Below are 68,072 nucleotides of genomic sequence, written 5' to 3'. Positions count from 1 at the left end.
TCCCTTCCTACAGTAGCCCATCATGCTCTTGAAAAGTTGAAGGTGGTGTGTCTGGAGTGGCGCAAGGAAGTAGTCAGAAGTGAAAACTGGGAAGATGCCCCATCTGTGTGTGGGAGTGCTATAGGGGCACGCATCAAATAATTCTGTGCAGACCTACTGTGAAGCAGTTCCTACTGAACTTGAGACTTCCTTAGGAATGTATAGGCTTAGGCTGCCAATGTTTGACTAGACCAGTGTTTCTCAACCTTTTTGGAGTCAAGGACCGCTAAATTCTTCCTGTGGAGTTTCAAGGACCGCTACATTGCTGATTATTAAAGAAACACTTAATATCAATCAATTAATTAAATCAAAGTGAAATTAATTAAAATGAATTTAATCAAAATTTAACTTTTGAAGTTCTAGCAGGCCAAGATATTAAAATAAAATAAATTGAATTAAAAATTCTAATAAAAAATACAATAAAATCTGTACAAAATACATAACAATAAAATGCATTGTTCTTTAAATAAAATGCTTCCTCTCCCTGCCGCTTCCCACCCCCCCTTCCGCCCCTTTGTGTGGCCTGTAATGCAGTTAAACAGGATTGCTGGAGAAGCACTGTACTGAACTTCTTCAAGGAAAATAGTGGATCTCCAGGACTAGGGGGAATCATGCTGTCAGAGCAGACTGCTCCACACTTTCCTTCCAAGGAGCAATCTGCCCCTAAGGCAGGACTGACTACACTTGTGGACCGCAAATCTCGGGAATCTGAATGACTTCAGTAAACAATTACTGTAGTGGTCCTTTTAAAAAAGATATAGAAATCTAATCTAATAGTTTTGACAGGTTTTTCTAGTAGTGGGGGTTTTTTTAGGGTTGTTTTTTTGTTTTGTTTGTTTTTAGAGGGGAGGTGTTCTGAGACTAAAATTTGCATTGAAGCCAGTTCCTTGGACCTGGAACTGTTATCCGTTTCAGATGTGTGAAGAGCTGTGTTCAGGGAAGAGCACTCTGCACATGGTCAGAGGTGCCCATATTCCAGGATTGCACTCTGGCTCAAATTAAGAACTGAGAGTTCCCCTCCTGCCCAGGTCTTTTTTTGAGCTAGGACTTCACTCCAAAATCTGTTTTTATTGCCAGAGTTAGCTCATGTGAAGTAGTAATACATACGAGACTGCCTCTGAGCATTCAGATATTCCCCTCCCCTCCCTCCCAAATTGTTAACTACCACTTACTCTTCAGGGGTAAGAACTCTTCAGGGTAAAACTTAAGGGGCAGAGCTCCAGGTTAAAGAGTATTGCTTCCAAGCTAGCTTGTGACCTGGTACTTCCTTTCCTCCGTGGCGACTTTTCTGTTGAGGTTTTGTTCCTGAGCATGCAACACCCTAGCAGTCCGTTCCCCACCGCTTTCCCCCCTCCCTTCCGCCCCAGTCCATTCTCTGTTGTTCCGGAGGTCCCTGTCCTCCAGCAGCTTGCCCTCCCCATCCCCCGGCAGCGCTTTCTTTCCCTGCTGGGCTCTCTCCCTCCCCGACATTTTTGCCCACCCACCTCCTCTGCCAGGGCTGCCGTTCAGCTGACTAAATGTCTTTGTGTGGGGGTGGGGGTGGGGTGAGCCTTCTATTCACCCACCCCTGGCGGCGGCGGATACAAGAGTGACGGCGTGGCCTTCTGCCTGGCCCAGCGTCACTTTCCAACGGCGAGGTGCACCTGCGCAGTTAATAGACTTAACGGCGCAGGCATGCCTTGCAGCCATGCCGTCGCTCTTGTATCCGCCGCCGCTGGGGGTAGGTGGGTGGATAGAAGGCTCACACCACCACCACCCCCACACACAGACATTTAGTCAGCTGCACGGCAGCCCTGGCAGAGGAGGCGGGCGGGCAAAAATGGCGCAGAGGGAGGGAGCCCAGCAGGGAAAAAAAGTGCTGCTGGGGGATAGGGAGGGAAAGAAAAGTGCCGCCGGGGGTGGGTAGAAGGCTTGTGCACACACACCCCCCACACAGAGACATCTACTCGGCCACATGGAAGTGGCAGACCCTGGGAGAGGCAGGCGGGTGGGCAAAAATGTCAGGGAGGGAGGGAATCCAGCAGGGAGAGAAAGCGCTGCCGGGGGGCGGGGAGGGAAAGCTGCCAGTGGCAGGAGGAGGCACGGACCGGCACTCAACTCGTCGCGGACCGTCACCGGTCCGCGGACCGGCAGTTGAGAAACACTGGACTAGACAATTAGTGAGGTATGTATTACAATGATAAGTTGTCTCTAGGTTTTGCCTTATTTATTAAAGTGCTTCAGCACTTGTTTATATTGGGTAGATGCTACGGTTACAAAACAGCACATGAGAAATAAAATCCCTCTCTAAGCTTTTCTTTGTTAGTGTAGCAACATTGATTGTCTTTCAGGACTAGAAAGTTCTTTTGAAGCATAGACAACTAATGATGCCTGATCTTAGAGTTGCATCAGACAAGGGGTAAGGTGCTCCTGTCTCTTTCACTGTGACCCCATTTAGGCTTTGGAACTAGCTCTGCAGAGGCAAACAGTTCAATAACCTGTTGTAATATTGATGGTAACCAGTTTTTGTTGCCTGGTGTGGGGGAGGGGTTTTGAGTATGATGAATATTACAACTTCATGGTGGTTTGTCTTGTTGAACTCAGGTAAAAATTAACTCAGAACTCCTCAACTAGGTTATAAGGTAGGATTAAGTAGTTGAACATTATTTCTCAGATCCAATGCACAACAAATTTGTATTGCTTAATAGCATATTTTCAGGTTCTGTCAGTTAAAAATAAAAATTGTTGGAGATGGCCAAGTTAATATCATTAACTCATTGCTGAGGGAGAGTAGAACATAAGAACAGCCCTGCTGGATCAGGCCCAAGGGCAGTAGCAGTGTTCCCTCTAAGGCGTGTGTGTGTGTCTGTATGTGCACTCAGTTATCCTATCAGAGTCTAACGTTTCATTTGTCGTTTTTTCATGTAGGCTTATTTAATTTTAGATCCTGCTCAGGTTTTATCAGGAAGGCCTCATTCTGAATGAATATGTGCACACACTGTCTTGATACTGCTGCTCAGAACAAAACTCATTCCACACACAGATGAAAAAAAATAGAACACTGGAGGGTAGGATGCCTCCTTGTTTTAAGGAGGCAATGATTAGACCACTTCTTAAGAAGCCTTCCCTAGATCCCTCAGTGACGGATAGTTATAGGCCAGTCTACAATCTCTCATGGTTGGGCAAGGTGATTGAGAGAGTGGTAACCAGCTCCAGGTGGTTTTGGAGGAAACTGATTATCTAGACCCCTTTCAAATTGGCTTTAGAGCGGGCTTTGGGGCTGAGTCTGCTTTGGTCAGCCTAATGGATGACCTTTACCAGGGAATCAACAGAGGGAGTGTGACTCTGTTGGTTCTTCTGGATCTCTTGGCAGCGTTTGATACCATTTACCATGGTATCCTTCCAGATCGCCTAGGGGAGTTGTGGACACTGTTCCTTCTCTAAGGCGTGTGCACGGGTGCACTCACAAGTTTTTGGATATCCGCCCAGTTCAATTTAGTAGGGATGTGCACAAACCGGTCCGGAGGCCATTGTAGAGGCCTCCAAACTGGTTCGAATGTGGCACGGTTTGAAGGTTCGGTGCTGGGGGGGTTTCTTTAAGGGCGGGAGCGCACTCCCATCGCTTTCCCCCTGCTGGTGCTCCTTTTAAAAGAAACTTCTTGGGGCAGCAGCGTACCTCCCTGCCGCCCCTGCCCCTGTTTTTGGCCCGAAGTACTATGTGTGCGATCGCCGGCAGGGGAGCAGTTGGCCATTACAGGGGAAGGGAAATCAGTAATTTAGTAACTGTTTCCACTTCCAACTGCTCTATCAACTCTCAGGCCTCGGGGAGCAGCTCCAATGACCCACAGAGTCTGGCCTTGCTCTTCTGCAATGCCAGGTCGGTTCAGAATAAGACCAAAATTGTCCATGATTTGATTGTGGATGAGAGAGCAGACCTGGCATGTATAACTGGCATGCAGACCTGGTTGGGGGAGGCGAGTGGTCCAATGTGGGCTCAGCTTCTCCCACCAGGTTACTCTGTGGTGGAGCAGGCCGGGGGAAATAGACGGGGGGTTGGTGGGTGGAGTGGCTGTGGTCCATAAGAATACCATTGCCCCTGAGTGCATATTGAGTGCATATTTTTGAGGCTGGGAACTAGGGATAGATTGGGGATTCTGTTGGTGTACCGTCCACTCCGCTGCCCAACTGACTCCCTAATTGAGCTGATGGAGCTGGAGTCTCCTAGACTTTTGGTGCTGGGGGACTTCAATATCCACTTTGGGGCTGGCTTGTCTGGTGCGGCTCAGGAGTTCATAGCAGCCATGACAACTATGGGCCTACCCCAGTTAGTTTCTGAACCACCTCATGTTGCCGGCCATGCACTCAATTTCGTCGTTTGTTCAGATCAGGGGGGGTGTTCCGTGGGTGAGTGGATCCAATGGTTTACCCATTGTCATGGAAGGACCACTACCTGGTTAAGGTTGGTTTCACAGCCGCAATCCACCCCTGCAGGGGTGGTGGACCTATTAGGATGGTTTGTCCAAAAATGCTGCTGGACCCAGTAGGATTTCAAAAGGCCTTGGAGAATTTTGATGTTGGTGTGGCTAGTGATTCTATCGATGCCCTGGTGGGAACCTGGAACAGGGGACACATCAGGGCAGTAGACATGATTGCTCCTAAGCGTCCCTTCCGACCTGCTTCAGGAATGGCCCCTTGGTATACTGAGGAGTTGCTGGGGCTGAAGTGGTTGGGTAGGCGACTAGAGCACAAGTGGAGAAGAACTCGGTTCGAATCTGATAGGATGCAGCATGTGACCCATTTGAAGACTTTTGCGGTGGTGGTGCATGCAGCGAAAAAGAGATTTTGGTCTGCGCACATTGCAGCTGCAGGTTCACACTCAGCAGAGCTGTCCTGGGTGGTGAGGAGTTTAGTCTCTGTTCCTTCTACTTCAAATCAGTTCCCTTCTACTTCAAATCAGTTCTGCAAGGTATATGGAGAAGGTGTCCAGCAATCCCTCTTGCAGTATTAGATTGGATCAGTTTCAATCTGTGACTCCTGAGGATGTGGACAAGCTGCTTCGGGCGGTGTGGCCTACCACCTGTTCTCTGGATCCTTGACCAACTTGGCTGCTTCAGTCTAACGAGATTGTTGGAGGTGGCCTAGTTAATATCATAACTGCATCACTGAGGGAGGCAGGATGTCTCCTTGTTTGAAGGAGGCAATGGTTAGACCACTCTTAAAGAAGCCTTCCCTGGACCCCTTAGCAATGGATAGTTACAGGCCAATCTCCCTTGGTTGGGCAAGGTGATTGAGAAGGTGGTGGCCGACCAGCTCCAGGCAGTCTTGGAGAAAACTGATTATCTAGACCCATTTCAAACTGTCTTTACAGCTGGCTATGGGGTTGAGACAGCCTTGGTCAGCCTGATGGATGACCTTTACTGGGGAATCAACAGAGGGAGTGTGACTCTGCTGGTTTTTCTGGATCTCTCGGCGGCGTTCGATACCATCGACCATGGTATCCTTCTGGATCGCCTAGAGGAGTTGGGGATAGGGGGCACTGCTTTGCAGTGACAGTTGCTCCTCAAAATGGGAGCTGTTATATGGAGTCCCACAGGGCTCTATTCTATCACCAATGCTTTTCAATATCTACATGAAACCGCTGGGTGAGGTCATCAGGATTCTGATGACACCCAAATCCAGTTCTCTTTTTCATCTTCAGGAAATGGCACTCATTCTCTCAGTGCCTGCCCACAGGCAGTAATGGGCTGGATGAAAGATAGCAGATTGAAGCTGAATCCAAGCACTATGGAGGCCACTATTGTGGGGGCTCAGGATCTGAGGGGTGAGTTAGATCTTTCTGTGCTGAATGGGGTTACACTCCCCCAGAAGGAGCAGGTACGCAGCTTGGGAGTACTCCTGGACCCAGGCCTCACCCTGGTATCTCAGGTGGAGGCCGTGGCCAGGAGTGCTTTCTATCAGCTCCGGCTGATTCGACAGCTGCGCCCATTCCTTGAAGAGGATGACCTCAAAACAGTGGAGCACCAGCTGGTAACCTCCCGGCTTGACTATTGCAATGCGCTCTACGTGGGGCTGCCTTTGTACGTAGTTCGGAAACTTCAGTTAGTTCAGAATGAGGCAGTCAGATTGGTCTCTGGGGCAACCTGGAGAGACCATATTATGCCTGTTTTGAAACAGTTACACTGGCTGCCAATATGTTTCTGGGCAAAATACAAAGTGCTGGTCATTACCTTTAAAGCCCCGAATGGCTTAGGTCCGAGTTACCTTAGAGAGTGCCTTCTTCTGCATGATCCCCACCGCACATTAAGGTCATCTGAGGAAGTCCATCTCCAGTTACCACCGGTTCGTCTGGTGGCAACTCAGAGGCAGGCCTTCTCTGTAGCTGTTCCTGGGCTGTGGAATGCACTCCCGGCAGAAATCTGCAATTTGAATTCTTTACTGGCCTTCAAGAGAGCCCTTAAAACCTATCTGTTTGGCCTGGCCTTCCAGGGTTTTAAAATAGTTGTAATTGGTTTTAATGTTGTAACCTGTTTTTCAGGGTTTTTTAATTGTTGTGATTAATTACTGTTATGATGTTTGTTAATTGTTTTACACGATTTTATAATTTTTGTTTTAATTGTTAACTGATTTAAATGGTTTTGTTTTAATTGTAAACCAACCTGAGCCATTTTGGAAGGGCAGTATAAAACCGGAATAAATAATAAATAAATAAAGTGAACCTAAATTCAAGCAAGATGGAAGTGCTCACTGTGTGGGATTAGAATTTGAGGTATGAGTTAAATTTTCCTGTGCTGGATGGGGTTACACCGCACCAGAAGGAACAGGTACACAGCTTGGTAGTGCTCTTGGATCCAGACCTCACCCTTACGTATCAGGTGGAAGCTATGGCCAGGAGCGCTTTCTATCAGCTTTGGCTGATTCGACAGCTGTGCCCATTCCTTGAAGAGAATGACCTCAAAACAGTGGTACATCAGCTGGTAACCTCCAAGTTTGACTATTGCAATGCGCTCTACACAGGGCTGCCTTTGTATGTAGTTTGGAAACTTCAGTTTGTTCAGAATGTGGCAGCCAGATTGGTTTCTGGGGTAACACGGAGAAACTATATTATGCCTGTCTTAAAACAGTTGCACTGGCTGCCAGTATGTTTCCAGGCAAAATATAAAGTGCTGGTTATTACCTTTAGAGCCCTGAACGCCTTGGGTCCAGACTATCTTAGAGAGCACCTTCTTCTGTATGATCCCCATCACATGTTGAGGTCATCTGGAGAGCTTTGTCTCCAGTTACCACTGGCACATTTGATGGCGACTTGGAACCAGGCCTTCTCTGTAGCCTATGGAATGCACTCCCGGCAGATATCCACAGTCTCGATGTTGGCTTTTAAGAGAGCCCTAAAAACTTACTTGTTTGGTCTCCCTCCAAGGTTTTTGAATTGATTTAAAGTATTTTAATTGGTTTTAAATGGTTTTGCATTGTTTAAAAACTGTTTTTATATTGTTTTAAGCAGCGTGTCTTAAATGGTGTTTGTTACTTGTGCACCACTCAGATCCTTTGGATGGGGCAGTCTATAAATATAACAAATAATAAATAAATAAATAAATATTATGCACTGCAGTACATCATTTTGTAAACTGCCCAGAGAACTTGCATTTCGGGTGGTATAGAAATGTATTAAATAAATAAATAAATAAATAAATATAGTTTAGCATATCTCCTAAAAGCCATGTAGTACACCTGTTTTTGAGCAGTAGAATTTACCCTATGATTCCCCACTCAATATGACTTTATATGTACACAATTAAATGAGTGTTGCTTCATGTTGTTGCTCTGTTGTTCACACTTGACAAAATGTCTGAGAACAGATGGTGTCACTTAAGGATAAATGGCTTAGCCATAAATGTGAAGAAAAGCTGCCTTAAGGAAGATCTGCTTATATTTGCTTGTGTCTCCTTTCTCAGCTCACTAGTTCCAACAGGAATGGTAGTGCATGTCATCCCCCCCACCCACATGTGTGTCATGGAAAGTGGGATATAGCTTTTTTTAAAAGTATTGAGTAATATTGCCTTTCTATCTAAAAAGTAGATGTCCCCAATAAGATGTAATTAGTTGGGCAGGGTGCAGAGCATCTGTGCCTCTGGCTGGCCCACCCACCCGCCACTGCCCTTTTTTTGCCCCCTGCCTGCCCCCGCCGCTTTCTGATGGGCTGGCCTGCTTCTTCTCCCCTTGCCCCCTGCTTTCTGGCCGGCCAGCACACTTCTCTTCCCCACTTTTGGCCGGCCAGCTTCTTCCCCCCCCCCCCGCTTTCTGGCTGGGCAGCCCACTTCTTCTTCCCCCTGCCGGCCAGCTGCCCCCCACTTTCTGGCTGGTTGGCTTCTCTCCTCCCACCTGCCACTGCTTTCTGGCCGGCCAGCCACTGCCGCAGCCGCCATTTTCTTCCCTCCCACCTGTCATGTGGCTGTCCGGCAGCTCTCCAAACTCTCATGAGAACTGTCACACATGGGATTAGCCACGGGTATGCCCTAGAGAATTAAATATATAGAAGATAATGGTGAGCTCCTTGAAATATCCTGGGACCTTGCTAACATTTCTATTAACTGATCCTTGGTTAGGTAAATTGCTTATATGTCTCAAAGGCTTCAAACAACATTGTGCCATATTCCAGCCATCAAAATTGTTTAACCATTTTGGTTATCATCCATAGAAGTAGAATAGATTAGATTTGTGTTGTACAGTCAAAATAATGATTTTCTAGGGTTTCCCCCCAACTCGTTATTTGCTTCTTTATTCTAACACTTTTCCTTCTCTGATAGGTACCTCACAAACACAATCTTCTTTGATTTCTAAAGCTGCAGTACTTTTTGCACTTATTTGGAAGTAGGCCCCATTGAACACAGTGGTACTTAATTCTATAAATGTGCATAGGATTGGGTTGTAAATTCTCTCATCCTTTATTTGCATGTCACATTAGGCAGTTTGTCACATGCTCTTTCATGTTTCACCATTTTAGAATAAGTTTTCAGTTTGCTTTAATTATTATTATTATTATTACATTTATATCCCGCTCTTCCTCCAAGGAGCCCAAAGCGGTGTACTACATACTTGAGTTTCTTTCACAACAACCCTGTGAAGTAGGTTAGGCTGAGAGAGAAGTGACTGGCCCAGAGTCATGCAGCTAGTTTCATGGCTGAATGGGGATTTGAACTCTGGTCTCCCTGGTCCTAGTCCAGCACTCTAACCACTTCACCACACTGTCTCTCTCTCTTAATGGTGTGACATGGCTGCCATCCCCAATTGGGACACTTTAGGCATACTTCTGGTTCGCAATTTAACCTTGCAGGGTGCGTGTTTGAAGTGCTACCTCTTGTTTCAAGACCGCTGTGTTTATCTGAAGCTATTCCTGAAGACTGGGAGCAATGGACTGTGGCTGTGAGGAATGCTTTCCCCCCTAATTCAGATCAGAGCAATCTGGAAACTGCTGGCGATAACAGTATGCAGCCAACTAGCTCTAATCATAAGGTTGTTTTGCCCCAGATGTGAAAGTGAAGAGCAGAACTGTAGCAAACAAACCCCACTATCTCTTGCGTTTGCTTGCACAGATCAATGGCATCCTTCATAGACAACCTTGCAAGAGAGATAGTTTGGTAAAGATGTTGTGTAAAGAATTAAGCCAGTGCATTTTTCAGTTATGAAATGTGCATCTATATACATTTGGGTGTGTGTGTGTGTGTATATATATATATCTCAATTGGGGTGGTCGTGTGGGGGGAGCCACTGGTCATGAGATACAGTGCAGTCTGCATACACTATCAGATTTTGTTTTTCAGTTAGGAAATACAGACTTAACCACAATCAAAAAGGGTAATGCCTAAAACTGTTATTTTCAGACTCTACAAGAACAAGTAACGTGGGAGCACAGTGTCTTCCCTTATATCACCCCTTATATTATATCTTCCCTTATATTAGCTTGATGTTTTTATTGCTTGATGTTTTTACTGCTTTTATTGTATGTTTTAATTTTTGTAAACCGCCTTGGGGTTTCTTTTAACGAAAGGCGGTATAGAAATGTAAAAATAAATAAAAATAAAAATAAATCACTGCCTTGCTTAAGACAAGAAAGATAGTGCAATACACAGTGATTTAATAAGTGTGGTTGGCTTCTCAGAAGGGATATGTTTTCATCTCTTTTCCATACATGGAATAGAAACAACTCAATCTGGGCTCTCCAAGTACAGTTTTCTGTGGCTGATTGATCATCGGTCTTCAGTTGGTGAGCTGGGTTGTAATTTAATTAAAAGGGGTCACATCAGTGAAACAATCATATGTTATATGCTCAAGCTATGTCAAAAGGAGGAGAGATATGCAGAGATATATAGAAAACAAATGTGAGTCCCATGTTGCAGATTAGAATTAAAACTAGATTGCAGGTTTGAAATGGTTGAAGGCTACCTTCTTTAGGTTTTTAGCAAGGTAATACACTGACTTGCTTTAACAAATGGTTGCTAAGAGTTCTCTGCCTGTTGCTTAAAATCTCATGAGATAAATTGTTTTTGTTGCGATGGCACTTAAAAAAAACAATTTTATGTTCAAATTTGTTTGGTGGGCTGGCATTTTAAAGGTTTTGCCTGGGCATCAAAATATCTTTTGTGAACTAGAAGATAGTTTAGTCACTTTGAGTTTGTCAAATTTGCATAACTAAAAAGCAATGGAGATAAACATGATGTTCAGCAGTTCATTTACAGATGCAGAACCATGAGTGTTACCCTCGTTTGCTCCATGAACAGTGACGGGAACTGAAGAAAACAAGTTTGCTTCTTTCTAGAGCACATAAAAGGTACAGGGTATGGTCTGAGGGCACATTATATCATCTTGCTGGAGAAAAGAAAGGTTAGATTGGGTTAGCACTTAGATGGAGGACCATGAGTTTCATTATTGAAGATGACATGAATTAAATAAAAATACAATCCAGCCTTGGGACACCTCTATATGGGGTGATTGCTGCAGGAAATTCCATGTTTCATGCATATTTTTCTGAAGCACAGCATAAGCTGTGGACATAACACACGTACACTCATTTTCCCCCAGTAGCCTTGTACATATGTTTGGGAACAGACAAGGTCAACATTCACAGATGTATCGATGTGGGTGTTTTGTTTGCATTTTAGGTGTTTCCTGTAACAACGGCAATGTTTACAATTGCCTTCATAGGTACCTTTTCAGAAGAAAACGCACTTTGTTGAGACCTGTGCTCTAAGAACTGAAATGAACACATCAGTTCACCGCATTTAGATCAATGTTATCCACACCTAATGATGTTTGGTCACTGCTGCTGTTGATCAGATGTGGCCAAAAGCCTGTGTATCACAGCAGCTCACAATAGCCCCATTGTGTTGCAAGCAAAGAAACAGGAACTAAGCAACCACACACTTTACAAAATGTGCAGAAACGTAGACTGAAACCTTTCCTACCCTTCTTGGGAAGTGTGGATTCATCACACATTGCCCTTCTTGGGAAGTGTCAAATCAGGAGCTGGGGTGGGGCTTGCAGAATGTTCCAGAAATGGCTTGTGCTGTTGTCTCCAATTTGAGGATACTTGGGAAAGAAACCTTGGTGCAGAAGGAAGTTACCTGTTCCCTACCATCTTGCCTCTTTTTCAGTGCTATGGGGCAATATTCCTGTTCCCTGGCCAGTCTAGTAAGGTTGGGGCAGGAAGGAGGAGGAAGTTAGATAGGTGTGGTATTGTCTTGCTGAAATGCTAGTGCACAGAGCAAGGGGGTCTGTGCAACATCAGTACAGAGACTGGGACTCCAAGTCTATGATATCCACACTCTCACCATTGTCATAGCCATGCATTAACAGTACACAGTGGTGGTTGTGCTCAGACGAGAAAACTCAAATACTGGTGCCACTTAACTTGTATTATATCTGTGTGATTTGAATCCTAACTGTGCAAGTAGAGTTTGGAATTGGTTAACACATACACAGCAGACACTTATCAAGCAAGCCTGAAGATTTTTTTAAAGTAAAATGACACTTGAGTCTTACTGCCCAATCAAATGTCTGTTTGCAAGGAACTAAGCTAGAGACTTTAATTCTTGCTCTCAGTGAAGGTGTTTTGGCTGCAGTCAAAAGTGTGCTTTTGACTGTTCTTGGATAATAAGCAGACTTCTCATCTCTGCCTTTAATCTATCCATTCCACTGCCACTATGAACTGTACCAGAAACCAAACAGCCCAATTTGGTTTGATGCTCGCTTGTGGGAGCAACATTCTCATTAGAACGAATGATTTGCTGACCAGGTAGCTGAAAATGGAAGTTGACATACAGAACAAGAATGCACCAGTGAAGTGAGAGTGTAGCCTAACAGAACTTCCCCAACTGCCTACAGCAAGGAAGTGGCACTCACCTCCCTCCTGCTGCTCCTCATGGAAAGGGTGGTGTTTCTTCCCGTGAAGGAAGTGCTTTCATGCTTGGCACCCTGGAGGGCAGCCTCTCGAATGGAGTTACAAGCTGCCCCACTGCAGTTATACTAGACTGCTTTAATTTGCATGTTCTGTAGCACTGTTGACTGGTGAAACTCCATACCAGATCTGGTCTCTCTCCTTTCTGTAATCTGTAGGTAGTGGTGGTGCTGAAGGTGAAAAATAGTATATCTACCAGAACAAGTTCAATCTATCCACCTTAAAGCCCAGCTGTAATACCTTTCTGTACTAATGGACTGGTCACTTTTTTTCTGATCATATATGAATCCACACTTTTCTTTGAGAAATCACTGGAGTGCATTCCTAGCATTTGTTCCCTTTATCTACAGTAAACACTGAATGTGGTGCTTTGATCTAGGCAGTGCAAAGTGCAGAATTACTTGATTGGGAATAAGTGGAGATACATTACTATATTAAACATCTACATAGAGAAGCTAGTGATTAATGCAGGGCATAGGATTTGACCCCAGGAAATTGGGTTTTTAATGTAATTAGCTTCCAATGCTTATAAAGCATGACATGTCAGAAAGAGTTAGCCCAACTATAATCAGGAATAGAGACCCCAGACAACATGCTTCTGATTTTCCCAATGTTGCTGGTAAGGTCATGTCCCTGCCTACCAAGTGTATAGTACACACCACACTCTTTGTTACTGAGCATGGAGTATTATCCTCTAGCAGCTTTATTCCTTTTTTTAAAAAAGTGTCAGAACTGAGCAAGTGTGAAGGCCCTCAGGGGCACATTTTTTGAAGAGTACATGCCCTAATACAGGCTGTTGGCTCTAAACTAGCCAGACTTGTGCGTTCCATTGAACGTTGTCACATTTTCTCAGTTGTATGACACCATGGACTACAATGGGTTTTTTAAATATGCCTTAAGAATACATTGTAAGGTCTCAAAATGTTTGCTTCAGCTTTACCTTTCTGATGCTTATTGGAAATAAGTGAACTATCTTGCGATTTTTAAATCAGCAGGCCAAAGGACAGACTCAGAAAGATAGCTGTATTCTCAGTTATGTTCCTGCTTTACTCAATTTGTCTTGCAATTTTGCAATGTTGGATAAATGTCATCCCTATCACAGGAGGAAAACCAAACCCAAGCCTTAAATTAAAGGGTATCTGTAAAGGTTGTTCGATTTTTAGGTATCTATATGGGAGTTCTATTTCTTTCATATTTCTCAAAGAAAGCATGGAGCAAGAAAAGTTGTTCAGTGAAAGATCTGTACTCTTGGTGTGACAGGACCATTTCAGTGTTAGTACAAACTAATTTTTTTAAAAAGGAAGCAACTAGGCAGCAAAGGGAGCAGAGGTAGTAGCACAGTGTCCTCTGTTCTTTTTGGCTTTAGCCCTGGAAACAATTGAAGGCCCTCTAGAGGCTGGTGAAATCTGACCCAGGGAAGGAGAGATATTTTGGAAATAAAGGGCAATCATTAGACTTGTTAGTTAAATTACATGATTTTAAATAGTGTCTCTAAAATAGATTGGAACTGCTCCTTCAGGAGTTCAGCTGTGACTGTTAAGTGACAGTGGCTTCCTCCACTTCACCTCAAAACTACTCGATTTCAGTCGGCTTTTACCACCCTCCAGTCTTGTTCCTCATAAGGAGGAGTGGCTACTGAATCCCTTGTAAAGGCCCGAGGCAACAGAAGCAGCACCTGCTGATAGTCTGCCTGAACTTCAGTTGCATGAGCTAGAATATCAATTTCAGTCTCCCAAGTGCTGGGGAAAACTCGGTCTATGAAGTTCCCGCCAGTCATTCAACTATTAAACACAAAGCTTCAGGCATGATGTAAGCAAGTAGGTTCTGACCAAAACAAAAAGTGTCACTTGCAAAAACAATGGTAACAGTCTCTGGGCAGAACAAACACAAGTGCTTAAAGAAAAAATATGTAGGAGTAGTATGTTTACAGTATCTTCAGGTTAATAATTCAGTTACAACAATGAAACAAGCAAAATTTTAAAGAATCTCTTTTACTGGCACAACACATAGGAGGGTGATTGGGGGAGAACTGAGTTATATGAACAGCTGTAATCCTAAGCTTATGGTCTTCACTAGCCGCATCTCCACTCCTACATAATCTTTATTGCCACCACATATGCATGCTATCATTCCTCAATTTCCTTTGACAAATCATTTTCCAGTCATTTTAATGTATTGGTGTAAAATAAGCCAAACATTATTGCAACTCAGTCAATACAACCTTCACACTGTAGGAGAGAACAGTGAACGGTTCAGCAGTACTGATGTCAATCACGTGAACCAATGGGCAAGCACTCTTGCTCTGTTAGGGAAATGAAACTCTTTTAAAAACGTTCTGCTTCACATAGGACCCCCAAAAATCACAACACTAGCTAATGGTGAGCTACTTAATGTTATTCACGGGTTCCCTTCCACAGTGGTGGTGGGGGAAGACAGCAAAGCAGATCTGCAGATGGAGCATTAGGGCAATGGGAATTGGGATATTAGGTTCCCAGATTGCCTAAAATTGGCTGAAAGTCACTGTCCCCCCGCAAAGCCCTACCGTGTTCCATAGTAGTCCATGGTACCAAAAATAGTGGGTTTTACCCCTTTTAAAAAAAGGTGAGCCATAAAATGGCTCCTGAACACAAAATGGCAGCTGGAAATCACAAAATGCCACCCCTGATCCATGGATAACCCTCCCCCCCCCAATTAATTACCCGAACGTGGATACACGAAACCATGGGTGCTGGGCCCGTGATTAATTATATACTCCTGTATTACTAAAAATGCTCTGAAATTTAGGAGAAATCCTCATTCTGCAGGTGCACAGAAGCATGTTTTATTGGATGAAACTCAACTTCTTTTAAAAGTCAATTTCTAACCCTTATAGTTTTAAGATATGCTGCCGAAGGCTCAGAAGCCAGGTGGGTGGCTGAATAAGATGCCAAGCAGTTTGGGGCTGGAGTGTCAGTACCTTGCTCTTCTTCCTGCTAGCAAAGCAAGAATTGTGCATCATTTGCATGGTTTGTACAGGCTACAAAAGCCATCTTTCCTTACACAGAACTTGGATGACATGGGTTCGGAATTAAGTTTTTCAAAAGCTCAATATACATGCTTAAATTTGCAATGTATGGCTGGTACAGTTAAGTGTCTGGCCTGTGCAGCATCAAAAATATTAGATACAGCCTTCCCGACTCATTGGTTTCAGATGAGCATTGACTCAATACTTCATGATAATCTTTATTAGCAGCTGGCTTGGAGAAATTTCTCCAAACTGGCTCCCAACCTGCTCTTTAAGCACAGCACCCTCAAATCAGGGGGACAAGATGACCTCCCAGAAAGCACCCACTAGGTGCTTTGTGGAGGGATTACTCCCCCCCCCCCCCATTTTTGGTTGCAGTCCTTAAAAATCATCCTGGAGAGCATCTCTCCAAGCCACAGGGCTGCTTTTGTCCCGATATTACTATTGCAAGTAGAAGGATTTCTGATAGGACAGTAGGGGTTTTCGTTGGAATTCCAACTATTGGGGCTCCCTGCTATCTTATCAGAAATTGTTCCAGATAGTGGGAATATCAACCCAATATTCCTATCAGACCGATAGGATTACAGACCCAAGTGTAATGTGTCTTTATATATTTGGCATACTGTCCAACCACCCATAGAAATTAGCACAATGGCCAATTTATCTTAAAGAAAAACTCAGAGGCAGATCAAAATAATTACGTTTTTCTTAAATTAAAAATGTATGTACAGATTGCATATTAGAATGAGCACCAATATCACAGTTTTGGAGTATCACTAGCTTGCAGAAGGTTTCTCTTGGTGAAAGCAGTGATGAACTGTATATACTCACCTTTGCTCCGTCAGTGTACAAGAACTAAGATCTTTTTGCTCTCAATTCATTCCAGTGTCTGGACCATTATTTCCTTGCTTTACAAATTACAGAAGAGCTGTCACTGCAGTCTGATTTATTGGTTTTAGGCAGTATCTGGGTGTTGAATAGCCCTCATTTGCCAGTGAGCTAGTTTGGGGCTTTTGATAGCCAGTACTATAGTCCACTGTGGCTAAGTTATTACCACCTTTTGGCTTATCATAGTCTTTCTGACTTTGTGGTATTTGATAGTTTCCATTCCCAGCATCAGTCTGGCATAAGGCAGAGAAACTGCCTGTAGAAAGAGTATATTTATGAGTAGAAGAAACTGTAGGGATGTTATAGCAATTCTCAGAAGAAACAGCATTTTCTCTTCCTACATGTCGCTCTATAATGGGAGTGGCATATTCAGGCTCCTGATTGGTCAAAGGCAGAGCATAATCATGGCGATTAGGTCTTTGTGGACAGTGGTAATGGTTCCCAGTCTCCGTGCTGCCTTTCATCTCATCCTCTGTGTCCGCTGGTCTAAAAGTGGATCCCTTTCGGGTCACTGTCTCAGTTCCTATCATGAGAGGTTGTTGATAATCTAGGGGAGGAAAAGCCAAATATGAAATTCAGCTCAGGCTTGAAGCTTAATTAGCTTAATTCACACCAAATGCTGGATAAGGTGAATTCATAGCAATCTGCCTTGTTACAGTCCTTCTGGAATGTTTCCCATGGCTTATGGAGGAAAAAATGTAAACAATTTAGCCTTTGATAGAATCAGGAATCACCCCTCACCAACAATCCAGCTTTCAGTGTGTCACATTTCAAAAACGGGGGCACTGACTGCACTGAATGCCCAAGCATCATTTCTTCGGGCTCGGTACAAACTTGTAATACCCCTGCATCCCCACAGGTAGAGAGGTGCCTAGGCTCAACTTTGGATATTCTGAAGAAGCATGGGCAGAGACAGCTCACTTTCCCTCTCTACGTGCTTGTTTAGATCATTTAAAGCCTCTCCATCTCCAGAGCATGGCTGAGATCACCCACCTTTACAGACCAAGTCTAACTGAAGTGGTAAGATTGTAATTTTAACACCTCCCAATGACTGCTGCTTGACATTCTCATTTACAAAGTTGTTGCAGTGAGTGCATTCTTACTCATCTTCTGGAATTTTCTGGTTAAATAATTTTAGCTTGTTTTCATTTCAGGGACTGTGATGTCCAGGCTGGTTCAAATAATAAAAACTAGTTAAGTACAAGGTTTACAGAGGTGTCAACAAGATCTCCAGCAGGTCACTGGGTCATATCAGGAGTTGGTCTCACAAACTGCTACAAGGCAACCTATTTCAAAAGCCATTAGTCACAGGTTATGGAGAAAAAACAAGCCCCGTTTTGACAATCTAGCGCAGCATCACAGCAGCCCGTTCCAGCCAAAACTTTTATCCACCACTGCTGTCACAGTAGTATTCAGAAATCTTTTCCTATTATTTCATAACTTGATGGGCTGGGTGCAGAGCATCTGCGCCTCTAGTTTTCGTCCCCTCGTTCTCAGCCTCACCACCCCAGATGTTTTTTCCTCTGGCTGGCTGCCAGGCCAACTGCTTTTTCTGCACCACCACCACTTTCTTCACACACACCCCACCCTGCCACTGCCTCGCTTTCCCTGGTGCTGCTCTCTCACCCATCCGTCCACTTCTGCCCATTTGTCCCCCCTTCCCCCCCACCGGCCTGGCAGCTCGCTTGCGAACTCTCGCAAGAGCTGCCACACATGGGATTAGCAATGGGTACGTGAGAGAGAGAGAGAGAGAGATTATATAGATGGACATTTGGATGGGGTGAGGGGATTGGGGGTGGGGGAGCAAAGAACCAAATGCTCCAAGATTGCTGGCAGCAGTTTAATATAAACACATTAAGAGAAAGGAAGAAAAAGAATGTAACACAGGAAATTTCAGAAGAAAGGTACAAAGTTGGGCACATGTTCTGACAAATCAAGTTGCAGATGAGTTCCTCTTGTGTGCTACAACCCATGCACGTTAGAGAATAGCTTTACTCTAAACAAGTGCTTTACCTCCATTACAGTGGAAATAAAAATAACTTTCACGAGTTATGAATGGACATAGATGGAAGTGTTTCCTACCCAGCTATATTCTACATAATGCCCAGTTTCAAATGAGACTAAAATTACCTGCCATCTCTCTTGTGACCAGATCTAGCTTTTGAGGCGTATCCTTCTCATTATTATAACTGATGGTGAATTCAGTAGACTGATGTCTGACAAAAGGCCGTTTGATTTGTTTCCAGCAACCTAAAACAAAACCTACATTTTAATTCATTTGAAAACAGAAGATATAAAACTGACGTTTAAGTGATGGAGTGGGAATGGACCAATAAGTTATTTCTACCTTTTGTAGAAAAAGGTACACCGACTAGAAGGATGCAATTTCACTTTTGGGTTGGGGGAACGATATGCAAAACAATTAAGTGTCCATTTTTAAGAACTCTCTACATGTTGACTTGCACAGCGATTTTAACACATTTACTGAAAACGTCCCATTCATTTCAGTGATCAATTATACATCAGCAGCATTATATGAGCTCAAACCAGAGTACCTATAGATCATGTTTTGTTATTGATATAGTAACCTAAGACACATCTTTTTGGTGCATAGGAAATGCCTCTCTCAAAGCTGCTTGCCTGATCATATCCCACAACTATTCTCAGCAACAGCAGCCTACTGTTGAGGTTTTTGGAGCAAATCAGAGTTTGCCAAGCTTCTCATGAAAGCAATTCTACAAGCAGGGAACAGGAGTGGTTTGACCCTTTCCAGATGGAATCCCACAAGATGTAATCACACATTTACATGAGTAATATGTGAACCAAGCTCCACAAGGATTCAGGCACAGACACGCCAAGGATCAGGCTAGAAGTATTGCCACAATCACAGATGGTACTGGCTGTCACCTGCTTCCAGGAATGAAAGGAATGGCCTCTTGTACTAGCACAGCTCTCCTGTTCAGCATCTGCCAATGGTGTACTGCCACAAAGGTTTAGATGGAGCCTGATGAAAGGAGGTGGGCTGTAGCTCCGGGTTTGGACAACCATGTAAGCACTAGTATAGTACTCCTGGTAGAGTCACTCCTACTGCACGCAAATTCCTAGTACAACAGTATTTTTTGCTCTCTCTAATCCTTGTCACACTATACAGACGAAAACATTATTTGAACCAACCTGTTTTTCCTTTGTCACATGAGCCATAAGCAACTCCTTTCTTTCCTCTCCTATGGGGAAAAACAAGGGCAATGGAACTTAGCCAGAGGCAGTGGAATTGTTCATTGAGTCAGTTATTATAGAACCCAAATGGCACATCAAGCAACTTCCCTGGGTTTCAGGGACTGCTCTTGGCCACCCAAGGCACTAGCCGACCCCACACAGAGCATCTGTGCGCTCTTTGGGGCCAGCAGTTACCTCTTCCCCCCCCACCTTCTGCCCCAGTCTCCACTTCCTGACCACAGCCGGCCTGTGCCGGGCCCAGCCGTCTCTCCTCCCCACCGCCACTTCTGCCCCCCCTTTCTTTCCCCCGTCCTGGGCCTGGCCTCTGTGGCTGGGCCCGCTGCAGCTGCGGCAACCAATCCGCCTGGGGGCACCTCAGCCTATCAGGCACTCCTGCCGCCCAGCCAATCAGCTGGGTGCCGGGACGCATATTCTAAAGGCACACCCAGGAGGATTAAATATATAGATGCTGAAAACTAAACCTAAAACTTGATATGGGCAATAGCTCCGGGTACAAATGTAGTTTTTAGGTTCTGCTCCTAACAGATTCTCCATTGTACCATAAAGCCACTGAAAGGAACATTCCCTTGAAGGGGACAAGCATGACTTGTCCCCTTAGCTAAGCAGGGTCTGCCCTGGTTGCATTTGAATGGGAGACCACATGTGAGCACTGTAAGATATTCCCCTCAGGGGATGGAGCTGCTCTGGGAAGAGCAGAAGGTTCCAAGTTCCCTCCCGGGCTTCTCCAAGATAGGGCTGAGAGAAATTCCTGCCTGCAACCTTGGAGAAGCCACTGCCAGTCTGTGTAGACAATACTGAGCTAGATAGACCAACGGTCTGACTCTGTATACGGCAGCTTCCTATGTTCCCCATGTTTATCATTGAATGACTTTCCTCAGCTAAGTGATCTGTCAGTTACTCTTGAATCAAAACAGCTAATGAAAAGGCTATCCGTGTTCCCCACACCGCCAAACATTATGTTCCCCAACTGTGAATCAGTAAATGTCACATACTTTTGTATGGCACTATAAATACAGATTCCACATATCAGGAACAGCAGCAGCATCAGGACTGGAACAATTATTGCAGTAAGTTTCAATCCTTAAAAAACCAAAAAACTACAATATGTTAAAGACCAAGCTGAACTGTGTGCTTACGAATACATTGTACTAATATACAGGAAGAGTGTACTCTTTATGCTTTCTGGGAAGAGGATGAAAACACTCTATTAATAAGTGGGTTTTATTCCACTCTCCCAAGTAACCAACATGCAATTCAAGAGCTACTGGCTTACATAACACACAGCCAGTTGTGCACCCAAGCACTTTGCTGGCTGCATGAGGCTCACCAGCATGTGGATGCTCCTACTGACAGCTGGGGAGGCTCTGGGCATCCTATGCACTGCATATCAGAGCAGCTGTGACTGAGACACATTGGAAACCATGGAGCTGCTCTGATGCTGCAGCACTTAGAATCATGAAGCCTCCCCAGTGGTCGGCAGGAACATCCACGTCCTGGTTAGCCTCATGCAGCCACTGTATCTGCTGTGTTCCTTCTTCAGCAGCATGTGTGAGAGAGATTTTAGCTGTTCTTTCCCCCCAGAAGCACTCTATCCAACCCACAAACATAGCACTTGTAGGTTAGACACATTGCTTCTGCTGGAAGAGCGAGATCAGCAGAAGTGACTACCCTGCACCCAATGTCCAGAATACTGAAGTGGGAATCTAGTCACTGCAGGCATACAGCTTTAGTCAGAATGCGGGCCACTGATTTGTGCTATCATAGACTATTCACAGAAGATCAAAAATTAAGTTTCTTAAATTAAGAACCCTGTCATGTCTTCTTAATGGCATAATGATTCACAGCTTGTCTCTGCTATTTCTGACAAAAAAACCCAAACAGAACAGTATTCTGTCCTTACGCCACAATCAGGAATCCAATGCTTCTCAAAAATACAAGTCAAGCCAGATTATATCAAGAACACTAAATACTCTTTGGGTATTTGACCCTGGCAGAGTAAAAAACCATGTTTTTAACACCAAAGTGAGCTCTCAACCATACAGCACTGAATGTGGATTTTAATTCAAAGATCATCTTTGGTCACAAATCATCAGGTATTTGAAAATTGGGATTGTGTTTACAACTTCACTTTTAAACATTTCCCCTTTCTGTTCATTCCCCAATGCTCTGCTCTCCAAAGGTATTTGAAGAGATGTAAGAACCAGCCCACACGACCACCAAATGACAGAAATGTGCTGGGAATTCTCCACCCCCACTCGTTTGTTAGAAATATAGTCACACTAGCCGACCCCGCACAGAGCATCTGTATGCTCTCTGTGGCCGGCGTTTACCTCTTCCCCCAGACTCCACTTCCAGGCCCAGCCGACACTCCTCCCCACCGCCACTTCTGCCCCCCCTTTCTCCCCACTTTGGCGGGCCCGGCCTCTCCGTGGCCTCGCTGTGGCCGGGTCCAGCCAGCGGCGCTCTGCCTCACCGCGGCTGGGCTTGTCGCCGCTTGACTCTGCAGCCGCTGGCCAGGCCCACTGCCTGCCTTCACGGCCGGGCCTGCCGCTGCTTGCCTCCACGGCCGCTTCCTCCCACAGCCGGGCACCCTGCCACCTCTGGCCTCCCCAGCCATGCCGCCGATGCCTCTGGTCTCCTGGGTGTGCCGGCGCCCAGCCAATCAGCTGGGCCGCCAGGACGCACATTCGAAGGCACACCCAGGAGAAATATATAGATAGATGGCCCGTTAAGATTTATACTGTGTTTATTACCCAAGTCACTTTCTTCTGAAGGTATGGGTTCTGTGATTGTTCGATCTTCTTTTCTGATTGAGATCCCTGTGCTGTTAACTGCAAACCAGAATAGAAAGCTAATTTAACTTGAGCATGTTTTAAAGACAACGGCACCCTACTGCCCCTCATTCTGTGGGGGTGGGGGGTGGAAGCATGGGTTACCTTGTGCTATGCGACAACCAATAAGTTCCACTTTCAGAGCTATTCTTTTGTGCCAGCTCTGTGGAATAACCCTCACATACCGGGCCACTATAGGAGGAATGAAATTATTCCAGACTATGTCTCCATGATTAGAATTGGCTTTGAATATCTGCAAATGTAAAGGAAAATTAGCTTGTAGTTAGATCACACATTTAAAAGCAACTGAACCAAGAAGCCAACACTCTAACAATGTAGGACAAAAGGATTTATTTTTTTTAAAAGTACAAGTCAGTGGCCCAATTCATGTGGTAGTAAGGCACATAGCCTTGTTTCTTCCACAATTAATAGTCTGGATAGGACTGGGAAAGATTCCTACATGAAACTTTGGAGAGCCACTGCTAGTCAGTGTGGACAATACTGAGCCAGATGGACCAATGACAACTTCCCATGTTCCTAATTCCCACTGTAAGTAAAGTAAAAGTAAGAATGGGAAGTCCAGCCTTCTCTATACTGAGATTGACAGAGCTAAAAAGAAAGTGGTCATCTAGAACCACTACCCAAAAGGAAATTGACTATCTTATATCTGAATGTGCAAGACCATGGATTGCATCCAAACCCTGCCTTTCACTCATAAAAGGGGGGAAATAGTTGCATTTTTTTTTCTGATTCGTTGTCTCCAACTGCCTGCTGAAAATCTGCTTGAGGATTGTGAGACCCTCAGGTGCATTTTTTGGGAGGAAAGGGTACAGAAGGCAGGAGAGAGACAGAGGAATCAGCAAAACTCTTGTCTCCTCTCTTGCACAAGTACAAGATAGCGCAAGTTAAAGGCAGTGTTTGGCTACAACCCCATAGGAGGACATTACTCCTCCACTTTCTCAAGTACTTGTATGGTCATGAGTCGTGTTAGAATCCAAAGGACTGCAGTTTTCAGGTGGGGGTGGAGAGAGGAGAGGAGAAGGGAAAGTTCTAGCCCTTAGTTTGCAACAATAAATTTGGCTATGTGGTGGTGAAAACTGCAATAGGTTCACTGAAAAACTATTAACAAATGTTAAATATCTGAAGTTAAATATGGAAATGAGCTCTAGCTTATTTGCCATGCAGTCTTCTGTAAAAGATGCTCACCTGACCTAAGCTAATTTTCCCTACCATGTAGGAGTAGGCAATGGGCCAATTCAAACAAAATGCCAAACCAAGTCCCAGCACTCATGGCAGTGCTTGTGTTGCCACATGTGGGCATGACATCAGCACATCATGCACCCAGAAATCATTGGCTATGATGTGAACAGGGGCATGCACATCACGCTCAAATTCCTTCGTATCTTCTAATCACCCAGTGACCACCTTCAGCAGGACAAAGACAAATTAACCCATTCCTTTTCTCCCAACCATTACACAGCTTTGCTCCAAGGCTGAAACCGTTTCCCCCATGTACAAAGCTGGAAGCCGTGAATGCAGCCTGGCCAACCACCCCCCAAAATACTGCTTAAAAAGCAGAACCTAGATAATTATGAAGAAAGCTTCACATACCCTTGTTCTGGCAGGGGGAAATCCAGTGTCCTACACCACACCACTTCCAACCAGCCCTCCCTCAGTTCCAAAATTCACCCACTCTCTCAGAACCCACCCAATTTAAAGGTGCCTTTGTGTCCAGTTAGCAGGGGATATAACCCCTGCTAACTTGGCAAGGGGATACAACAGGATATAATCCCTGCTAACTTGGCAAAGAGGCACCTTTGAACGTGGTGATTCTCTTTATTGAGCAGGGGGAGAGTAACTGGCCCTATCCACCCCCAGCACAGTATCTCCAGTGACTGCTGCTGGTGTCTATCTGATGTTTCTTTTTAGATTGTGAGCCCTTTGAGGACAGGGATCCATCTTATTTATTTATTCTTTCTCTGTGTAAATTGCCCTGAGCCATTTTTGGAAGGGCGGTATAGAAATCAAATAAATAAATAAAATATAAAGCAAGTAAGTCGATGGGATTTTCCCAACCACCCCTGTGCCCATAAGCCTATTTCTGGTTCTGTGCCTTTAAATGAGGAAAATCTAGGAATGTGATGTATGTGTTGCCAGGCACCGAAAGGAGGGGTGTGATGACAAGTTGCTAGGCAGCAGAAGGTGGAGTGTTTCCTCTGAGAAACAGCCAGCAAGAGATGTGGGCTGCCTAGAGCTCACACACTTTGGAGCTGCTCTGAGTCTTGCTCTCTGTGGTTGTGGGAGGAGCTTCAGCATGAACCCCAGGTTACAGTGGGCGCCAAATTTGAATGACATGATGGGGAAAGCAGATCTGCAGTTTCAGCAACCTAACCAACTTGAAACTGAGGGTTCAAGTTGAGGTTTTGAGCAGGTACTAACAGAACTGCAGTTGAAAAGAAATCCCGCATTTGCTCAGAAATGCTGACTTTGGGTATGTTTAACTGTGTTTTGGCACTATGTCCGAATTGGACCTATGTCTCTCATCTCCCTGAAAGGCATCTGACCTGGCTCACACACTACAGAGTTTTAATTTGAAGCAGAAATGGAGAAACTCACTCAGGCCTCTAGATAATACACAGAATTTTGACATAGTTTCCAGGCCTATGAAGGAGAAACATGGCAGAGTGGGCACTTTAGCACATTTTAAGAGCCACTGTCCCTCCTGTTACCATAACCTCTCTCATAGCTTGATGTAGCCTAAATAATCTCTTATCTAGAAAACTGCTTATCCAGTCGCTTCTACTGGAATGGAGCCTCCAAATTCCTAATAAGCGTTTCCATGCTGAGATAACTGAGGCACTGTAGAACAAGACCGAGGTCTTTTCTAATACAATAGATATGGCAAATTACCCATGCTGAGACTAAACATAGTTGTATGCAAACACAACACACACAACAAAAAACCAAACAAAAGTGGACACAAAGGTGTTGGCAAGAAAGTTCCCTTGTCCCTTTCTCTCCCCTAGAGTTACCTTTTCTTCATTGCTTAGGATCCTTTTGTACGTCCTCCACTTTGAATTATTCTTATAGGTCACAATAAATGTCTTAACATAAAAATTAAAATCTGGCATAGTGGATCCAGTAGTTCTAATTCCTTGGAATAAAAGGGGGAAAAAATCTAGATAAGTTTTCATTTGATTGGCTATTAAACAAGATTAAAACACACTGGCTGACACGTTATGTAGCATAATGTGGGCGGTTCCGAGCCAATCACACAGTTGTGGGTTCCTAAGGAACTGCTGGAGGTCTTGCGCAAATACTTAAAGTAATGTGTCTGTGCTTCAGGAGTGCTACTTACACTGGGGGGAAATGTAAGTAGCACTTCTGAAGTGCAGACATGCTACTTTATTTGCACTTTTGCTCAAAAGTACAAGATTACAACAGTTGTTTAGAGCCTGCTGCACTGCAATTGGCTCAGAACTGCCCACGACACACTGCATAGTATGATGGGTGCTGCTTCCAAACAAAAATTACTAGCTTATATCTGGAATAGAATCAAGATACATCAGTATTTGCAAAAGCTTTCTTTTACGTTACATAACAACTTCAATCATTAACCATGATAGGTAGGATGCACCTACACATGCAGAAACCGAAGTTGTTCTTCCACTGTCAACCACAAGGAAAAACGCACCTGCACTTGTGGTGTTCCAGCTGCCATAACTGGTTATGGAAGCCCTGTATATGCATAGGCTCTGGATTGCAACAGTTGTTTCTCCATGCAAGTATTAGTTAAAATGCTTCTCCCTCTTGCTGAAGTGGGAAGACAACACAATCCTATAAAGCAGCCAAGTCAAACTATAATGTTTAAACAGATTGACATCCTGCTCATAAACACTGGTGGCAACCTATAGGGTAGCAACTCTGTAGAAAACACATCAATAAAAAACTGCATTAACTACAGTATTAAAGGAAAGTTCCCATTGTAGGCTACAATCCATATCACACAGGCCATAATCCAACAGAGTTAATCATGCCTAAATCTATTGAGATTAGTGGTTTTAAGCATAACTCTGTGCTGGATTGTGGCTGTGAAGTGTGAAAAGGAGACATGTCTTTCTAAAACACAAGAGACACCTACCAGGGAGCCACAGCCAAATGCAGCTTCCTGAGTATACCCTCTGTGTGTGCCCGAGTGTTCAGTGGCATCCCTTTTCACATGTTACATGTATAGGTATCCAGCATCACCAAGTGCTGTGTGCAAACTACAGAGTAAAGTCTCAGAGAAAGTCAGGCCTCCTACTAAATATCTAGGTGCTTCACCAATGTGGAGGATGGTGCAGACATCTGCCTCTTTGCAGTTGAATGTTGAGATACACCCCAGAATTACGATCTCATCACAAAGATTTGTAGCAGTGGTACAGCAGCATTTCCCCCAGCTGTTAAGTTTACTGCCAGAACATTTCAGGACAAAATGAGTTAAGGATTTTGGAGTGTGTGACAGAGCTTGTACATAAAGCAGTTGTACTTAGTGGACTTTCTTCACTGTGAATTGTAGCATAGGTAGCTTATGGATCTCACAGGGTCCCCAGAAGGTTTGTCAGTATCTGGTCCCTCCAAGCAATTCCAGCACAATGCCATGCTACATGCTATCCTGCTGCAGCAACTACTTTCCCCACCCAAATGCTAAGGAATTATTTGCAAACCCTATGGAACATGGCAGATAAGCAGAGAAGAAATGAAACAAGGTCTTGATAAGAGCAAACTGTGGAATATTTAAGAAGGTAAAAGTCCAGTTAACAACCCAATAGCACCACTGGATTCCAATAATCTACTTTTGTAAGAGTCTTAACAATATAGATTACAATCGAATGCAACATTTGAAAAAGACAATAGAAGTGGCAGCAACGTGGAATCCTTTCATCATTACAATGGTAAAGGCTTAGTAGCTATCAATAAGAGGATTACACCACAAACCAGCAGTTTTAATAAAGTCAATCCCTATTCTGTTACTGGGAAGACAATTGCTCCTGAACTGCAGCTGTGATTGCATAAAAATTTGGCCTAAAGACCTAGTTTTGCATTTCAGATTATCCTTGCTAGTGAAAGCAGGGGCCAGTTTCGGATAAAAGTTGTAGTAATACCAGAAAGCCTTGCCATGGTTTTCTCATAAAAACAACATGTGCTATATTTATATTTCTGCAAGATGCTTGCAGAATTGCATATTATAGCGGCATATTCATCTCACAAAAACCCCATGAGGCCTACGTTAGAACAGTAAGCATACCGTAAGTGGTCATGATTAACATAAGAACAACATTTAGGAATTACACACTGAATTGAAATCTAATAGAAGCAATCTTACTCAGTTGACAACTAACCAGTTATTCTTTTTCTCTCTCCCAGGTCTATTTCTAGCCACTGTCGATGGTTGCTCTGGTTTGCTGCCCAGGATGGTCCTTGAACTGAAAGACATGCCTTACTTGGAGACCACTGAACCACCTTCCCAATTTCATTGGATTCATCCCAGAATGATGATGCAGTGATCTGGCCATTAGAAGTGTTGCCTCTATCCAGGTTCAGCGATTTGTTGCAACCTTAAAATTCAATAAAAAGAAGGAAGATCTCTGTCTGCATTGTCCTTGCATATGCTGTATTAGCCAGTACCACAGCCCAATAAGTAATAGGCACGGCCCACACATCTGAACAAAATTCTTGTCTATCCTGAAGAGTTTCCTTTAGGTACCTCTATTTATTGTAAGCACCGGAATTTAGTTGTAGGGTGGGAGAAGGTAACGGACAGGAAAATGGAGAAAAGCAGGCAACAAGTGCAGATGCAGAATGTGTGGCACAAAATATGACACCACACTTTTTGCTTCACTTTGATAATGTACAGAAGCCACATAAAAGCTTTAGTTAGCACCCACAATAGGACTGACAACTCCAATGTCCAGACCCCTACTACTATGGAACAAAGAAGTCTAATCCTGAAGAATAGCCGACTGTTAACAGTGGATGGTAATAGGTTAGAAAAGATTTTAAACTGTTCCTAAAAAACCTGGGGTACCTCCAAAGCCAACCAAAGATTCTTCCATGAGAAAATCTAGAATGGCAGACAAATGGCTAGAAAGACAGCCTTTCCAGCATTTACATGTTTTCCCCACACACCTGCAATGCCTAGAGGAGTGTTGGATACCTGGCATGGTTTTGTATCAGTTTGGGTGGATTAACAGGAAGGTCCAAACAGGCTTGGCTATGACTCTTCAGAGTTTCAAAGTGCACCTTAGAATATAAATGAAGGACCTCTGTAATGTGGAGGGCTTCTTCAGTATAACTCACACACACAGGGGTTCTCCACAGATAAACAGATGTGGAAAAGTACCCAGAGGGAAGGAAGTCTGAGAACAACAGAGCTGGAAGGACTATTGGTTTAACTGATCGATTCTAAGATTGTTTCTTATATGCTACTTGTCTGAACAGCAGTTAGAGCTTCCCACAATCACTTAAAATACCAACAAGAAAAGGATAGACAAAAATATTTACATTCTAAGTGCACAGAGTCTCATGGAAAAGGGACTAAAATAATTTAAAAATGAATAGTGTACCCTATGCATGCTTATTTGACAGTCTGTCCCTTAAGACCGCCCTGAGCCATTTCGGAAGGGCGGTATATAAATCAAATAAATAAATAATAAATAAAGCTCAGTGGTGCCCATCTCCAAGTAAAACTACACTGTATTTGGCTCAAAGCGACAGGTGGAGGGAGCAGTAGTCAAAATGGATCCTCCCCCAACATCTTATTATTGTTCCAGCACTGAGTAGAGGTGTGCATGGAACCGGCTGGCCCAGTTTGGTTCGAGTCTGGACTGGACTCAAACCCAACTGAGCCAGTTTGGTCCAGCACCCCCTCGAACCCCATCCCCCCAGTCAAGTCTGGGGTGGTTGTTTGCAAACATTTTCGGTTAAAATTTTATATATATATGGGCCATGTAGAGGCCAATTGCACAGGCATGCGGCCTCCAAAATGGTCGCCACGCCGAGCAGGGAAGGCCGAAAACCAGCCAAACCAGTTGGAGGGAGCATAAAGAAAGCCAGCGGGGGAGGGGGAACATCTGCGCTGCCCCCCCCACCTCCAGCAACCCCCGAGGGGAGTGAGGTTAATTTTTTTATTTTTATTTTTTTAAACTGAAAATGTTCACGAACCCCCCGAACAGTCGGGGGGTGTTTGGTCCGGGACTGTTGAACCAATCTAATGTAAGCCTCTTTGCACATCCCTAGCACAGAGGAGGACTGAGGTGCCAACAACCAACATCAGCCAGTTGATATGTGGTGGGTTGTGTTTTTTTGGTTTTTTCTTTTTTAAATTCTGAAACAGTAATTTTTCAAAAAATTACTGACTCCCTGATTAAGGCTGCATGCATAGGCAAAGTGTGCCCATGCAGCGGGTTTCTATCAATGCAGCTATGGTGACTGCTTAGGGGTGGGAAGAGGTAGTTCTTACTAATCTCATCTTCTCCTAAAGTGTTCTGCACCACCCAAAAATATGCTTGAGGCTTGAGCATCCCTCAGGGACATAGTTTTGGGTAGCGTAGGGTATTTCCAGGTAAGGGTAGGTCGGCACAAATTGCCTCCCTGCCACATAAGCAACAGCACCGCAGTAAAGCCGGTGACTTGTAAGCCACTTTGGGTACATGTTAACACAGAAGAATGGGGTATAAATAATATCAATAATATTTTAATTGGCCTTGTAAGCTTAACTTTCCCTGGACTGTGTTTTAATGTATAAAATGAAAGAACATTTCTCACCATTTGAGGAAAAAATAAACCGCTTGGCAGACAGAGAGCCACTGTAAATGGAAGGAAAGCATTTTGGTTATCTACCTCATAAGACTGGTACACCGCCTTTGTACACCCAACACCTCAGTCAACATTAAAAACATACTACCATCTTCCCTCCCTCCCTCCCTCCATCTCTCACACACACACACTATTGCCAACGCATCTCTTCTTTCTCCTAGCTTGCAGAGGGATATTGGGGGAGTGGGCATCAGTGGGAAGGGGGGGAAATCAGCAAAGACTGCCCCTCCCTTTTCTGTGAGCACACAAAAACCGTCTTCTGCATGCACAACATTATGTCACCCAAAACATAGTAGTAATTTTTAACAAGTTGTTCTAGTAAGAACTAATCAGCCTACTTTCCTTTCACTGTCTCTACATCTGGGCTAGATTTATGCAAATCAAAGTTCACAAGTTAGATCTCTTGCGCCTCAAATGTCCAGTGTCCACCATCTTGGATCGGGGTGGATGTCATAATTACAAACTGCACCATCGAGGTGTCCCTGTGTGTCACTACAGCTGTTCCAAATTTGGTTCAAATCGGTTAGACAGCCCTCAAGTTAGTGCACTTGCGCTTCAAAAGTTTATGCATTTGCCATCTTGGATCGGGGTAGGTGACATCACAAACTACACCACTGTGGCATCCCTTATGTGTCCATTCAGCTGTAGCAAATTTGGTTCAAATCAGTTGGACTGTCCACAAGTTAGTGCACTTGTGCCTCAAAGGTTTACGCATTCGCCATCTTGAACTGGTGTGGATGACAAACTACTCCACTGGGGAGTCCCTATGTGTCCCTACAGCTGCAGAGAATTTGGTTCAAATTGGTTAAGCAGTTCACAAGTTAGCTCACTTGTGCCACAAAAGTTTTACACGTCCGCATCTTAGATTGGGGTAGATGACATCATCACAAACTATGCCGTTGAGGTGTCCCTACAATTGTACCAGATTTGGTTCACATTGATCCAGGCATTGCAAAGGTGTTGGGGAGGTGGGAAGGGTGGATACACAAACAGAATGCCAGGTGATCTTACAAGCCTACTGGAAAGTAGGCTAAAAAATATCAAGTAAATAAAATGATCAATATGATTTTAGGGTGAAATCATTCTATTTACTTAATTCCCAATTTGATCCAATTTTATTCCAAAACTTGCTGAACCAGCACATAGGCCCCACCTACTGTAGCAGAGATACAATCATTCAGCATTCATAAAAACTAGCTGACCCCACACAGAGCATCTGTACGCTCTTTAGGGCCGGCGGTTACCTCTCCCCCCCCCTGCTTCTGCCCCAGTCTCTACTTCCAGGCCCAGCCGCCTCTCTTCCCCACCCCACTTTCTTCCCCCACCTTCCTGGGCCTTGCCTCTGTGGCTGGGCCCGCCACTGCCTCTGGCCTCTGTGGCCAGGCCTGCTGCCGCCGTGGCGACCAATCCTCCTGGGTGCACCTCAGCCAATCAGGCCTGTCCACCACCCAGCCAGTCAGCTGGGCGCTGGGATGCACATTCCAAGGCACACCCAGGAGAATTAATATAATAGATGATTTTAAACAGTAGAGAGGATTTTAAAATTTTAAATCAGTTTTTTAAAAATTTAAATTGGATGTTAAATTTAAATATATATATATATATATATATATTAAACGAGGACCTCGGTCAAAGTTTTCATAATGAATGTTAATCATAACTTCTAATTTTATTATATGAACAAGTTAACAGCAGTATATGAAGATGAGAGACAAGAGACCTGATCGATCCTATTCTGCAGGTGGTGTACATGCAACACACACACACACACACACACACACACACTCAAGCCCTTGCCCCTCTTTCTCTAAAAATGCTAAGACTTTAGGCCCATTCAAGCATTATGTTCAACAATTGTACTGTGAGTGTACAGTGTACACAGGTACAAATCTGTACAGAAGTACAGTCATTCACATGTTACATTGGAAACAGGTACAGCAGTACACTCCTCTCTGTACTGTGCATTTGAAGGGCCAGTATCCAGGTTCACATTTAAAATGAACCCAGGAACAGTCATTCACACAAATGTGTACATGTGTACAAACATCTGTACACTTGTACAGCATAATGTCTGAATCGGGCTAAAGAAGGCCAATGAATGAATAGAGGATTGGGGGGATGGAGTAGATCTTAGCAAGGAGGAGTTTGGATATAAATGCAAACGACAGGGGAAGGTGATAGAAAGTGAAACCAAAAGTGAACAGAACATATTCATGAAGTCCTGAGGAAATGTTTTCCGAGTGTATCCTCCATTGTAGAGGGAAAATGCCTAGCATGGCAGCAGGCCGTAAAAGAGACTCCATTTGGGAATATTTTAATAAAGTTCCTGTACCCATGGATAAGACAGACATGTGTGCGAAAAGGAATCAGTGCAACAAAAAATGTGAGGCCTGGTTGCCTGAATGAAATAGCATAATGAGGTGTGAACCTAATACAGTCTGTTCCTACCTTCTAAAAATGAAATGAAACCTAAATCTGTCCCTGACAATATATTAAGGTTATATTAGACAACAAGAATGTACTTTTACTAGGAAATTATGATTAAATACAATCTCCCTGACTAGTGAGAATTTTATTTAAATCAAATCAACACAGCCATCATTGCATTCAGACACACTGATGCTATGCCAGTGTTTAGGGGTGAGTCTGCTAGATCAACTAACTAGATTAACATAATCCTAAACATCTCTCTTCACAAGTAAGCGACACAAGTCAGTCAGGTAAGCAACACAAGATTATTCTCTGAAAACTCTCTCCAGCTCATTACAAATAATAAACTCTATCATATTATTGTACCATTACCCATTGGAGCTGTTCACATGAGCAGCCCTACCTGGGCTTGCACAGCCCTACCTGGAAAGGATTGCTCATGTGGAGTGCTGGGATTGGGCCCGATCCCAGCACTGCCCCACTGGGTAGCCCAAGTTTTTTACCTGGGCTATTACTGAACTGGAAGGGTGCAAGTGCACCCTTCTACCCCAATTGTGTGCACACTAGGGCTCTCAAGTTGTGTGTATCAAGTTTGACAATAAGTGACCCTGAAGTCACAGCAGGTAGGGGTGCCACCCTGCAACATGGTCTCAGGCAGAGTCTTAGTGTAAAATGCCAGCTTCAGATTAAGCCTTGGTGATCTGTAATTCAAATTCTACCTTGGATAAATTAAATCACCTTTCACCCACAGCAAATAAGTAATGGAAATATCCTACTAGCCACTTGCAAATGCCCCCCTTAAGAGTATGAAAAGCACAAGCACATGTTCTCCCTCTGCTATGGTCAGGTAGTGAGATCTTCCATCTTTCCTGAATGCACAAAAGGAAAGGTAAATGCACACTATACTTACTCCTGTGAAAGGATGCCATTGGCCAGAATTCCTTGATACCGACTTGTTCCTTTCTTCTGAATCACACTGATCTGGCCACCCAACTCATCTGCAATAACTCCAGCATGTATGGCTGATTTGCACAACAAGGAAGTCTGATGTCCAGAAATCAGAGAAAAGCCAAGGTTTTAGTATTCCAGAAGCTCTCCGTCAACATCCTCAAAAACTATATAGAAATTAGGAGTCAACATTCTTCAAAAATTTCAAAAGAAAAGGGAATGCAACAATTCTCTGTAAATTACTATGCTATTTGGAAGAAATCATTCATGATAAGAGAGCCCCAAAATGTTTTAGAAAAGTTTATTTGATACACAAATGTGTTTCAAGGTAAATATTTAACTGAGTAATCCTTCCTCACGCATGCTTTCTCAGAAATTAATACAGTGCAATTATCTATGATACAGGAAGAAGGAGCAGGAGAGTAAAGGAATATGGTTTCATAGTTTTGCTGAAGATATTCTAATTATGATACACACAGCAAGGCTGAGGAAATTTGGTTAAATTTGGATATAGCCCCTAAGAGATATAGCTGTGTTAGTTTAGCAAACTGAACTGGCTGCAACTGGCATCTAAAGCACCATAACAATTAGACTTTGTCTGAAAACAGCACAATGACAGGGTTTAGAATTACTGTGTGCACATATAAAACAAAAAGGTGGACACCTACTTCCAAACAACTTATACCAAAGGAATAGTGGACTACATTTCCTGTTGATCAGATCAAGACACAAAGGACCATCCTCTTTCCATGTATGAGTGCACTATTCTGTTGCTCAGTAGGAGAACAGATGAATTCCCTCCTACATTTTCAATAAGCTAAGAAAACTGCACAAAGATCTTAACACAAAATAAGCAATTTACAATTGTTTTTTGTAGGGGTGGGGCAGCCTTTCCAAAAGTTCAGCTGATAAGCAGGACTTGTCTACTACCAGTGGTTAAGTCTTCACCACAGATTAAATCACTTACTCATAAAAACAGAAAATGCAAGTTATATGGCCCTCTGCCCACACCAGGTCTGGAGTCTTCAGCACAATGGACTATCCTCCACTTTGCATAGCAAGTTGTTCTACTGGTCTCTGAACCCAGGGTTAAACTTTGAGTTTGTATTTCTATTTGGAGCCACCACTTTTCCAGAAAGCAACACTGGGATCCCGCCATCTTTCTCAGGACCTGTTCTTTGTTCCAGATACTTACATCTCTGTATCCTTCCACTATGTTCCCAGATATCTCACCAGCTAGGTCTCTGCAGCCAGCTGGACAGTACCTGCTGCAATGGAGAAAAGGGGAAATCTTGTTTGGAGCACGGACTGCTGGGCAGTGTCTCACATGCTAAGCCAAGAACATTGCGTAGCAGAACATGAAGAACCTTTTGAAAAGCAAATTGCTTCTAGGTTCATTTCCCTCTCCAGTATGTCAGATTCATGTGCTGAGTGTAGTGGCACAGATTTGCACAAAGACAGCAACTCAAATTTCCGGTTTAGATTCCTTCTGTTGACTTGTATGTTCAGGGAACAACTCAACAGCAGCCCTGCTGGATCAGGCCCAAGGCCTCTCTAGTCCAGCATCCTGTTTGCCACAGATGCTTTTGGGAAGCCCACAAGCAGATGAAGGAAGACTCCCTCTCCTGCGGTTTCTCTCCTGAAATTGGTATCTTGCCTCTGAACCTGGAGGTAGCCTATATCCATCCAGACTAGTAGTCATTGATAGATTGGTCCTCCATGAATGTGTCTAAGCTCCACTTATTTATTTATTATTTTTTATTTATTCGATTTCTATACTGAAATCTATTAAGTCTATATATTAAGTCTTTAAAATATATATATTAAGTATAAAAATATATATTAAGAATATATATTAAGTCTTTCTTTACTTAAAAGACATCCAAGCTGGTGGCCATCACCACACTGCGTGACAAAAGAATTCCATAGATTAATTATGTTCTGCATGAAAAAGTACTCTCTTTTGTCGATCCTATGTTTTCTGGCAACCAGATTAATGGAATGAGCCCTGGTTCTAGTGTTGTGAGAGAGGGAGAAAAACCTCTTCTCTCCCCCACCACACCATACCATACATAATTTTTACAAACCTCTATTATGTCCTCCCTTAGCCTTTTTTCTAAATTAAGCAGCCCCAAATGTAGCCTTATCTCAAAAGGAAGATGCTCTAGACTAAGTGACAATTAAAAGGAAAGATAGCTCAACAAGACAATTGCATAAAGCTGCTCACACTTTTAACAACTGGGCTTGCATTCTATTATTCTTTAAACCCAGTGCAAGGAATGCTCATTTAAACAGACATTGATATGCTTTCAGTTATTAGGTCCGATTCTGCAAGATTCTTATAATCTCTCCACCTCCCACCCCAGCTTCTACAATTAGGGACCAAGAGCACCTTGGCGACACTAGAGATAAAAGACAATCAGAAGTCTGCAGTAGCATTTCTTAATCACTAGCTAACCCGCACAGAGCATCTGTGCGCTCTTTGGGGCTGGCTGTTCCCTTCTCTCTCCTGCACCACTCTCCCTCCCTCCCTCCTGCCCCACACTCTTGCCTCTCTTCCCCTCCCTCCCACCCCTCTCTCTCACCCTCCCCTCCCCCTGCTCCTCTCTCCTGCCCTCCCCCTCCCCCACTCCCTCTTGCCCTCCCCCTGCCCCACTCCTTCTTGCCTTCCCCCTCCCCCTGTCCCACTCCCTCTTGCCCTCCCCTTCCCCTCCCTCTTGCCCTCCCCCTCACCACCCCCTCCCCCTGCATTTTTAAAAGTTCTACTTACCCGGCCGCCGCCACCGCTCCTCCTCCCGGGCAGCGAACAGGAAAGTCACGCCACCCGGTTCCCTCCCACCCCAGTCTCCCATGGGCTCCGCCTGGCCGGCACGCCTGGCCAAGAGCCGCCTCCGTGGCCTGACCCGCCGGCAGGCCCGCCACACCAAGTGCCACCTACGCGGCCTGTCGTGCCAGCGGGCCCGCCACACTAAGTGCCGCCTATGCGGCCTGCCATGCCTGCTGCCGCTGCTTGCCAGTCTTTGCGGCCAGCGGTAGGACAGCCACCTCTCCCCCCACCTCCGCCTTCTGCCCCAGTATCGGGGCCAGCCGCCAGCCACCTCACCACCTTGGCTGGGCCTGCCACCGCTTTGCCGGGCCTGCAGCCACCACCCGTCACCAGGCCGGGCCCGCCAGCGGCCATGGCTCGCAGTGGCCAATTCTCCTCCTCCTGGGTGTGCCAGCCAATCAGGCACCTCCGCAGCCCAGCCAATCAGCTGGGCTGCCAGGACACATTTTCCCTGGCACACCCAGGAGAAATATATAGATAGAGAGATAGATTTTGGAAAGCGATGTCTCTTGAAAGAGGTCTTTGGTCTCTCTCCCAGACAAACAACCAGTAGATAATCACAGATTTAAGTTTACATACTCCTAAATGTATCTAGGAAAGGACACACATTCCTGTGGCTGGCAGCAGGGTTTCAAGCATATCATAAGTGGTCATGTATCTTATCCAGTTACAGCAGTAATGTGCAAGATGCAACATGAATCACCAGAGCATATAACTCCTAAACCTGTAGTTACCTGTACTCAGTCTCCACATAGTGGTTTGCTCTGTCCAGACATGTGATTAGATCTGTTGAAAATAAGAGTTATTTGTGAATCTGGAATGTACAGCATACATAAAAGATGTGGCTACTAAATTAAAGCTAAAACATTTTCTCAAGCTTCCCTTAAGAGCAGTCAATAGTCAAACTGATCAACTTTTTCTTGCCTCTCTTTAACACTTCCTGACCCCACTATTTTCCCTCCCAGCTTTGGGTTCGCTGTTCTGTATAGAACAATTATACAAGAACTTATCCCCAGAACAACCAATTCAGTAGGGGATCATTCATATCCTACATCCTAAAGCAATTAGCAAGCAAATGTGCTGGAAGGAACTTATGACAACTATTTTTGGAATTTGTTAGAATGTTTCTGAAGGATTTTTAGGCCTGCTGTCCACAGGCCTAACAAAAATTTTTTGTTGAAGTTTAATCATCTTTCCCCAATTTCTTTTAGGATCTCTTGTACATTTGTCAGTAATATTCTTAATGATTCCCCCCAGCTCCCCAGCTAAACCATGTAACCTCAGGGGTATTTTTCAAATGTTTTCTCTTTGACATGCTCTGTAACATTTCTGATTCTTATGAAGCATTTAAATATATTTTAGTCAAACATTATACAATTCTTCATTATAGAAACATAGCAGTGAAGACAAAATCCGAACTGTTTCCCCATGTAAATCTACCTGAAGTTTCACGTTCTAGCCATCATAAAAATCTACATTTAGTTCATCTGTCTTGAAATTTGCTAGATTAAATAAATAACGAGTAATGCGGTCAAATATATGGGAGTTTAAACTTCTTCCTATGCAAGTGAACAGAAAGTACATCAAATTTACATTCCCTTGTCTTTTATTCCCTATATAAAAAAATTACATATAATGTATGTTTTTCTCATTTGCAAAATAACAGGTTCAGTAATTCTATATTTCTTACAGTATAAACTCTCAATTATAACGCCCTATACAATTGTAGGCATTGTAGTACATGGAAAATAGGGGCAGCTGATAGTGGTTAGATCAGGCCTACTACAAAACAAGTTATTTCCCTTTCAGCCCACTCAAATATAGTTAGACAAGTTGACTGGGGTTGTCTCAGAGCAAAAGGGGGGAAAAACAGATACTACTATACAAAAGGTGTAATGTGACCAGTATATATCATATCTTAATATAACTTCTTTCAATCTATTAAACCATGTTGCAATGCATTACAAAGTTTGTAATAAACTAACAATGTGCAATTATAGGTCTAAATATTGCTTTGTAAGTCTCTTGAGAGATAAATATAAATGTCCAAAGAAGATTCTATATACAATTTGCTCGATAGGCAATTTTGAATACCTGCAGAGCTGATAGCTGATGAAAATGGCTGCGGGTTCTTATGGCTGCAAGAGCTGATGAATTACAAGAATAGCTGCGAGTTCTAATGACTGCAAAACAGGTAGTGCTAATACTCTGTTTCGTGTAACTTCTTCAATTACAGTCAGTTAATACAGTCTATTAATACAGGTATAAACAAAAAGAAAAAGTATTAGAACAACCATGATCCTCTTTGATAGATAAAATAGTGAATTTGTATATGTCTAGGCTAGAATCTAGTTGCATATTAAATCCATCAATCCATATTATTCTAAAATTAGTTATTATGGAAGATATATAAATGATATTTCCATCTTGTTTGAGGATCAAGAGGAGATCTTCCAACAATTTATGATATGGATCAACACAGTAGACATCTATATTAAATTTACTAGCCACACAGATAAAGAGAACATACCCTTTCTAGATGTAATGGTTATACAAACACAAGAGAGTTTTATAGTATCCAATTATAAGAAACCAATAAAGAATTCATACTTGCATTATAAAAGTTATCATCCCAATTTTTTGAAGAACGATTTACCATTTGATCAGTTTATAAGATTACATAGGAATTGTACTTTAGACCAGTGGTTCCCAATCTGGGAGCCTCCAGGTGTGGCTGAACTACAACTCCCATCACCCCCAGCTACCATAAATTATATTGAGGGGTGATGGGAGTTGTAGTTCAGCAAAATCTGGAGACTCCCAGATTGGGAACCACTGCTATAGACAATACATATGAAACAGAAGTTAATAAGCTAGTAGAGCGATTTGGAAATAGAGGCTATCCCTTGAAATTAATCCAAACTGCAGTAGACAAGATATCAAACAGAACTAGAAAGGGACAGTTAAAAACAAAAAGTGAAAATGTTGCTAGTAAAGATAGAAAAAATTATGGGTGCATGGAACACACCCATTTGCCTAACCAAATCAAAAGAATAATATATAAACATTGGCATTTAGTAGAACATACAGAAAGTTGTGGTCAGAGTCCAACAATTAGCTACAGGAGAGGCTTTTCTCTAAAGAATAAGTTAGTTTGAGCATATATAGGACATAAATCTAGCCAAGAAAATTCAATTCTTAAAGGGACTTTTAAATGCAGTCATTGTACGTCTTGCAGGCATATATATATGAAAGACAATATAATCTACCTCATTTAGAAAAATCTTTTCAATTCAATTTATTTGGCAGTTGTGGGACGACAAATGTTATATATTTATTAATTTGCCCATGTAATGGGCACGTTAATTTGCCCATGTAGGGCAAACCACTCGCCCATTGAAAATAAGAATACACAAACACAGGAGTACTTTTAAAGTTGAAAAAGGTGGAACAACATTAATTTAACACTTTCAAAACCACCATCATTTTAAGGACTTAAGTCATGATTAGAGATGAGCCCGGACCGTTCCAGAGGCCATTCTGAAGGCCTCCGGACCGGTCTGGACATGAGGGCAGTTCGGCGGTCCGGCACAGATGTGGGGGGCTCTTTAAGGGCGGGGGAGGGTGTACTTACCCCCACCTGCCACGTTTCCCCCACTGGTGCGTTCGTTATGAAAAGCTTTTGGGGCGGCAGGATACCTCCCTGCCGCCCCTTCCCCCAGTCATCGGCAAAAGGCTTCAAAAAGCCTTTTGCGTGTGCGCACGTCACGTCTCTAAGACACACACACGACACAGAGACATGATGTGCGCACGCACAAAAGGTTTTTTGAAGCCTTTTGCCGACGACTGGGGGAAGGGGCAGCAGGGAGGTATCCTGCCGCCCCAAAAGCTTTTCATAACGAACGTGCCAGTGGGGGAAACACGGCGGGGGGGGAGTAAGTACACCCTCCGCCGCCCTTAAAGAGCCCCCCACATCTGTGCCGGACCGCAGCTCCGCGGTTCCGTGCATATCCCTAGTCATGATTATTGATAAAGTTGAATCACGCATATATTATCAAGTGGACAAACTGAAGATATTGATTCAGAAAGAGACTAAATGTTTTTTCCCCAACTAACAGTATAACTCCTAGTGGTTTAAATGATAAAATCGAATACTCAGCTTTTCTGTAAAACAATCATGATCAAGCCTATGCTAGCTAAAAGGTTGTGAGACTTCTTGTATTCAAACAGCAGGAAAAGAAGATAATGTTAGAGATGTGCACCGGACCGGTCCACAGCCATGGTAGAGTCCAGATTGGGGCCGGTCCACTGGGGGTGGGGTATGGAGCTTTAAGGGTGGGGGGTAGTACTTACCCCTCCCGCCACTTCTCCCGCTCCGGCGCTTGACCTCTTTGCAAAGTTTTTGGGGTGGCAGCATTCCTCCCTGCCCCCGTTGTTGCCCAGCAAAAAAGGAAGTTGAGTGTACGCATGCGCCCATTGAGGCACGCGCATGTCTGTTGCCGTTGTGTACGCATGCACACGTCACACAATGGGTGCATGCGTACACTCAACTTCCTTCTTTGCCAGGCAACGATGGGGGCAGGGAGGAACGCTGCCGCCCCAAAAACTTTGCAAAAAGGTCAAGCGCCGGAGCAGGAAAAGTGGCGGGAGGGGCAAGTACTACCCCCCTGCCCTTAAAGCTCCATACCCCCCAGTGCCGGACTGCGCCTCCGTGGACATCCCTAGATAATGTATGTGTAAGCTCAATCATGCTCAGTTAGAGCAAAAATATAACTACAGCTGCCTGCAGGTTAACCAAGATTACAAAGCTTAGCATTATAAGAGTAAGGCTACTATAGCCATGAGAGAGCAATTGTTAAAGAGGTATTGGAGAAGAGTATATTCCAGAAACTACAGGTCCTCTAGATCAGGGTTTCCTTAACCTTGGGTCCCCAGATGTTGTTGGACTACAACTCCCAGAATCCCCAGACATGGCCTTTGTGCCTGGGGATTCTGGGATTTGTAGTCAACAACATCTGGGGGCCCAAGGTTAAGGAACCCTGCTCTAGATTACAAGTTGAGCTTTTTAATGTAACAGTTTCACTAGTTGGAAGATTTACCTCAAAATCAATCATTTGTGGCTTGTGTTTCAGAAAACAGGAGAATCAGTAAATAAACAAACATTGCAGCCTTAAGTGGATTAAGAAGATTATAGACCACAGGTTACTATACTTTAAATTCACTATTTTATCTAGCAAAGATGATCATGATTGTTTCCAATACTATTTCCTTTTGTTTAGACCTGTATTAATAGTTTTTGACTGTAACTGAAGAAGTTACACGAAACAGAGTATTAGCACTACCTGTTTTACAGTCATTAGAACTCGCAGCTATTCTTGTCATTCATCAGCTCTTTATTTATTTATAAAAAAAATTTATACCAAAACTTACGTCTCTGGGCGGTTTACAACAGGATAAAAACAAAGCAAAACATTTGTTAAGACAAAAGTGGGGAAGGGGGAAACACACACATTACAACAATTTTAAAATTTTAAAATAATATTTTAAAACAGCATTAAAACCATTAAAACAACATTAATTAAAAGCCTGGGTGAAGTGATGTGTTTTTAAAGACTTTTTAAAAGCTGTCAGAGATGCTTATGCTTATGGCTGTCTTGCAGCCATAAGAACCCGCAGTCATTTTCATCAACTTTTTTGCACTGTGTTTTCGTTCATTCATTCATTCATTCAATTTCTATACCGCCCTTCCAAAAATGGCTCAGGGCGGTTTACACAAAGAAATAACAAAAACAATTTTTTAAGATACTGCTCCCCATTTTTGTTTGTTTATCACAGTCTTGTTTCACCCAGCATTCTTTTGGTTTCCCATTCTTTCTCCCTGAACCTCTTGCAAGAGAAAATCTCTTCATCCAAGGTATTCCTTCCCTGTGTAACCGCCACTGTCTCCCTTCCCACGGCAACGGACTTGGTGACAAAGAGACTATCTGCAGCCAGCTTTGCCCATCTCAGACTCCTTTCCTGAACAGGCAGTATTGGTCAGCTGTTCCCCTGCCCTTCTAGCTACTAAACACTACCTTCTGCACTCTTGGCTGGTTACAACCCATTCAGCCATGAGACTTGCTGGGTGACTCTGGGCCAGTCACTTCTCTCTCAGCCTACCTACTTCACAGGGTTGTTATGAGGAGAAACCTAAGTATGTAGTACACCGCTCTGGGCTCCTTGGAGGAAGAGCAGGATATACAATGTAAACATAATAAATAAATAAAATAATATCCATTCCTCCACCTCCAACATGCTTTATTTCTCTGACTGGGGGTGGGTGGGGGAGGGAAGGGAATACCAGTGCCACCATATTTTCCAGGCAAGTAAATTTTGTAGAAAATGGGCGACATGACATAAAGGAATACATTATACATCTACACAGGATGAAGCACTACATGGAGTGGGTGGGGGGAGAAGTAGGACAAGACAGTTGTTTCTTTTTTAAGTTTTTAAACACACTCAAAATCAGGCACATTTAAGTATGCAAAACCCTTTGGATTAAGATCAGGTTTAAACTGAATCCCACTTTGAATTACATGCTATACATCATAGGCATGCATTTCTGTGATTTATAGGAAGCAACTCTTTAAGCTGTACTCTTACATTTGTTCTTTTACCCATCATTCCAAAGGTAAATGTGCAAGTGAAAGATGAAAGAAACATGCAGGTAGCCAGAATGCAAGCTGGAAAAAGAAAATAATATAGGAGAGGGTAGAAGAATGTACTCATTGTATGGAGTAGATGTGAAATTTAGGATTTTAAAAAATGGGATTTCCATTCATTCATTCGATTTATATACTACCCTTCCAAAAATGGCTCAGGGTGGCTTTTAAAACTGGTCTTCAATTGAAGGTTTTTAACACATTTAAATTTTAGTCTGAGCTTCATTTTTTACCATAGTGCATGGTAGGATGCGAGTTACTCAAGGAACCATATTGAGACTAGAGAAATAAGAACACTGGCTAGGCCAAGTCTCTTATTTGTACAGGGAGGAATAAAGCACAGAAACCATCTTCATTCGTAACATGGGGTTTTTTTTACACATGCAACATGAACAGGCTTTATGCTTCTGGACACTTTGCTCTGTTATAAAGCTAGGGGGGAAAGCTAGATTATACACATATGCTATGATCCAAAGAGCCCCATGTGTGCGCCTAAGAGGCCATTATCTCTGCAAAGGGATATTCTCAATTTTGACTTCTGGCCTCATTATGTGGCAAATTCCAATCTGTCTCCCAAAGACAGGCAAGTACTAGATCAAAGTCAGGTTCTTCTTTGTTCAACAGTTTAATTAGCCTGGCTTCTTGCTAATGTGCCAACTAGAAAAAAGTTCCCTCTTTACTCCGGTGTAATCCAATCTGGTTTCCTCCTACTCCCATGGTGAACAAGGCAAACAAGCAGCCAGATGAAGAGGCTGGAATTACAGAATTTAGACCAATCCCTACTCTCCATACTCCACAATAGAATTATTTACATAACTCCACCATACCTTGATGATCACTACTAGCAAAGGACAACAGAAAGCCCCGTCCAGACACATGGGACCCACTTTCAAAGTGAACAGTTGCTTCATTAGAATCCAAGATTATTTCTTCAGGAACAGGCACATTCCCACAGTATGGTCCTAGATGCAGAACAAATAAGATTTGATAAAATGCTGGAGGCCCAGATACAATGTGGTGTATCACTCAATTCATTGCGTATGTAATTTTGTGTATCCACATGCATATTTGACTTTGGAATTTTGGTTTGTTATCTTTCACATGCTATTCAGATTATAGTGAAAGAGAAAGCTGACATTAACGTTTTAGATTGTTCAACTTCAAGTAGACAACTGGTGCTCACTGGGCTTTTAAGTACAACATTCTTAAAAGGGCAGTAACCCATTACAGCGAGTGAAACATTCAAAGGAAGCTGAATACTGCTTGCACTGTCAGTGTTAGCATCATCCCAGATACAACTGTTTAAGTGGCAGTTACCATATAAAGCAGTCCAACTCAATTTAGGCCCTCCAACTGTTTCTGAAGTACACTCTCATAATCCCCAGCCACAGTGGTCAATAGGGAATTATGGATTATGGGAATTGTAGGTTGACATCTGCAGGAGGGCCGAAGTTGAGCAGCCCTGATATAAAGGATAAGATAAACAGTACATACAAGCATACTTTTCTTGAAGTAAATTGTGAGCAATAAAGCCAAACAATAATAATATTTAAAAATACAAGCTCTATAAACTAAATTTATTAAAAACAAAAGAATAATATTTCCCCTTGTGTCTGGATGTTTTGCTTCGTTATTTCCCCCCCAATTAAAAGTCTATCAAGGATCAATGTCATGTTTTGCTGTTCACTGTCCCGTACTACATTTGTTTGTTTGATTTATATACCATCCTCCGAAAGATGGCTCAGAGCGGTTTACAGTAAAATCAAAATACATCATTAAAATCAAAAGCCAATTAAAAGCAGATTAAAATTATAATTAAAACTATATAACAAACTAAGTATCATTAAAAGCCAGGCTAAAAAGATGGGTCTTTAAGGCTCTCCTGAAGGCCTCCAATGAAGACACTCCTCTTATAGCTATGGGGAGCGTGTTCCACAACCTCAGGGTGACAGAGAAGGCCCTACTGCAGGTTGCCACCAGATGAACTGGTGGCACTCAAAGACAGACCCCTCCTGATAATCTCAATGAGCAGTGGGGATCTTGTAAAGAAAGGTGTTCCCTCTGGTAAACCATTCAGGGCTTTAAAAGTAATAACCAGCACTTTGTACTTTGCCTGGAAACATACTGGCAGCCAGTGCAACTGTCTGAGAACAGGCATAATGTGGTCTCTCTGGGATACCCCAGAGGCCAATCTGGCTGCTGCCTTTTGAACTAACTGAAGTTTCTGAACTACATACAGGCAGCCTTGCATAGAGCACATTGCAGTAGTCCAACCTGGAGGTTACCAGCTACTGCACCACTGTTTCCAGTCATTCTCCTCAAGAAATGGGTGGAGTTGTCAAATCAGTCGAGGGCTGAGGGCCTAAGCTGTTTAGGGCTTAATAGGTTATAACCAAGACTTTGTATTTTGCCCGGAAATTTATTGGAAGCCAGTGTAGCTCTTTTAGTATAGGAGTAATATGGTCTCTCTGAGATGACCCAGAGAGAAATCTGGCTGACTCATACTGTACCAACTGCAGTTTCTGGACCACGTACAAAGGCAGCCCCACATAGAATGCACTGCAGTATTCAAGTCTGGAGGTTACCAGCATATGTACCACCAGGGCCGGATTAAGCTAGTGTGGGGCCTGTAGCATATGTTATGAAGGGGCCCCAAATTAAAAAAATGCACATAAATATTGAAACAAATTATTTACTTGCATAGTAAAGTAATTCAATTTTTTCATTTGCCTAGTGCCCCCCCACCAACCGCCCCATGCCTCCACTCAGCTGAGCCAGCCAGTCAACAAACTTTGCAAAACACCCCCCCCCACACACACACACTTTTGTGACTCCTGACCATGGGTTCTCCTTTAGAGTTATTTTCACAAAGAGAAAGGGGGTGGGGAACAAAACTCTGAATGTTCAAATTAAAAGGTTCTCAGGAATTCTGTACTTTGAGAAATCTGAACCTATTAGCAATTTTGGCACACAACAGTGGATGTTTTATTCCAATGTGTGCAGAACATATCGGATCCCAGCAGCCATCACATTAAAAGGGCCATTTGACAATATTAAGAATATATGTTTAACCTCTTGTGCAAGCCTGACAGGAAAGCAGATGTATATTTAAAATAGTTGATGCATTGCAAATGAATGTGATTATGATGAGGTGCATTAGCAACTTCCATGAAAACAGAAGTATCCAAAAGACAATCTTTTGGCAGGAGGTACAGCCTCTTTTAATCTAAATTACACTAACATGCTTAATATTAAAAGGAGGAAATGCACAAATCATTCAGTGCAACCCTAAGCATGTTTACTCAGAAGTAAGTCCCACTGAACTCAATGAGCCTTACTCTCTAGTAAGTGTGTTTAGGTTTGCAGCCTCCATTTATCTTTGGACAATTTCAGCGGGCATCCCAATGTAAACCTAATGAAGTTGGCAACGCAGCAGTAGTTATTTCAGTTCTAGAGGAGAGGAAAGGAGCTCACCTTAAATTTGGCAGTTCCTTGAAAAGCAATGATCACAGATTCCCTCCCAACAGCACTAGATACTAAAGGAGGATATAAGTGACATTACCCAACAAGACCATAATATAATCTCCTTCCAAGCTCCCCTCAATTGATCCACTAAACTTTGAGACTCCTCTTGCCGTGCATCTGAGTTACTTCTGGCTTTCTTTTTCCTCTTAAAGGTACACATTCTCATTGTTTATCTTTACCCTCTCCCAGTCAGTCGGAAAACGCTGGCAACATTCAACTAGCATCTTCTTTAGCTTCCTTTCTTCTGCCCGGCATTAATAGTTAGTTTTTTTAATCTAAACTGCTTTTATTTCTTTTACTCTCTCTGTGTATGTTTTTAAAAACTTTTACAGTTTAAACAAATAAGGCCCAACTCCCTGGTGATTAAGTTATCTTTGAGACCCCTTTGCAAGCTATCTGTTCCTATTGTTGTTCTTACTACTCCCTCCCATGCTGCTTAACATAATAGATAACCCAATCAATCCCATGGTGCCAGGAAGACCTTGCTTAAACGCCCTCCAGCGAGGCTGGAGTTGAGAATGGGCAGTAGCAGGCAATGAGGAGAGTCAGCAGAGAGCACCAAATAGAGAGCAGAAAGAAGGGGCAGACGTTCAAGCCAGGCATGCGGGGCCCTAGAAAACGCGGGGCCTGTAGCAAATGCTACATTTGCTACTATGTTAATCCGGCCCTGTGTACCACTGTTCTGAAGTTGTTTATCTCAAGAAACTAATGCAACTGGCCTATCAGCCGAAGCTGATAGAAAGCACCTCTTGCCACCACCTCACCCTGGGACACCAGGGAGAGGTTTGGATCCAGAAGCACCCCCAGACTGTGTACCCTAACCCTAACCCTTCTGGGGAAGTGTGACCCTATCCAGAACAGGCAGATCAAAATACTCTCCTGCGTTCTGACATCACACATTAAATACCTCCATCTTATCTGGATTCAGCCTCAGTTTGTTATTCCTTATCTAGCCCATCACTGTTCCCAGGCAGGCATTAAGGGAGGTTATACCTTCTCCTGATGATGTTGACATTGAGAAATAGATTTGGGCGTCATCAGCATATTGATGATGAGGACACTGATCACACCCTGCATCAAATCTCCTGGTGATCTCTCCCAGTGGTTTCATAGATGCTAAAAAGCATTGGACACAATATGGAGTCCTGAGAGACACAATGAAGAACAGTCTCCAAGGGACACCATCTGGAATCTGCTGGTCAGGTAGGAGCAGAACCACTGCAAAGCAGAGCCTTCCACCCGCAATCCCCTCAGATGTTCCAGAAGGTTGCAATAGTCGATAGCATTGAAGGCCGCTAAGAGATCCAGAAGGACCAGAGTCACACTCACTCTGTCAATTCCCAATTGCAGATCATCCATCAGGGCGACCAAGGCAGTCTCCACCCCATAGCCCACGCGAAAGCCAGTTTGAAATGGGTTTCAATAATCAGTTTCCTGGAATTTGGAGGTCCCCACCCTCTCAGTTACGTTGCCCAGCCATGGAAGGTTGGAGACACTGAGGGATGCAATGAGGTCTTCTTCAAAGAGGTCTAATTATGGTCAGTTTGTTGTTCCAGTTCTCCAGCAGGGCATCAACAGGATCACCAGCAGAGCCAATGTAAATCCTTCCAAGGCTTCTTGGAACTCTATTGGATCCAATAACCTTTTCGGCTGGACGATCCTAATAGGCCCCTCACCACTGTGGAGGTGGGACATGCTTGTGAGTCTAAACTTAACCAGATGGTGATCCAGCCATGACAATGGGGAAATTACAGGAGTCCCCACCCACAGAATCCTGAACAGAATAAAAGACCAGATCAAGCATGTGACCAGCAACGTGCATTGGTCTCGAGACCCATAGTTGTCATGGCCACTATGAACTCCTGAGCTGCTCCAGGCAAATTGGTCTCAAAGTGAATGTTGAAGTTCCCCACCACCACAAGCCTGGGGGACCCAAACGCCAAGCCGGAGACCAAGTCCATCAGCTCAGTTAGGGACTCTGTTGGGCAGCAGGGTGATTGGTACACCAACAGCAATTCCAGTCCATCCCTGGTTCCCAAACTTAAGTACACACATTTGATATGGCCAGACACTTTGACAGGGATCCTGGTAAGTGAGATGATGTTCTTACAGACCACAGCCACTCTGCTTTTCCCACCCCCTTTAAATCTCTTTAAAGTCAAAGGGGTTAAGAATGCTAGATAGCCAGTCACTTCAATCCATCCAGGTGCAATCCTATATGCTGAAAAAAGTTCTGGCATGCATCTTCCTCTTATTACTACACAGATGGCTTTTGCAGTGGCAAAAATCCTGTACACCCAGCCTCAGAAGGGGTCTCATCCCAATTCACAGCAGAGATCTGGGTTTTCTAGAAAATCCTGAACTGGAAAAATTTCCTATGCATATCCCCCAACATTTGCATAGTTTTTTTAGAAAGAAAAAATGCAAGTTTTCCTGATGTTATCTAAATAGATTGTGATCTGATTTTGTATGTTGACCACCTATTTGTATAGTAAAGCCCCACTTCCGTGGTGTCAACACATCGAACGGAGAAAAAAGTCTTTAAAAACTAAAATCTTTGCCAAAACAGAAAGGCTCTGATAACCTTTTCTTTGCCAAAACAGAAAAGCGCTTGATGCCCTAAAGTTGAAGTTGGCTAAAGGGGCATCCCTTGACAGGAGCTCTCAAGTGAGGTCCTGTCCAAATAATCTCTTGTTAAACTTTAAATGACAATGGCACTTTAACAAGGGTCTCTTCTGAACAGTGTTCTGGGACACTTCACCCCACCTCCGCCCACCACCAAAAGAGTTTCTTGCTCAAGAAATCCCAAGCTCACCTATGCAGGTGGGTGGGGTTTTTGCTAAGACTGATCATACATGGTAATACTTAGATTTATCCAACTAATGACGGACAGATACAAAAATGCATTGTATGACAAGGATTTTACAATGTGTTGTATAAGAACAGAAAGGAAACATTATTGTTTTAGAAGGTCATGAGACAACTAACCTTTCTTCTCCACTCTATTTTCCCATAAGACCTGCCTCTACATATTTTCTCACAGACACTCAGGTATAATTAAGACTGGTGACTCAGACTAATGCTGACTGGTCTGGGGTCATGAGTCTTTCAAAGCAGCATATCTAAGTGTATTCCAGATGACTATAAACATTTGCATAAAGCACCTGGACAGTGCATATGCACACACACACACACACAGAGTCTCAAGGCTTTGGGTGTGGGGGCTGGGGGAGGGGTGGCATGACTTTTGGGAGTAAAAGATGGAGCATGAAAATATTGTTACGTAATCTACAAAATATAGAAATAGTTTCCACATAATGAAGTCCAAAGCACATGAATACTAGAGGTAAGATTAAATTTCTGATGCAATGCCCATTTCCAGACAAACATGCATATATGGCCAGAAAACCTGCAAGATCTATCTGACTCTCCCTTGCTCAAAGAATAGTTAGTCATCAGAGCCAGTTAGATGAACTTCTGAAGAAGAAAGGCCACAATTAATGAGTAAAGGGCACGTTTTGAATGCATAAAGCTCCAGGTTAAATCCTTGGCATTTCTACTTCAAAAGATCTTGAGTGACATGGCTGAAAAAAGAACCTTTTGCCTGAGTCCCTGGAAAGTCACAGTCAGTCAGAACAGAAACTACTGGGCAAAATGGATTAGTCTGTTTCTTAAAGATACAGTTCAATAGAAGTTAGTAACAAGGCTTTGTGTAGAAGCAGAGGCAGCTAAACAGACAACATGAATATTTTCAATACGGACAATTGTAACATCTCTTAGCCACCTGCAGCCCTAATTTTCAGGGCCTTGAAAAAGAAATATGACCATTAAGCTGAAGCCTAGACAACATTCTATTTGTGGCAGGTCTCTAAAAACTAGAAGTCGGCAATATGAATAGAAAGTTCCAAATGGATTCTGCTGGTGGAGTAAACCTGCCCTGAAGGTAATTTGGTATATAGGGAAGTCAACCTTTCCAACTTTTCTCTACTCAAATATCATTTTTAGCACTTTGTTACATACCGTGCACTGTTGTAGAGCTGTGGATGCTAAGATAGTTAGATTCACATTTCTGGGATTCAATATCCAAGTCTCCAATTTTCAAGATCAGACGTTTACCCTTAGGCACCTCAATTTTCTTTTCACAGATAGTGTAGTTTGGGTAAGTCCCAGGATAGTTCTTTGATGCCAGAGTTCCACTGTCTTGATGGAATAGCATAGGTCCACATCCATCTCCTGTTTGGAATGGGGAGGGTTAGAGAGAAAGAGCAACGATTAATATGTCTTTCATATAATAATTATTAATATACTTATCCTACCCATTAAAAGTATATCTCTAATTTAAATCCATTGTACATTCCTTCTCAAGTATCTCATTTTCCTTATTTCTTTCCTCCCCCTCACCGTGCCCTCTGATAGGGAACCAGCCAGGGTGTCCTCAGCCTGAGAAGGATCCATCCCCAGAACAAAAAAGGGAGAAATTTAGCTCACCAAAGGTGATGGAAATGGATAGAAGAAGAGGGGCAGGAGCCCCATGTGTCTGATCAGGAGCGTAGACAGGAAGGAACTGGGGACACACCTGAGCATGCTCAGAAAGGTGGGCGGACCTACGACACCTGAAAGACCTGAGACTTCTTGTCTATTAGGAGCAAAGAAGTGGAAGATAACCCTATGTAAGCCGTGACCTCCTACTTCGAGGGAGAAAGGTTGATTATGAACAGAGATGCATATGCTCCCATTGCAGGGACTACCAAAGAAGCATGTCTCAGACTTGTCTACCCCCACATATGAAGTTGCTTTAACTTTGCAAAGTTTTGATGAAAGAAGTTAAAAGAGAAGATAATGCACCTTAAAGAGGAAGATGAATCCCCATTCCAAAACCTACCTCCCCCCATATGCACACAGGCAAAACCAGGCCCCTTCTTCCAGGGTACCCCTGACTATCAGTGACAGAGAGCCCATAGAAGATGACTAAACTACCTTCACTTGAGCACAGTTGCCCATGTAGCTTGGGCCTGCATCATCTTGCTAAGTGGTAAGGAGGATTCTACCACACGGTGAGTTCAGGCAAATGGGAAACTGTATTGTAAAATGGTAATTCATCCATTTCAAGCAAGTGTTTTCAAGCTGGATAACAGGAGAACACAGGATTATCTTCAACGGACTTTATAAGGAACACATAACCCTCCTTGTGGAGAAGCAGCAGACAGAGAAACAAACTTTTCCCTCCCCCACCTCCACAAAGAAGTCGCATATCATTAGAGAGAAATGATTATCTAAAATTGTACATGTGGGCACCTTAGGAAACATGTTACAATTTGTCTTGTTTCCACAAATGTGTGATATGTTCTGGACCTATACAGTGTTTACATTTTAAGTCATAAAGCTATTGCCTAGAAGAGGAAATGATTCTAAAAGTGATGGATTACCAAAGTAAGGAGGCTCTTTCCTCCATACACACATAGCCAGGGAGTTCTTTAATGGAAGATGTTCCTTTTGTATTCAGAAATAGGAAGATGGCAAATTGTCAATGCCTGGCTGTTGACATTTTTGCACTGCACATCTGAAAAGACAATTCCATTCTGCAACAACAGGGTCAGATTGATTTTCTTTTGGTAGCTGTACTTGAGTGTCTCCATCCCCCTTGCTAAAAATACAACTGTTAAATCTAAAGGCCAGGCCAATCTCATACAACTAGTTCCTAGAGACTACTATGGGCTGCTATGTTTTAGCCTTGAAATCTACACGTCTCTGGGAATCCATCCCATTGGAAGCTGAGGGACTTCAGAATAAAATGAGTACAGGACTTTAAAGACTGACCTAGTCCTTCAGATCCACTCCCAAGGATCTGGACTGAACTGCTCTGTACCATAAAAGGCCAACACACAGGATAGTCTGAAGGAAGTGATTCTATTTCCTTGCCTCCTAAGGTTTCTCATCTAGCTTAAAGTATAGAATAATGTGAACTAGTTTAACCGGCGCAGAGCATCTGCATACTAGTACTTGATTGCTCCCCTCACACCCTGCCACAGTTCCCCTCATCTCAGAGATCTCTCCACCCTCACATGCTGCTGCTGCTCCTCCTCCTCCATTCCCATCACCCCTTTTGGTTGCGGTGCAGCGTTGCTGGTACCTACTGGCCAAGCAGCAACCCCCTATCCCCAGAGACCTCCCCATGCTCACCCCACAGGAGCAGCAGTGGTTGACCGGGTCCTTCCTCGCTGCCACCACCACCATGGCATGCTCGTTCCCCTCAGGCCGCTGACAGGCCCGGGCCTCGTCCCTTCCCTGCCTCCCTCCACCAATGGCCTCAATAGCCTCAAACAACAGCAGTGGCTGACTGGGCCCCATCTTTGCTGCCAAAGGGCACCGCCATGCTGACTCGTTCCCATCAGGCCACTGACAGGCTCGGGCCTGTCCCACACCCTTCCTTCTTTCTCTCTTTCCCCCTTCTTTTTCCCCTCTCTCTCTCTCCTCCACTCGCTCTCCCCATCTTTCTTCCCCCCTTCTCTCCCCTGCCACCCTTCCTGAGTTAACAGATCTTGTTCATCTTGTTTCCTCATCTAATTCACTCAATGGCAGCCTCCTTCTCCTGAAGGGGCTCTTTTGTCTCTCACAATCCCTCTCTTCACAGAGCCTCGCCCACTATCTTTTTTTATATATAGATTCCTCTCCTCTACAATGCAAACAAATCAAAAGTACTGCAAACTTGATTGAACTGCAAATTCTAGACTCATACTTGAGCATGCAACACCAACAGAATGACATCTGTACTATGGTTCTTATTTAACCATAGTTAAATACCATAGGATTGTGTCTGGGAAACACCACAGGGCCCAATCTTCTCCATGGTCTCTTGCTACAAGCTGAGGATACCTCAGCAAATATCTGCAGGCAGCTGCAAGGGGAATGTCTGTCTGGAGACTCTCATTCCCATAGATTTCTATCAAAGTGATTGGTGTTAAACACTTAAATTGGGCAATTCTGACCTGGAGGTTATGACAGTTATGTTTGGGACAGCTCACACAAGTCTTTCTGGTTTGACGATACTTGATGACTAAATATTTACCAAGGTTTGTTAGGGAATCAAGCAAAAGAAAAGAGTTGAAAAGCTTGTCCTAGCCCAAGTCAAGTAAGTATCAGTACTCAGAGTTTAGGGAGGATTGGCTGCTATCAACAGAAAAATCTGGTGAATTACTATTACAGGTGGACATGCATTAAGAGAAGCAGCAGCACTTGTTTTAACTCTCTACATCTTGATTGCCCTTTAAAGCTTTAAGCTGGACTGGAGAACCCTATTTGCTTACCAGTTTAGACCAACCAGAGGAGAGGCACAATCAAGCACACATGCCACCACCTCCCCTCCCCATTACTTTCCTCTTGACCTTCAAACAGAGATTTGGGTTTTCTGAAAAATTTTGAATTTTCAGGGGAGTGGGGTCCATTCATTTTCTCAATTGCAAAAAATGTGCATATTTTCCCTCTGAATATTTTAGCATGCACATTTATTTATTTATTTTAACACATTTCTATACTGCCCAAAACACAAGTTCTCTGGGTGGTTTACAATACATTTTTCTGATGCCCTAAATAGACACTGATACAATTTTGCATGTTATCTGCCCTATACATCTAGTAACGCCCACACCCCACCCCACTATCAATAAGTTTTTTTAAAATAGCCAAATAGTTCAATTGAAGTATCTGATAGGGGAATAAATCAATAAAGGCACTTAGATGACATTAAGTGGCCTGCATTATCAGATAACTTTCCTTTTTCAAAGAAAGAGTTAAACAAATCTGTCATGCGATGTGACCTTAATTCACACACTGTTGTCAGAATCAAGAAGGGAGAAGAGAAATGGGGTGGGAGGGGGTGGGAGACCAAAAGACCATCACAAGAAGCATACAGGCTTAAACATCTCTCTCTCACTCACACTCACCCCCCCCAACCATCCTTTGTGATGCCAGAATACTTTCCCCCAATAGCTACAGTTTCTTTTCAAGAGTCAGAAATGCTGCTTTACAAGCAATGTCCAAGAACCAGTTCCACAATAACATTTTTACCCAGGGGGAAAGTCCTGACTTTCCCAGCACAGACTTATACAAACAAACTTCATATGCAATCCAGGCAATCATGGACATGAGTGGCAACTACAACCACAATGATCTTCCCTTCTGTTTCTAGCATCTGGGTGGAGGCTCGGCATTGTCACAAGTTATATAGGAGTTTGGATCACATATTGTTTGTTCACACCAGAGAAAACCAGGGCTGCTCTGGCAACAAGAAACTGACCCCTAGGTGTAAAGTCAAAGTTCAAATGCAATTGTGGTCAGGGCTGCAAAACAAGTTTCTGCCTAAGTAGCCTGAAAACAGCCTTATTCGGCAGCATTACATGTTATTAGGCATTGGTCACGGGAATTCTAGGTTCTTTTCAAACCTTTTAGATACAGTACATAGGAAGCTTTTGTGAACAATCATGCATGGCATTAAAACATCAAGATGCTTCTGATCCAACCCACTTTATTTGTGATAAAATAAAGAGATATTGTTCAGTATCCACTGAACTTTACAGAGCTGGATAGCGCAGCTTCGCTTCAAATTTTATTTGGTGGGGGAGACAAGAAACAACACTGCTATGACATCACATATTCATTTTGCATTGCTTGACTTTGCAGGGGAGGAAAAGAGGGAGGAGACACAAAGCTGCTACTTAGATATGCAGTGGGGAAATGCTTGACTAACAAGCAGAAGGTTGCCGGTTTGAATCCCCTCTGGAACGATATCGGGCAGCAGCGATATAGGAAGAGGCTGAAAGGCATCATCTCATACTGTACAGGGGAAGGCAATGCTAAACCCCTCCTGTATTCTACCAAAGAAAACCACAGGGCTCTGTGGTTGCCAGGAGTCAAAATCGACTTGACGGCACACGTTACCTTTCATGAGTGTCTAGTTCAGGCCCCATCGGCCTGGCCAGCACCCTACTCGAACTGTCTGTGTGCTCTAAAATGCTTCAAAGGAATCCTCTGTAAGGTACAGGGAGTTCCATTACAGATGTGTGTACATATAGACATGTATATTAGACCGTTTATAAATAAAATGGCTTTATTCTGCCCAGCAACTACCAGCTCCTACTTTCGGAAATTCCTGGGCTTTCAGTTTTTGTTTCTAAGCAGACTAAAGTCAAGGTACAAAGAAACAGGCTGGATAGCAGGGTGATTATTTTGTGGTGGGGCAGTGCAACAAGGAGATGCAGAGCAGCTTCACACAAGGAACTAGTACAGGTATCCATTTCATGAAAAACTCAGGTATTATGTACTTTCCCCTAAATTAGTAAATCAAATTATCAAATTTTTTACAAAAGTATACTCTCCTAGATGTTGTAGATGTTCTAACTATTTGTTAATTTTAACAAATTAAAATTGTTTTAGTGATCAGATTTGCTCTATCATTTAAGAAATACATGAAGTACTATCAGTGGGAAACTTGATTTAAATCAATTATTTAATCAAGCCACCCAGCTCCCTGCACTATGTCGTGATGTTTCATGAGAAAGGAAAGGGTGAAGATAGCTTTTCCACTTTCCAAAAGAGAATCAAACAGCAGTGATCCTTTCTAAACAGCAGTGATCCTCTTAGGGGCTAGGGATATTTTCTTGCAGCGGGTTCCACTTATTCCCCCCCCCCAAAAGCAAATCTGTAGTTTCCCAGCAAAGGCTTCCTTTATATAGTCAGTGAACTGAAAACACATCTCTGTCTCAATAAGCTTAGAGGGTCTGAGGTTATTCCCCACCACAACCCAATTTCTCCTGTGTGTTTTTCAGTTTCTTCAAGAAAATGGATGCAACCACGATTCCTCAAGAGAGCACTCTACAGATGTTGACATTTAGCACTTGATCTTTGTGGAGCTGTAAAAAGAGTTTGCTGGAAGAAGCAACAGAAACACAAAGTCGTTTCTTTGTTGCTGCTTTAATTGTCCCAATAAGTCTGATCTGGAAGAGCCCAGACATGACAGAAATGTTGTGATAAATAGAGGGCTCAGGAAGGAAAAGGATAGAAGTCTGGAAGTGCACACAATTTAATCTTTCATTGGCATGATGAAGAGAGGAGAACACCAAGAGATGCTACTGCTAAGCTGAACAAATGAAGGGAAATCATAACAAGTTTGGGAATTATCAGGAGCCAAGATTCCAAGCGGAGGTTATAATTACAATTGCTAATCACTCTGAATGTGCAAGATGCGTTACACTTCCTCCTTTCAATAGCTCTGCAAGCCAGACAAGTCATTCGTACACCCATTTTACAGTTGAGATACGAGTCTGGAAGACTTGTCTAAATTCATGTAAGGCAATGTCATACATGTTTTATGTTCCACTCATGCATTAATTTACTAAACAAGCAGAGCATTGACTTACACAAACCCTAGAGTTTCACGAGTCAAAAGCAGCATTTTATATACCAAATCAAATTGGTTCTTGCTTAAACTGGTAATAAATGAGTGGTTATGCTTGGCCCATATCCACACCAACACAAGCCTGCAGTCCTGATGTCCATCAGGCCTGTGTGTAATCTGAACAATGCAAACTTAATGCTACAAGATTACTCTTTTAAAGAGCATTTTCTCCTGTTGCTATTTCTTCTGCAACACTGCAGATAAGGAATTGGGAGCAAGTACAGCCAAAGAAAGAGAATGAATGAATGAGGATTAAATGAGTTTCCTTAAGCACAATCCTCAAAGTAACTTTTGTAGGGTAAAAGGCAGCTCTCTGCTCTGATCACCTGCTCCATTATCTCCTCACGCTGCCATTACAGAAGGCATGACTGCACTCTCAACAGTGCACATTGCTTTGTTGGGTTTTTATTTATTTTTTTATTTTTTAAGCCAGTGGAATAAGAGAGGGGAAACTTCAAAGGGGTATGGAAACAATGCACTTTTCTGTGTCAGGAATACATTCCAACTTTTTAGCCCAGAGGTATGAAGTTCCTTCTGGGTTGTCTTAGGAGTTATTAAAGAAAACTGGGAGTATGAGCATAAGCAGTTCCCTTTCAGAAAACAGTTGCAGTTTGTTAACCTTCTGGGAAAGTCTTCAACTCGAAACATGTCAGTCCACAATAAACCATGATGTTTCCTGTACAGCTTGGGATTTGTTCTCAGGTTTATTACTTGGATTGATTCCCATCCCTTCCCCTTGTCCTTCTCAGCTGGTGGGACACAGAAGTGCTCTGAAGTCTAGACAGTATCTGTCTCACTGCTACAAGGGAGAAAATCATCAGTACTTGGATTGGGAGAAGGAGTAGCTATAATCAGGGCTTCACTTTTTTTCTTGCCACAGCAAGTGTATCACCTCCCAAACATGAGTGTGATGAACCCCATCCTTCCTCCCAGCTTTATACAGAAGTGGGGATCCTTCTCACAATAAAGTTGTGCTTCTTCACTGCCTCCCTGGAATTGGGGCTTGACTGCTGCATTGCCAAGGTGCTTGGAGTACCTTACCAGCACAGGGCCTAACAGACCAGCCGCTTCTCCCTGCCTCTACTTCCTTCCAGCTCTAGAACATTTCTTCTTAGCACTGCACCTTCAAGGTACTCCAAATACCCAGTAAGCACAATGTCATGCTGACACTCTCCTCAACTCACCCCTCCAGGCTGAAATTAGAGGGAGGAGGCAAAGGGCCTGCTCAGACAACTGCATTTGTGAAGGCAAACACCGTGGCCAAACACGCCCCCACCCCTCTTTCCAGCTCTCAGCTAAAGAGGAGGGCTAAGGAACATTCCATCCACTTGAAGCCTGGAGCTGGTAATGGGAGCAGCGGATCATTCCCGACCTTGCCCTGCAATTTAGATGTGCCGTGTGAGGCCAAGGACAAGACTCTATGCCCCTCAGAGGAGGGAGCTGGTGATCACAAATGTTTGGTTGGCCACCAAGGCCAGCCAAAATTAGTTGACCCCTGGCTGCTGAGGGAACACTGCTGAGAGGGAACTCAGTGGAAAGTGGTTGACCTCTGGCTGCTCAGAGGGAACACAGTGGAAAGTGCAGCTGCAGCATCTAGAGTAGGTGGGCCTGAACTGCTTGCCTGAAAGCAGTTTTTGCTTCTTCCTGGAATAGTTACCAAACTGCTTAAAAAACTATCATAATCGTGTGTTTTCAATTATGCTATAAATTGAATACAAGTCAGAAGCATGCATTAAGCTTCAGAAATGCCTCTAAGAAACATTCTTGCCTGCATCTCACTAATGGACTGTCTGAGTAATAATTTTAATTCAAGTTTTGACACCTTTTTCAAGAACAAGAGTGCAAGTAAGCCTATGGCAATACAGCAGCAGTCTAACCAAGAAAAACTGGAAACGAATCAAAAGGTTAGTCACAGCAAGGGCAGCTCCCTGGTGAAACTAGGTGGGGTGATGGCCATGCCGGGCGGGGGTATGGGGTTGGTTCAGGTACCCCCCCGCCATGAAACTAGGTGTAGCACACAGCATACCTCCAGTGCCTGTTGCTGGTGTCTCTCTTATGTTTCTTTTTTAGATTGTGAGCCCTTTGGGGAGAGGGAGCCACTTTATGTATTTATATAAATACACCTAAATATGTATGAGTATACAATATGTATACATATAAATACAAATAAACTGCTTTGGGAACTTTTGTTGAGAAGCGGTATATAAACATTTGTCACCATGGTATACGTGGGGATGGCCTCAGGCAGCAGAAATGGAGCAGGCAAAGCAGACAAACCCGTTGCTAGAGTGGGAGAGAGAGTGAGAAGCTGAAGGTGCAGCAGTGGGATGAGGAGAAAACAGTGGGTGAGGTGGCCACTGCTGGATGCATACTCCATCCACTCTGCCTCACTGGTGATATCAAGCAATGTGATATCAAGCAATGGTGGTAGCAGCAGCAGAGGTGAGTCTGGTGAGCAGGGGGGAGATGGGCAGCACTGAGGCCAGTGAGGCAGGGGTAGGGCAAGCAAGGAAGCAAATGGTTCATTGCCATTTACCTCAAGTAGTGAAAGGCAATGAGCCAGCACTGACCCAAGGGCTGAAACTGTATTAAAACACTACATTTTTTCTTGTAAGCCACAAGAAAAGTCATCATTTATGAAGAATGGAAACATATAAATATTTTAAATATTTGCTACAAATCTAGACAAAGTAGTCATTCCAATTAGTGTGTCAGGCAGTTTAAATAATGGCAGCCCATACTTAAAACATGCAAAATTTAATTAGAAAAATGTTGTAATAATATCAAACAAATTGCAGGAGTGCCACAAGAACAGGATTAATGAGAATTACAAAACCATTAGACACCTAAATAAAAGAATTAATCTCAATAATAATTCTAAATAAAAGAATTAATCTCAAAGGATTAGGTCAAGTTTTAGTCACACTAAACCTTAAGCAACTTTAGAATGCTGAGCAGACATTTTGCTAGATCTGTGCATTTTTATTAAGTCTATATACACCATGGTGTATGATGACTTTAAAGCCACTGAAAACAGGATGCTTTACAAAAACAGCTTATTTTAGTGCTTCCTGAACTGTATCATGTTCTCCAGGTCTTAGCAAATGGCAACATGCCAAGAAGATGAAACACAGGAGCTCCAACAGCACAAAATTACAGAGAGCAAAGTACACGAGGAGACTTTATTTTAAAAATCAGCAGTAAAGAGTAAAATAACAACCTACTGAAAAATTCAGACTCATTGAAATGAATGGGAGAACATGGTCCTTGTATTGTAAAGCCATTCTTTTCAGTGGGGCTTGAGTGGGAAAACTTCTTGGCAGATCATGGCCCAATATTAAATATCCAACAAATACAAATAAGACACACATTTATATACAAATGAGATGAATGTTTATACCCCACTTTTCAACAAACGTTCCCAAAGCAGTTTACATAGATATGAATAAATAAAAATGGCCCCCTGTCCCCAAAGAGCTCACAATCTTAAAACAAATGATAAGACACCAGCAACAGCCACTGGAGGGATGCTGTGCTGGGGATGGCAAGGGTCAGTTGCTCTACCCCTGCTAAATAAAGAGAATCACCACTTTTAAAAGGTGCCTCTTTGCTGAGTTTGCTTTAACTTTGCTGAGTTAGCTTTAATATTGCCTTTGATGGTGAATAACTTTCAAGATTCACAGACTCTCTCTTTTACCATTTCTGTCAGTGTTACAGACTTCGTGGTAATCTGTTTTCTTGGGGTGTGAATGAAAAGAAAAACAAAAATGTTACAGCTTTGCTCTTGGGAAGCTAACCATGACAATATAAGCCATTTTTTAAAGCACTGAACCATACTAAGATAGAACTTGGAGAAATTATTATTTCCATTCACTGTAATGGACTGTCATGTTTGTAGTCTGTTAGGATCCAATTTAACCTAAAACAACTTTTAGAAGGGTAGCCCTGTGCTAGTCTGTTGCAACTTGTCTTGTGGCACCTTAAAAGTGAACAAATCTATTTTAGCATAAGCCTTTGTGGACTAGAGTCCATTTGGCCAGATGCAAGTTTTAGTTCACAAAAGCTTATGTTAAAATAAGTTTGTTAACCTTCAGGGTGCCACAAGACTTGTTATCTTAAACTTGAACGTTAACTATTTCACTGCTGGCCATTTCCTTGGCTAGTTTTCTAGATGTTCTTGTTCCCTTCTAGGGGACTCAGGAGTTGTCAGTGGAAAGCAGCATAAGCATTTTGCTAATTGTACTAGCTTAACATGTGCAGAGCATCTGCATGCTGGTACTTGATTGCTCCCATCACCTCCTGCCAAAGACCCCTCACCTCAGAGAGATCTCCACCCTCACCTGAGCCACACTCCTGCCCCTCCATCCGGTTGTTTCCATCCCCCTCACCCCTCTTGGTCACTCCTCCATCCCTTTACTCCTGGTCACAGCTGCAGCGTTGCTGGGGCTGACTGGCCAAGCTACAGCCCCCTATCCCCAGAGACCTCCCCAACCTCACCCGAGGCCCACTCCTGCTCCCCCCCCCACCACAGGAGCAGCAGCAGCAGCAGACTGGGCCCTTCCTCGCTGCTGCCAATGGCCTCGGTAGCCCCAAACAGCAACAGTGGTTGACTGGGCCCTGCTTTGCTGCCAACAGGCACTGCCATGTCCTCCCCGGGAGCACGTGTGATCTTTCAGGGGCAATGTAAGCCCAACCAGAACAGGCAGCTCTAAACCATCTCTCGGGTCTTGACCCCCTCCCCCAATCAGTACCTCTGTCTTATTTGGATTCAATATCAGTTTGCTATCCTGCCCACGACTGCCTCCAGACAGGCATTTAGGGAAGTTGTTGCATTTCCTGATGAAGCTGACAGGGAGAAATAGATTTGGGTGTCATCAACATATTGATAACACCCTGAACCAAATCTCCTTATGATCTCTCCTGATAGTTTAATGTAGATGTTAAACAGCATTGGCAACAGTATGGAGCCTTGTGGAACTCCATACAGTAACTCTCACTGTGCAGAGCAGTAGTCTCCAAGTGACACCTTCTGGAATCTCAGCTCAGGGTAGGAACAGAACCACCGTAAAACAGTGGCAGCTCCCTCAGACGACCCAGGATACCATGGTCAACGGTACTGAAAGCTGCTGAGAGATCCAAAAGTATCAGCAGAGTCACACTCAGTGTTCCCTCTAACAGGGATTCCCAGATGCTGTTAACTACAACTCCCAGAATCCCCAGCTTCAAAGGCTTTTGCTTGAAGATTATGGGAGTTGTAGTCAACATCTGGGAATCCCTGTTAGAGGGAAAACTGGTCACACTCCCTTTGTCAATACCTAATTGGATATCAATCATCAGGCTGACCAAGGCAGTCTCAACCCCATTTGACAAAATTACCAGGCTTAGTGACAGATGTTGAGGAGGGGGAGAGACAAACAGACTTCTCTTTATCCCCTTTACAAGTAACATACTTTAAGAAATAGGGCTGCCTGGAGCAAGTAGCGATTTTATTTAATAACTCAACCTCTTAACATTTTAGTCTAGATGCCACAGTTAAATTTCTAGGTGCCATGGCTCCCTGGCACCTGGGATCTGTCAAGTCCTGAATTAGAAAAACTCTTGCAAGGGCTTCCTGTCATATAACCACCACCTTTATGTATTCTTTGAATACTGAGTATTCACAGAAATTCACAATATCTCAGACACCTTTACATCAATCCTACAAGAGACAGGGCAGTATTATCACTTGCCACAATGCAGATGGAGGCAAAAAAGAGATGGTGGTTTTAGGCAAGCCACTTAGTAAGCTCAGGACTGAGCTGAGGTTTAAACCTGGCTTCCTGGCTTACATTCTTCACCAATACACTTCACTCTCCCTCTGCAAGACCCCACTTGTTAATTTGGTATTTAGAAGAACTAAACACATTTTAAAAAACAAAATAAAAAACCGTCCATACACAGACTGAACGTAAGAGATAGGTTACTGTTATAATCCTGTAACTACTCAGACCCATGGATAAACTAGGCATGGATTAACTGGGTCAAACTATATAAAGCACTGAAATCAGCTAAAACAGCATAATTCATGGTTACAGTGGCAGGGACACATTTCCCAGCTGCCACAGACTCAGCAAAAGGTACTGAGAAGGGGAAGGGAATTGAGGACCAAATGAGGAAACTCTCTACTATTAAACTGGTATAGGAAAAACATGATTTGGCAATTCTGTTTCCTTAAAGAAATCCCTTGTGTGCAGTTCAACATTTCTTTGTAATCAAAAGAATATTTAGGTTGTCCTCCCTTTAGGACTGCCAGATGTCACAGCTTCACACAGTACATAACAAATGCCCCTTATTTCAGCAACTCAATAGTTTCAGAACAGTAACTACACACCATAATGTCCCTTAATTGAGACATTTGCATCTGACAACCCAGACCCATCCATTCTCTTTAAAAAGTGGGCAGTTCTGGGTTTTTGTGGTGGAAATCCCCCACATTTCACGAAGAGTTAGAGAGAGCAAAGTTCACCTCAGGAGCACAGAGGTAGCTAGAGAGAAAGAATACTAAGATTAGATAGAAAAAATAATTTATGTTTTTATAAAGCTTGTTTTGAAATTCCAGACAACCACTACTGCTACTACTCATATACCGCTTTTCAACAAAAGTTTCCAAAGCGGTTTACATAGGGGGAAAAAAAAAAGATGGCTTCCTGTCCCCAAAAGGCTCATAAGCTAAAAAGAAACATTAGATAGACACCAGCAACAGTCACTAGAGGTACTGTGCTGGGGGTTGATAGGGCCGATTACTCTCCCCTTGCTAAATAAAGAGAATCACCACAGTTAATAGGTGCCTCTTTGCCCAGTTAGCAAGGGTTATGCCCAGTTAGCATGGGTTAACAAGGCACCGAAGGGCAGAAACAAAGTAATTAACTTTTTCTATTTTATGGTTTACCATTTTTCTAATTCAGACTTTTTAGGAGCTGTGTTGACAAGCTAAATGAGTTTTAAGATGGAACTACAAAGCAAAACAAGTGTAAAATCTTAAAGCTTTTAAATTACATTTAAAAATTCCAAAATGTTAACTATGTCACATTAAAGTTCAGGAGTGACTTTTGGAAACTGTGATGTGACTCAGTTTCTACAAGAATCAAAGTCATTGCGGTAAAGTGTAGGGTTGTGCACGGAAGCAGCTAGTCCAGTCTGGTTCGAATCTAAACCTGAACTGGACCAGTTCGGTCCAGCACCCCCTCAAACCCTCCCCCACCCCCCAGTTTGGTTCAGGGGGCTCTGGACCTTTTTAACATATATTTTTTTCAAAAAAATCTTACCCTCTGGGGGGGGTTTTCTCAGAGGCAGCGGTGGGGAGGGTCCACTGAGGTTCCCCCCCCGCCAGCCTTTCTTCCTTCAAAAATGGCCCGGTTTGACCATTCTTCAGCCCATTTGGGCCTTCCCCAGGCACGGTGGCCATTTTGGAGGCCGCCACACCTGTGCAATGTGCCTCTGCGTGGCCATCGAGCCAGAGGAAAGGCCCGAACAGGCCAAAGAATGGCCAAACCAGGCCATTTTTAAAGAAGCAAGGCTGGTGGAGGAGGGGGAACCTTCACAGACACCCCCCACCCCGTTGCCTTGGAGAACCCCCCCCCGAGGAAGCAAGTTAAAAAAAATTTAAAACATTTTTAACATTAAAAAGGTTCACGAGCCCCCAAATAGGCTGGAGAGGGGATTCAGTCTAGCCAAACAGGGGGTGGTTCGGTTTGACCCCAAACCTTCGAACTGAATCAGTTTGACTTCTGAACCTGGTTCCAAACCTGCTTGCACTTCCCTAGTAAAGTGTGCTTGAATTAGCCAACATCAAATATGGAAATAGCCGGATCTCCAGCATCTGTCCTGCAGAACTCAAACAAAGCCCAGAACATACTACTTCAGTCTTATAACTCTGCAGCTCCCATGCAAACAATCTTCTTCATTCACTTCAACAGAAGCAGCAACTCCATGTGTGCAAGGAGGTGCTTCTGCCCTGAAATGGAGGAGAAAGCCACTGTATGCACAGACTCTCTGTGTGAGAACTGCTTCAGAGAGCTGGAGGACAAGGAGCTGCTCCATCAGGTCTGTCAGCTTCAGTTCTAAAACATCTGCCAAGCAGGACTACTTGTTCATCACAGCAGAACTTGGAGGCCCCAACATAGGGAGTTGCTACCCATTTTGGAAACACCGAGCTAAAGCAGGCTATGTATTAACAGCTGAAGAGACAAAACCATCCCCTAGTACTTTTTGCTCATAAATCCCAAATCACTTCTAGCCTTTGGTCATGCATGCACAGGCATTTAACAATACAGATTAGAATCCCCGCTCCAGCCACAGCTTTTCGCTGAAAGGGCAGGACATTAATCCACCCTGCAGCCACTCCGAATAAACAGCACCCTTCGATTAAAAGGGGGGGGGGGCGAGAGAAGCGAAATCAAGCTGGGGATTTCAGAAACAATCACACACCTTCGCAACTGATGCTTCTTCCTGGGATAAAGGGCCTTTCTTCGAAGGCAGAGGACATCTGGCCTCCTAGAAAGGGATAACCACAAGCGTCCCCATCTCGTGCATTGATTGATACCCACACCCTCGCTCCCCCCACCCACAACCCCGCGCTCAAGCCGGAGCCACCGAACTTTCCTAGGCGAGGGAATGCGCCAACCAGCCCCAGCGATCCCGACTTACCGAGCTTTTCCGCAGAGCTCCCAAACAGCAGCAGCAGCAGCAGCTCGGCGAGAAGAAGCCGCAGGGAGAGAGCAGCCCCCAAGCGCCGGCTGCTGCAGCCCATGGCCCCACCGAGCTCAGGGGCAGAGCTGCCTCTTCCGCGCCGCCGCCTCCACTCTTTGCTGCTGCTCCCGCCGTCTGCTTGAACTGAAGTAGAAGAAGAAGCAGCCAGCCCAAGCCCGCCCGCTTGCTTTCCTTCTAGGGATAGGACCCTCGCTTCAGCAACCGCCCTAAAAGCTAAAATAAAAAGCGGCTTTGCCCCCAGACGCGGCACGAGAACCGCACCTCCGGAGGGAGGAAAAGGGACGAGGAAGGCTTAGGCAAGGCAAGCAGCGCCTCTCTTCCCATTGGACCTTGCGGCGGGGCGGCCCCGAGTTGCCTTGCACTGCCCAGCTCGGCCGTCCTCCTCCTACGCTAGGAGAGTCTCGCAGGTCCACGCAGCAGCAGGCGCCCCCTTTCTTCCGTTGCGAGACCTGCAACCGCAGCCTTTTGGATTTCCTTCCCCCGGGTTTTGTTTCCCCTCGTCGACTCCGAGTCGAACGTCTGCAGGCGAGGGCTCCTAGGGCTGCTCCCTGGTGAGGACGGAAACTTCTCTTCTCGGGGGGGCGGAGTTCGAACACTTCCTCGTGGGAAACCATCACTGCGCATCGCAAACTAGGAGGAACCCTCCTACCTGGCATCAGTTTTTGGTTGCTGCTGCTGTTTTAAGTTCAAGGAGATTTAGAATCATACTAGCTGACCCCGCACAGAGCATCTGTGCAGTTGTGCACTGAGCCTGTGGCATCCCCCCACCGCTCACTCGCTCGCTCTCCCCCCGCAGCTCGCTCGCTCTCCCCCCGCAGTTCGCTCGCTCTCCCCCCCCACAGCTCGCTCGCTCTCCCCCCCCGCAGCTCGCTCGCTCGCTCTCCCCCCCTGCACCGCTCCCCATTGGGCAGGCCAGGGCCAGGCCATCCCGCCGCCGCCTCCCTCCTCCTCCTCCTCCTGGCTAGTAGGGCTTTGCTCACCGCCTGCCCACCTCCTTGCCGCCGCCATTATTTCTCCAAGCCACCGCCTCCTCTTCCTGGCCAGTGGGGCTTTGCCCGCCATCCACCCACCTCTTCTGGCCGAAGGGACTTCGCCTGCCAGCCCTCCACCTCTGCATCCTGGCTGCCACCATTATTTCTCTCCACTTCAATGCTGGAACTCTTGCACGCTCTAGAGCATCTGCGCATTAGTACTTGATTGCTCCCCTCATCTTGGAGATCTCCCCACCCTTGCCTGAGCTGCACTCCTGCTTCTCATCCATCCCGTTGCTTCCATCCCCCTCACCCATCTTGGTCATGGCTGCAGCATTGCTGCCGCCTATTGGCCAAGCTGCAGCCCCCTATCCCCAGAAACCTCCCCACCCTCACCTGAACCCCACTCCTGCTCCTCCCTCTGGAAGCAGCAGCAGTGGTTGACCAGGCCGTTCCTCGCTGCTGCCACCACCCTGGCCGCTCGTTCTCCTCAGGCCGCTGACAGCCCCAGGCCCATCCCTTGCCTGCCTGCCTCCCTCTTACAATGGCCTCAGTAGCCCCAAACAGCAGCAGTGGTTGCCTGGACCCTTCCTTGTTGCCAGTGCCACCATGGCCACTCATTCTCCTGTCAAGGCTGCTGACAGGCTCAGGCCTGTCCCTTGCCCTTCCTTCTGTCTCTCTTCCTCCTCCCTTCTTTTCCTCCCTTTCTCTCTCCTCCACTCGCTTTTCCCCTTTCTTCTCCCTCCCTTCATGTTCATTCTCTCTCTCTCTCCCTTCCTGAGTTAACAGATTTTGTTCATCTTGTTTCCTCATTTAATTCACACAACGGCATCCTTCTTCTCCTGAAGGGGCTCTTTCCTCCCTCACGACCCATCTTTTTGCAGACCCCTGCCTGCTATCCTTTATATATATATAGATTCCTCTCCTCTACAATCAAGAACATCTTCCCACCAGTAACAGTTGCATTCAAACTGACCTTAACCATCACAGGCTCCTCCCCCCTATCTGCATATGAAATCCCCACTGCACAATCACCAGGGTGCTTCTGCTCTCACATGCTCCTTCTCCCTGTCTGCATATGGAATCCCCACTGCCCAGTCAGATGCTTCTGCTTGCAAACTCTGTCAGCCAATTGCTTACTTACCACGTCCCCACGCATGGTCTGTCTTGGAGAATTAATAAT

The 68,072-nt window shown here is 44.0% G+C and overlaps 1 protein-coding gene and 1 long non-coding RNA gene across 5 annotated transcripts; one reads left to right on the top strand and one right to left on the bottom strand.

Annotated features, from left to right (window-relative positions):
- Positions 1 to 16,161: 16,161 nt before the first annotated feature.
- DCBLD1 (discoidin, CUB and LCCL domain containing 1) lies at positions 16,162 to 66,414 on the bottom strand. Of its 4 annotated transcripts, XM_053275259.1 has the most exons (16): positions 65,856 to 66,411; positions 65,637 to 65,702; positions 50,741 to 50,953; positions 44,023 to 44,157; positions 37,226 to 37,277; positions 34,860 to 34,932; positions 33,627 to 33,760; positions 30,236 to 30,276; positions 27,811 to 28,026; positions 25,462 to 25,583; positions 22,535 to 22,682; positions 22,352 to 22,429; positions 20,591 to 20,678; positions 19,536 to 19,585; positions 18,492 to 18,611; positions 16,162 to 16,908 (listed from the first exon to the last, which is right to left on the bottom strand). In XM_053275259.1, the coding sequence occupies exons 1-16, from the start codon at positions 65,956 to 65,958 to the stop codon at positions 16,391 to 16,393; spliced, it is 2,157 nt and encodes a 718-aa protein (XP_053131234.1). In that variant the 5' UTR covers positions 65,959 to 66,411; the 3' UTR covers positions 16,162 to 16,390. The 4 variants fall into 4 exon arrangements, with proteins under 4 accessions (XP_053131234.1, XP_053131303.1, XP_053131390.1 ...); XM_053275328.1 differs by lacking the exon at positions 65,637 to 65,702 and having other exon boundaries at positions 65,856 to 66,409; XM_053275415.1 differs by lacking the exons at positions 65,637 to 65,702; positions 65,856 to 66,411 and adding an exon at positions 61,922 to 61,927.
- On the top strand, positions 24,439 to 28,057 carry LOC128336238 (uncharacterized). The gene is made up of 2 exons (XR_008311872.1): positions 24,439 to 24,860; positions 27,836 to 28,057. It is a non-coding gene; the product is annotated as an uncharacterized LOC128336238 (long non-coding RNA).
- Positions 66,415 to 68,072: the final 1,658 nt, after the last annotated feature.

This window comes from Hemicordylus capensis, chromosome 1 (genome assembly GCF_027244095.1).
Source record: "Hemicordylus capensis ecotype Gifberg chromosome 1, rHemCap1.1.pri, whole genome shotgun sequence".
Lineage (NCBI taxonomy): Eukaryota > Metazoa > Chordata > Lepidosauria > Squamata > Cordylidae > Hemicordylus > Hemicordylus capensis.
This window is presented reverse-complemented; position numbering and strand designations above follow the sequence as displayed.

What these genes read in the sequence shown, in the direction of transcription:
- DCBLD1 (XM_053275259.1), bottom strand. Translation starts at nt 65,958, where the DNA reads ATGGGCTGCAGCAGCCGGCGCTTGGGGGCTGCTCTCTCCCTGCGGCTT. An exon ending in TGCTAGTAGTGATCATCAAG is followed by an intron (nt 37,278 to 44,022) that starts GTATGGTGGAGT and finishes TATTTTCAACAG; the next exon opens with ATCTAATCACATGTCTGGAC. An exon ending in ATTTATAGTGCCATACAAAA is followed by an intron (nt 19,586 to 20,590) that starts GTATGTGACATT and finishes TTTTCCCCATAG; the next exon opens with GAGAGGAAAGAAAGGAGTTG.